Here is a 70,756-nt window from a genome sequence, read left to right on the forward strand (position 1 = left end):
AAAGCACAAAGATCTTGATAGCAAACCCTCTGTCTGCTATTAGTTCATGTTCTGGTTGAATCCACTGGACAACCCTAGACTTTTCAGTGATACAGTTATCTGATATAGAACCTGGGTAGATATCACTGAAAAAAAAAACCATCCCGTGTGGTGCAATTCCAATGAGGGCTTTGCCTGTTATGGTGTTCTTGTAGTTAGAAACATGAGAGAATATAAATCAAGATTTGATACATGCTGAAATTTGAATTCAGTACAATTGATGATCATGTCTGTGAGTCCATGGCCAGTCTTCACGAAAATGTCTGGCATCTCCTTCAGTAAAAACTCAGCTTCAGGCTTAAGGTTAATACATGTGAAGAATGTCTCAAGGAAAACTATCCAATCAACAAATATACGCTAAATTGTGCTCTCTCCTACTTTAAGCATAAATGCCATCACACCCTGATGGAGAGAATGTCTACAGATTGTAAGCACCGCAAAGAGTTCTGTTGGTTTATCTAGAGATCTCTTTCCAGTACCTTTACAATCAGAATAGATGATGACATCACTGTAAGGCTGCACACAATTCCAGAGAATATTGAATTGTTCAATAGATAATCGACACAAGTACTTAAATGTATTTGGCTTTTTAATGAGATTGGAGTAGCTAAATTGCTCTTGTTGTAGCCTTTTTACAGCAATCTTCAGTTCCTCATTTTGTTTATTAGTATTTTGCTGGGTTTGTTCAATGTTTCGCAATTTACTTGACATTTTTAAACTGAGATTTTCAGTCCTTAGTTTTTTAACAATGTTTTGAGCATTGGTCAGCTGTTCGGTCAATAGCTGCTTTTATTACATCTGTCAGTTAGTACGCGCGCTGTGATTGATCAATTTAGCTGGCCGTAATCTACGGTACGGCCCGCTAAAATTTAAAGCTGTTATTTTTGCCAATTTGTTTTGAGATTTATCGCCAAGTGTTCTTAACATTTCTAGCAGGTAAGAATTTAAAACTTTCTTTTACTTATAAAAATTGTGTATTAAAACCTACTAACGATTTCAAATTGACTAGTTTAGCAGTTCGAGGTGCGTCAGAAATTTGAAGCCGTTCTGTGTGTGAATAGAAATCGTTCCTGAACCCGTCAGACACCCGGTAGAGATATAGTAAATATCTCACTAACCTCGTTTTCTCCGTCCGTACTGTAAGTTACGGACCTCCGTATTTCCCCCTTCGATTTATGTCCCGCGCGCTTCGCACTTCAGCCATAAATCCAATGGGGGAAAAACCCGGTCCGTAACTTACAGTACGGCCCTCGAACTCGGCTAGGAAGAGGTCTATCTTCTTCCGACGCACCCAAACGAGTAGATAACTGTCGTTTAGATAACTTTCTTGACCTTTCAGCAGTTGGCTGATCTCTTTCTGTTGGAGCTTCTCTTTTTTTTTAGATCCAGAAATGACACAGAACACCACTTGGCCAGAGAAAGTTTACTTTCGAGACTACTTACTTTTCATTTGGCAGGCTTTGTTGCTTTTCTCTCTAGTTGAGCTTTCGACTGTTTAAGCATTTTTCTAGTGTCATTAATTGAGTGGCTGGAGCAGGGATGTCAGGAAAATCAGCACTCGCGTTCTCTCTATATCCACGGCCAGAATGCCAGTTTATACACGTCGTTTGAAGAATCCTGGTGTAGGCAGCTTGAACCTCAGGGTCCCGGGGCAAACAATAAAACTTGATCGATTCCCCTTGAGGATTTCGCGTTCGAAAATTGTTGGTGCAGAATGCTGAACAACAAAACCACCTCACAATTCTTGTCACACTACCGCCATATTTGTTTTTGTCCCTACAAACCGCGAGACTAGTAGCCAGGCTTCCCGGTGTGAAAGTCCTTAATTGTTTGCGCACTGACGTGGCGCACAAAAGTAGAAAACGTTTAGGTTCGCCCAGTGATTTGGTGGCTTTAGCTATGCAATTCAAGAAAAATTCACTATCTGACGAGTGAATTCCACGTTAAATTTCGAGCAAAAAGCCGATATCGCACGAATCGCGAAAATAATTCTTTTTAAAAAATTACTGGACTTTTACGTAGCCTGGGGACACTTCCTAAAAGTGACTGTAAAAAGATACAGTTGAATGTATGACAGCTGTACAGTATTAAGAACAGCATAAGGAATTTAATGAGATCTGTTCCCTACCACAAAACTACAACATTCATTCATTGTCCAAAAAAGAAGGAAAGAAAAAAAAATCCCGCAGAGTGAATTGCATCGTCAGGCTTACAAGCTGTACCTGCCTGAAATCGACTGGCACTTTGGCAGCCACTTTATACTGCAGTTTTAATTAGAAAGCAGATATTTTCCCTTTCACGGCTGATACATTTTGTGCGTAGTAACTTCATCATGAACACTGGTAGCCAAACACCCTGGCAGAAAAATTCTTATGGATAATTATGGCTTAATAGTGATAAAAAACTATGTGCTATAAATAGCCATTCTACTTGAATCGTTTGCATTTTAGAAAGTAAGCACATACCGTGTTTTGAAAGGCTTAAAATGTAGGAGTGATTTCACAGCTGACATGATAAATGACGATTGTGAACACAGATGTGCACACCTATGGCAAAGTGTAACACTTCCCCTAAGATGGCTGCCAAGATCAATGAAATCAAAGACAATCATAGAGGTTATAACTGATGTGTTTAGTATGAGCTATTTTCAATCTATTTTACGCTTTTGGCAAAGTAAACTATGCATTATCATTCAAGTCCAATTGATACATTACAATAATTGGCTAAAAATCACGGTAAACGCACCAAATGCTCTTCAATTTTGCAACATTTTCTGGGAGGGGGCATGCCCCCAGATCCCCCAGTTGTATAAGCCCTTCGGCTTCATATTGTCATTTCCCTAAACATCAAACCAAAAAAGCAATGTAGCCCCATTTTAGGCAATAGCACGCGGATGTATCTGATGCGTGGTTATATTTCCCCCGAGTATAATTTTCACGGGAAAGCTAAACGACTGTGTGAAAGTTAAAAAAAAAATGATAAAATAATTGTTTGAACTTGAAGAAAAACGAAATTTGGTGCAGGGGACTTGCCCCAACTGAGGCAGTGAATGTGAAAATAAATTCCTGCTGGCTGAAACAGCCGTCCCTCCCCATCACTTTTCTAATGGTTTATCCCTTATATGTAGGCTTCTAATAATAATTTACAATAATTAAGGGATGTTTTTTTCTTTTTGTTTTCTCCACTGAGACTGTGGACTACACGAACTGGGTGACCATTAATTTCAATTTTGTTATTAAATTATGCCAAAAATTATTGAGTAAGCCATCAGTAAGTTTTATTATGTATAGCATTTTGCCCTCACTACATGTAGAAAATCGAACACGCAAGAAAGTTTTGATGCACCTGTGCATTTGATCAGCCAAGTCAACATATGCTTTAACTGACACATCAATAACAATACAGCTAGATGGGTAAATAATATATCCTACATGCACCAAAGCTGAACATATAAACCCCTCAAACAAACTGGGAAGCAGGGACTATGTATCCACGACCGAAAGCAGTGGCACTAATGGAATCAAATAGCAAATCAAAATCAATGTAGAGCTTTCTTTGCATGCAGGGTTACTGGTTATTGCAGTAAAAAGGGGCTTGGAGGACATTGGAGTGCTGGAGGTGCTATAATGCCAATTCACAAGGTTTCAGAAGAGTATATAGATGTAGTAGTTTGTAAATTATATTCCGTACTTTCTGCAGAAAGGAAGTCTACTGCAATATTAATTTATATTAATATTCTACTGGACATTTTGATCGACTGAATTCAACAACACCACCAACAACAACAACAACAACAGCAAACCGAGGAAATCTACATATAAACACAAATGCATATCACTATACCAGAGTATCAAACAGCAAATCCCGTCTCAACGAAGGATGGCCAGATGAAAGGAATGTTTCAGAAAATTCGTTTAGGACTGATTATTATTCCAGGTATAGCCAAGAAATGCATTTAGAAGCCGGAAATCGCCCGAAATATTAAAGACTCGTGGTGTTTAAGTTTAATAATTATTATTTTTGCCGAAGGCTTTGTAGTCCTTTTATGGACCGTAGCTTAAAAGAAATTCAGCCAAGCATTTCACCAAGCCCAATAACTTGAACAAACAAAACGACGAAATCCCCATACTATGTAAGCGCAATATGCATAAAAACTTACGAGCGTCAAAAGATGTCAAACATAGGAAATCCTGTCTGCTTTTTAAGCATGAAATGTTTTTCCATTTTCCAACTATGAAAAGGGCAAGAAATTATAGCAGTCTATGAAGGGGCTGCCACTACTAACACAAATTAAAGAAAACTTCAAAACTCGCCTGACAGTATTTACAAATACAGTTTTATTACTTTTAGACGAGAGATTATCTATAGACGGCGCAAAACGACAAAAAAAAAACTGTTCGATTACAACGTGCAACTTTATACAACAACTTGGACAAAGCAACTTAAGTGTTGTTGTTTGAAATTTATCAAATTTCACAGCATGGTTTCAATGAAATCAGGAAGACTTTAAAACTCAACGAAGCAACTTGATAGTTTTTTTATGGAAAACGCGACGAAAGTTTTTATGTAACACAGTCGCTTACCGCAATTTTGCAATTCACTTCTGAGTGAATCCTTTAGACAGAAACGTCCAGCAAAAGTTGTGACGACTGAAGTGACGTAATCTTTTTGATAGATCAATGAATCAACCACTTTTCCTGTATGTTTACCGTTTTGTAATTTCTCTAAACACGTACACGAAACTTGTTGATCACATAATGAATCATGTGATTTGCACGACTGCATATTTCGGCGCGGGAATTAACTAGAAAAATTCTGTAGTCTTCTGAGTCAATTTCTCGGGCATTTGCCTCCTTTCTATAGCCCTCGTTCGTTCTGCTTCTCGGCATAGTTCGGTATTATTTCATCTCCTTTCTCTAACCCTGACTCGCATGTATGTATGTATGTATGTATGTATGTATGTATGTATGTATGTATGTATGTATGTATGTATGTATGTATGTATGTATGTATGTATGCATGCATGTATGAATGAACTATCTCGCCCTCTTCTTAGCCCTGGTCCACTCTTTCCCGATCTTCTTCGTCACTTCTTTGCCTGTTCATTCTTGCTCTCTGCCGTTTTCTTCACGTTCTGCCTCAGTTAAACCCTGTCTTGAAAACGTTAGACCAACCTCCCGTATCGTTTGTTGACATAACAAATAGAAATGAGTTTTCTTTTTTTTTTAAAAACCCGCCAAGAAAAAAAAAGGCATTCTTGAACTTCCCCGTTAGGGTTACCTCTAGACTCCATTCACCTCCCTTAGAGTCTGTACAGACAGACGTTCGTACAGTGACGTCAAATTTTCTTGTCTCGATGTGTTTAGCAATTTTTTTAGGAGATAGGGTTCTGCTCACGCGTCTTCGGCGCGCCGGAGCTCCGCTATAAAATATTTGTCTTAAATTACTCCGTATTTTGTATTCAGTTTTTTTTTTCGCTGAAGATTGTGAAATTTGAGGCACTGCTTTCTCCACGAGTTTAAAGTAAAAGTGGTTTTCATTCAAAAAATATCTTGTTTCCTATTCGCTAGATCTTGACACCACTGCCGTGGCTCACAAAAATACTAAACGTTTGGTTTCACCCAATGATTTGGTGGCTTTAGCTATGCGGTTCAAGAAAAATCCACTGCCTGACGAGGGAATTCCACGCTAAATTTCATTTGAAAACCGATATCGTACGATACCGGTTTTTTGCATAAAATTTAACGTGGAATTCACTCGTTAGGCAGTGAATCTTTCTATAGTATTAAAGGGTATATATTTATTGTGTGGTTAGAATATTAATGCACTGAAACTGAAACTACGCGAGTAAGTGGGAAATAGAATGTTGCTGATGAGTAATTTTCTCTTGCCATTGACACTAATTGTGATTATTTGTTGGTAGGAACTTAGAAAACAACCAGTTGAAGGACTTACCTCAGGATATCTTCAAAAATATGCGTTTGTATGTCCTGTGAGTAAATCTATAAAACAATTTCTCCCCTCCCTATCCTACTCAGACAAAAGAGATGACCAAATGGGGGGTAGATCTAAAGAGTGTGCACGCCGTGAATGCTATTCTAAACGTTTTAGAAGTGGAGTGAATTTCACTCTTTCGCTCATTTGCCTCCCGCTTCACTGTAAACAATTCGAACATCTGTTGACCAGTGCAGAAAGCCCTCGTGGTTGCTAGCGTACTGAATTCGTACCGAAGTCAAATTATGTCAAAAAAGAAGAAGGTAAAGTAAAACGATTTCTTCACCAGGTGGCTCTGAATTTTTCCATTGCATTCTTGATACCCAATCAGAGAGCAGCATATGATCTCGCCATTCTGGTTAAAGACACAAACCTTTCCATGTACGCTGACGACCATCAGCTATATGTAACAGGTTCAGACTACAACATCGCATCTTCCAGGCTACAATATCAAGGAAAGTTAGCCATGTCATGGTACAGGGATAACTTTCTACTCGCCAACACAGAGAAGTTAAAATGTCTTACTATTAATCCAAGAAACATTGACCTAGATAAACAGACTGAAGCTCTGCAGATTGAAGATCAGATCATTACCAACACTTCGCAAATCAAATTACTTGAAGTTGACATTGATGACAAACTTAATTTTACCAGCCATATCAGTAATATTTGCAAAAAGCAAGTCAAAAAGTTGGTGTCTTATTGAGACTGCGCAATTTGGTACTATGCAAAGCAAAAGTGATAATCTAAAAATCATCCATCTTACCTCACATTGACATATTGCCATCTGGTATGGCATAACTGCAGATCTTCTGACAGCAGAAAAATAGAGCGGATTCAAGAACGCGCACTTAGAGCGGTATTTAACTTCCATTCAGAATCATAGGAAGACCTGGTTCGTGGAGAGCTACCTGCACTACTAAATCGAAAACTACAAGATATCACTATATTAATGTACAAAGTAAAATATGGCCTCGCACTAAGTATTGTTGACGAACTGTTTAAGCAGAAAAGCGCTAGTTAATCATAAAGAAACAGTGATTTTGATATTCCTACTTTTAACACTGTTGACTATGGAAAACATTCTATTAGATATCAAGGACCTAATATATGGTCGAAACTAGATAATAAATTGAAAGGATCCTCGAATATTGAATCTTTTAAAAAGAACATTGGGAAAAAAAGACCTAACGTCACTCTTAAACAACAGCAATAGCTGCTGTAACCTTTTGCAATTCTTAGAGACTACCTCTTATATACCCATTGTTTCATTGTACAATTTATACATGCTACATATTTTAATTGTATATACATTTTTATTATTATTCCTTATTTGTAAATAATTTAATTTTTTTTGTTGTGTCCCCAATTAGTTGTGAAACCTAAATACACTGATACATTAATAAAGCTTGCACTTTACTTTACTTTACATTCTCATGCCCTCTCACACTGGATTGTTTTTGAAATTGAGTATACTAGCTCAACTAACGTTTTTAAATGTGGTGTGAAGATCGAAAATATTTCTTTTCATTGTAGTGAAAATCAAGCTATATTACGCCACAATGGCGTCATACATTTCAAAAAATGGGCAGAAAATCGGCAAAATTGATTTTGAAATCACAAAATTGTACAAAGATGCACATATTGTAACTCTTCACAAAATCTTTAAAATGAGAAATGTAAACATAATAATACAAAAATAAGTTCAAAGCAGGTTTGAAAACATGGATGCAAAAGACCAAATTAGTAACAGAGTAATTGGGTAACCTAAATATTGTTTCCCTTTATGATAAATCATGAGAAGATCTGGTTGGATAATTATTTGTCTTCTGAAGTTATATGATGTAAACGTTATGTTGATGACACCGTTTGCTTGTTCCACACTGAAAATGGCGCGCTCTTGTTTTTTGACTTTATTAACACCTGGCATCCAAATATACGTTATACGATGGAAAGGGAATTTGAGAAGAATCACCATTCCTAGACAAAATGGGAGATAACGGTCATTCATCCCTTATTACTACTGTATTTCAAAAAAAACTTTTACTGGTCTTCTTACGAATTATTTCAGCTTTGCCCCTTTGTCTCACAAATTGGGATTAGTAAGGACATAGTACACAAGGTCTATAAGATTGAGAACACTTGGCTTGGTTTCCATGGAGACATTAAGAAGCTGACGATGATTTTACGGTAAAACGTTTTCCCATCTGGTTTATTGACAAAACTACTCATAGCTACTTTTTAAGAAAATGAATGTCACTCCGGCAAACGTACGGACTGGCCAACTCAGCTCTGATGGAACGTCCACACATTTCTATAATCTCCATTTTGTTGGTCGTTTTTCTAAAGTTGCGCAGATTAAATTAAGACAGCTCCGCATGTTTACAAGGCTTGGCATGTTTACAAGCACTTGCAGTCACTTGTCGTGACCCATGCCCTGCAAGATCTATCACGATTCTAGATTTTGCTGCATCGAGTTTTCAAGTCAAAGTGCCACTAACGCCCCAATATAAATTTCCTCTTTCTCCTGATCACCACTGCGAAAAAACTATCGTTGTAGCTGTTTTCGTTAATTTTGTATGAATTTTCAAAGTTTGTAAAATTGCTCTTTTCCACTTTCACGACCGAGGAATGGCGGAGAATGGGATGAGTTGGTTTCTGACGTCATTTCGGGAATAACAATTAATATTTTTTTTCTGAGAAGAATATATGCGAACATGCGATATTGTGTGTCAAAATAGTTGCGGAATGCAAAAAAGATCAAGGTGTGTTGTTGGAGGGTGTAGCGATACAGGATGCGTAAGATAAAGAATTCCTCTTCAATACCTCTATCTCGATGAGACTCGGCCAGAAATGAGAAAAAAGACCCAAGAATTGGGCTGATCTGTGCTAAGTTAAAGCCGGGGAGCCATCGAGGATTTCTTCGATCTCAGGTTCGCCCCCGATATACAAGCCATGAAAATCTTTAGGTTTTTACAGTAGGGTACTGTAAAAACCAAAGATTTTCATGGCCTGTATATTTTTCTCTATCTCTAGTGGAAAGCTTGACATTGTCAAGGTTATGCGTAAGACAAGAATTTGGATTAAGCTGGAAGCGATCTGACAATTCCGACTATTCTGACTATTCCGATCCCCTGAGTCCCGGACGAAGCTATAGGTGAGAAAATTAGAAGGTAGATTAAACGCGTCGCGTTTTTTTGTACTCGAAATAGAGACTTTTCTAAACGAAAAGTAAACGAAACCTACGTCCTATAACGAAGCGATTGAGATTGTTGACGCTTTGTACTGATGAACTAGTTATGTATTATGTAAACACCCGCACGCCAGAGGTCGTAAACTGGCAGTGTTTCTCAATGGCCGTTCCGAATAGAGAATTGTTTTGTTTTTTGAGCTTCGTCTTTGAGGAACGAAGTATATCTAAATTACAAACTTAGAATGGACCAAGCATGTAGAAATTTATGAGGAAAGTGAAACAAACGATTAAGGTTCGACTCTATAGCTACCGACGGAGATTGAAAGAAGAATGCGCTTGTCAGTCAACCGAAACGCAAACTAATAACTCGAGAGCTCCCAGGTTATTAGCGTACGTAAAATGGACATTTTATTCAAACTAGCAGTTAGTTAAAATGTATTTATTTACGTTATACTATACTGAGCCTCTTTTCAAGATCTTGTCGATGTATTTTCCATGATTTACTAGTACGAAATATGCAAATTTGTCACCAGGTCACGGTTTTTCACTATACGGACCGACCATAAGCCGGGAAATAATATGTTTATTTTTTTTTCCCCTGCAGTAAATTGGTTTCACAGATTACAAATGGGTTTGTTTGTTTGTCGGTTTAAAAGCTGGACCGAGCACAACCGCGTGATTAGCCGATCAAATTCGAGGATTTAGGAATCCGGCCTGCTCAGATGCTTGACAAGAAAATAATAACTTGTATTTCGGAGGAAATCAATGTTTGAATCGCAAAATATTTTGCTTCTTCTTCTTCTTCTTGACAATCTGAAATCTGCACGTTCCGTAAAGTCAAATTACCAACTCTTCGTGTTCATTGATATCTTTATAACTCTTTAAGAGCTTTAAGTTAGACGTTTTCAACCATTACTATACATTTTAATCACCATCTGTCTTCTCATTGGCCAAAAGCCTACAGTTAATTATGGGAAACAGCGCAACCTACAGGTTATTCACTAATCTGCTAACAGATTAGTGAATAATCTGTAGGTTGCGCGCGCAATGCATAACTTCCAAGGGAACTATCAAGTTCACGGACAGCGAAGTAAGAGCATGGCTGGTCGAAATTAAACCGTGTTCGGTGCGATAATGCGATTGTCGTTATTTTGTTTAAAACAATGTAAAACAATTATTAGATTCAGTTTTTGTGATATCCGAAATAATCAAGGTCGATCTCGGTTACTGATAACACTTACCTCGACCTTGATTATTCCGGATATCACAAAACCCTCACCCAATAATTGTTTATTATTTGCACCTTTCTAACCCAAATGGACCAGCAAATTGTCCTGATCCTGATCTTAGCCTAAAATTACAATGCGGCGCTCTCGACTGGCGAGCCGCACTTCAAAGTGAAAAAATATATATATACATCGCAGCCGTCCAAATCGTAGCTAGACTCCGAATTGTAATGCTAGATTATACAGTTCTTTCGCTTAAGAATTTTGTCCAGTTTTGATAAAATATGAATCAATAATAACTCCAAAATGTTTCCACGTCACTAGTAGAACGGCACAGATCCCACGCAAGGATTATCAATGGAGATAATTTTTCGCTAAAGTAATCAGAGAAACGTAAACTAAAATAGTTTAATAAAGGAATAAAACTTTCGGGGTTAGTGGCACTTTAAGATAAAAGAGCCGCTGTATATTAAGTGGGAAATTCTAACTCTAAACCGACAGCTGAGGCACTTAGATTTGTCTCTTTCTTTTTAATTCTTTTTCATTTTTTGTTTATTTTACTTTTTTTTTATTCTGTATTAATACCGTTGGCGCGCGCGCAGCCTTTGTTCCCAGCGTATTCCAATATTCAAATTGTTAACGTAAAATTTTTGTGGCGTAATTCTATAACGCAATCAGTATACAGTGAAAATTCAAATGTACAACCGTCGAATATTTGCAACTGAAGATCGCATAGAAATGTCGAAAAATGTTCTGTAAAATGAAAAAATGTTGTTTCCTTTTTAATAATTGCTGTTCCATAATTCTTAAGTAAGGCCCTGTATACAAGAAGGTAGGGTAACCATAGTGCTAGGATTACCCTAGTGCTAGGGTTACCCTAGTAAGAGGGTTACCCTAGTAAGAGGGTTACCCTAGTAAGAGGATTACCCTAGTGAGAGGGTTACCGTAGCACTCCCACATTTCCCTTTTTTCTTAATAGACGTGTTTACAATGCAGCTAGGGTTACCCTGCCACTAGGGTAAGCCTAGTTGAGCACTAGGGTCACTCTGGAACCAGGATTATCCTACCTGCCCTTTAAACGCTCTGCTAGGAACAACTCGCCTATCCAGGGCAAAACATATATGATAAAATAAAATATATGTATCAAAATATATATCAACATAATTATGATAAATTACCGGTAGAACAAACGAATTGTGATTTTAAAAAAGTGCATACTCATTCACAATTTGCCTTAGTTTCGCTTTGGATAGGAAAAGGTCGAATAATGACATTTTGAGACGAAATTTTTGAAATAATGTTTGTCGCTACTGTCGCTAGAATATTCGATTACAGAATTGTTGACAGTTTTGCTATCAAATACATCCCCACATCCCCACATCCCCACATCCCCAGCAAAATTGCTGTCTAAGATTTTAAGTTAGTTTAGAAATCGAAATGACTTCAGTAGAACTGATAAACTAAGTAATCCAAGTGTCAATAGGTTTGGTAATAAAATTAATATCGGTTGTGTCTTAAATTAAGCGTGACCGGCTAGAGTTATCCCGGGTAGTAGGGTAAGCCTGCCTCGCCTGTAAACGCGGGTTATATTTGATCTTCTTGCTTGGGTAAACCTGACACTAGGATTACACTACCTGCTTGTAAACAGGGCATAAAATAACCAATTTCGGCGATTATTATTGTTGCTTTAATAATGCTTGTTGGGAAACACAAGTTCGAAATTAAATAAGCATGAGCCCTTCGTGCCCTCCTCCCCTTTTGTTGTAGGCTAATAGGTTAAGTAATAATAAAAAAGTAGTCAAAAAATTAAAGCGATCCCATAAATTGGGGGAAAAAAAGCTGGCCTGAAAAACAAAACAACGAAAAGTATTCGATAAAAGAGAATACTCATACTAATTAAAGAACGAGTACTAATTGACAAAACTCATTATACGACTACGAAATAAACCTTTTTTGTGATTGGCTGAGAGCACGCAAATTAATCGTAAATTTTTAATTTGCACTACAATGCAATTTTGAGAGAATTTTCAAATATCACTTGAAGTGCAAATCCTCAATTGCACTGGCATTCATACGATAACCTATACTAATTAAAGAGCGAGTACTAATTAAAGAGTGAGAGATACTTAGAGATTCCAATATAGCGCATATCAACATTTATTTCCTCATTTTCGAGAATTTCCAAGAATACTTTTCTCAACTCTCGTTTGAAGGGTGTCCTCATTCAGAATTGTTAGCGATGCGGGCAGGTTCTTCTTCCCTTTTTCTTTTCTACCTTTTTTTCCCTTTAAAGAACCCTAGTTGCCGCTACTGTGGCTACCGTTATTGACCTAAAGGGGCGGGGGGATGACATTTATATTTTTTCTCGAGATTTGAGGAAAACAAAGTCAAGCTGTTTTCAGAAGGACCATCCATTGACTTGTTTATTCTTAAGTTAAGCAAAGTAAAAAACTGAAAACTGCGCTTTTTCTTCTGCACCATAAAATTTAGCAATCAGGGCCTGACTGTCAAGATCTAAGGAGAGAGCGAGGTGCACTCGGTTATAGTGGAATTATGTCACAAATGCTCCATTTGAAAGAGTCGAAGCTACTATAAGCTACCAAAATATTTTTGCTAAACTCTGGTGTTGATTTTGCTTTTGTTTTTCCAGAAGTGTTTTTCCGATTTTTTTTCTTTCTCATTGCTGTTGCCGTTTTTTCGATCTGCAGAGATCTTTCCTACAACGAAATTGAATACTTGCCGCAGAATTTCTGCAAAGCGTCGAGTATTTTGTAAGTATCTTTACCTAAGAGGAGCTTTTATAGCATAACTGAAGTAGACTATGTGCTTTGATTTGCTATTCGCGCTTTCCCTTACTAAGCGAGTAATAAGGAAACAATTGTTTACTACAAGTATGTTAAAAGATGACCCATAGAATAACTATTTTCGTCGATTTCTAGGAGTTTGCAGCATAACTCGATAGACATCATTTCAAATAAGACGTTTACCACTTATGCTCAATATCTGTATGTATTTCAAAGCAATATATAAGTATCAAATGTATTTTTATTATGTTATTATTATTTTTTATTTTTTATTTTTTTTTTCATGTTCAAAATTTTTTACTAATAAAGGTCTAAAATAACCAATTTACAGTGACAGGAAAAAAAGTAAGGTTTTATGCGCTTTTCAATTAGAATTACCCACGGAAAAAAATGATTTTATACGTGAAGAATATCTTAGAAACTTCTGCATAAGCACCAATTCCTCTGCCCTGTCTTGTTGCTGTTGAATACATAGCCTTATTGCTCGGCATAGAGCGTCTTTCAAACGCAGCCTTGAATAAGGAGAACAATATATTAAGATCACATGCTAAGAGGGCAATTTTCCTTCGAACACGGTGAACGAGTGAAATCCTCTGAGAAACCCCGCCATCTTTAATTGCTTAATCTTTTAAGAGGAAAAATTGTCAAAGTTTTAGAATAGACCATCAACTCTCATTCCATCAAGCGTAAAAAAAAAGAATTAGGTTTCATTTTACATTTACATTAACATTTTTGCTGGTACGAAACATCGTTGCTGAAAAAGTATTTTTTTATTCTAGTGAATTTTGTATAATCGCACATCTGTGAGCGTTCTGCGGAAGTAAAGAAGTGCTTGGATAAATTAAGGTTCTTGATAACTGCAGAAGAAAATAAAACTCCATCCTAACTCCAGATGAAACTAATAGTGAATTATACACACAGTCCCCTTATCTTCTCCTTTCGTAATCTCATTTTCTTAACCTTTAGATTTGTGTTTGGAAACGGATTGAAAAATATTCCTTACCGAGCCTTCTATGATGTGTATACGGATCGAGTTAGCGATGAAGAACAGATCATGTAAGTAATGAGAAGTAAACTAGTTGAATTGACAAAGTAAACGGCACCGTGCTAACTATCACTGGCACAAGATTGCGAAAAAACGGCATCGAATGATAATATTCTTTATCGTTTGATGTACTTTGGCTTTCCTTTCATCGGTCGAGAGCCCACGACGTGACCTGCAACTGATAACTGCCTGCTGAAAAAAAGATGCATAAGTAACAATGTTTTATTATTATTATTATCATTATTAATATTATTATTATTATTATTATTTATTTGACAAACAACTGCACAGCGTTGGCATACAATATCCAGCACACCAACTGAACATTTAGCTACTCGTTATGCTAGTTTCCCATCTTATATCCTACCTGTTATTGTTCCAGAATGTTGTCGGATAATCCAATAGAGACAATCGAACCAGAAGCATTCAGACGTGGCGCCCCTCATCTACTAATGTAGGTTATTTCTTAATGCACTTATATCAGTATTATATCCAAGATGACTAGACCACTTGGTTCGACATGAAGTGATAACAACTGAATCAGTGAGCCATCAATCCAGAACTGTTTTAATGACATGCTGGTCATGCAGGTTCATGAGGCTTTGATGAGATGCATCTCATGTTGGTAAATTCTACGTGAATCAGTACACTTAATATTTGTTCTATATTCTCGAACCTTAATTAAAAAGTTTACATATAGATAATTTAGTTAAACAAGGGTCCAAACAACAAGTATTACAACACGAAAAAACAAGGTTTTAAACAAAAAAGACCATTAGTTGATAACCTTTACGACAATATTTTGCAATCTTTCAGTGCTTTATAAACGATTTTGTATTTTACATTGCAAATATTGTTTGCGCTCTGTGTCCCTTTATTTTGACAGATATTTGCTACGGACGAAGCTGAAAATACTGAACCTTGAATCAGTGATTGGCCTTGGTGGCCTAGATTCTCAACTGTAATGTACCCAATATTTATTTACAGGAGGAGGCTTTTGTGTAACGTTTTGTACCTAAAAACTACATATATGGCAATAAAACCTAGAGTATTCAAGGCAGTTTTTAAAGAAATCCCTCCAGTTCAGGTCCATAACATGGACAGATGACGTCAAATAAATAAAAGGTGGCTCAAAACAGCTTTCAGCACTTTCCAAGGTTTAGATTTTGACAGGTAATTATACGCACTCTATACAGCATGATCCGACCAGAGACAAAAAGAAAGGCACCAGCCAAGCTAAGTCAGCCTGTTCTCAAGTTTGTGGACGAAGCCAGCCTGCACGCTACTGCCCACGAACAGTCTTGAAGTTTTTCACCAGAAAAGGTACCAACCTATGCAGCACTGGACGACCAGTCGCCTGATATTTTTATTACAGATTCCCTGCTGGAACAGCAGGAGTGGAAGGCCAAGAAGTGAGCCTGGAAATAAGTACGATTACAGGCGTTAACAGTGTTCGCACACGGAGAGTCAACGGACTGCGCATCTAGGACATTGACAATCTGCACAAGTTTATTAACGTTCTATTCACATATTCTCTAGAGAAAATAACAGTCAGTCAAGAAGACATAGCAACACCAGAAATAGCTGTGTCTTGGAAACATTTAGAAGAGATGGCACATCGCATCCATAATCAGTCTGATGTAGAGATAGGCTTGCTAATTGGCCTTAATATTCCATCTGCAATCCAGCCTCATCTACGCCAAAGAAAGTGAGCGTTGGACTGAAGAGGAAATGTTCGTCTGGACAGCCATTGGTCCTGTGTGTCTAGACAACAAAGAAGACATTACAAGGCAGCAAAAAAGCCTTCAGAAGCACTGCAATGTCCCAACAAGCAACAATGTCAAAGAGGAACAAGCAGCAGTGCCAAAGACGACTCTGTAAAGTCTCCTTTGCACCAAGACACTATCTCAAAGATATAACTTCAGCCCAGCAAGTTAAAGGCATGATGCAGTTGGACTACGTATACAGTGAGCTTCACCACACCCGAAACATTCCAGGTACCGAATAGGGTGAGCCAGTGGAGGACAAACGTTTCCGAAGCATTCTCATTACCATCCTTCACAGGAATGAAAAAGGAAACTGGAAGATGCCGCTATCTTTCAAAATAGATGACGTAATTTTGCCGAACAACCTTAAGCAATGTATGAAAAGGCTACTTGGCATAAAAAGGAAGCTCCTTAAAAATGGCAAGACACTAAAACATGACATTGCACTGAGTTCATCCAGAAGATCTTCAACAAGAATCATGCCAGACTGATCTCACCAGAGGAAAAGAGGACCAACGCTGGAAAGGTGACTGGTACCTCCCACATTTTGACATCTAACACCCTAAGAAACCAGACCAGACACGTATAGTGTTCAACTGCAGTGCCATTTCCAAAATCAGTCTCTCAAGAGACACCTCTTACAAGGACCCAATGTGATGAATGGTCTGATTGGTGTACTCTCGCTGTGTGTTTTTTCGTAAAAAACGCACAGCAGTAACATGTGACATCGAACAGATGTCTCATAGTTTTCACGTCAATCCATAGCACAAAGACTTTCTGAGATTTCTGTGGTTTAAAGACAACAATCTGAATGGCCAAATTTGTGAATATCGCACGAATGTCTATCCGTTTGGGGTTGTCAGTCGCCAATTTTGGCCTCAATCAACTGCTGAAACTGGTCAAGAGCAGTTTTGTTAGGAAGCTGTAACCTTTCTTAAGAACGACTTCTTTGTAGACGATAGATTTAAAGTTTTTTTAATACATCTTAAAGTGCCATTGATGTCATCAGAAACAGACAATTGATGTGTGCATCCGTCAATTTGAGCTTACACAATTTTGCTAGTAACAGTAAAATTGTGCTGGAAGCCATTCCCATTGAAGATCGCTCCAAAGACTTGAAAGATTTGGATCTTCGTCATGATGTATTACCTGTCCAGAACCTCGCAGCAAGAATGGCATGTTCCAGAACCGCCAGAATGCCCACAACAAAAATGAAAAGCTGAAGCAGACCAGCTCACTCTTTAGACTTGACCCATTTCTCGACGAAAGAGAATTGCTCAGAGCAGGAGACCACCTCCAGAAAGCTGCCTTAGCATATGAAATGAAACACACCGTTGTTATGCCCAAGAAGAGTCACGTAACTGCGCTTCTGATCAGACAGTATCACAGTCAAGAACAAGGTCATCAAGGCTGTGGCATAACGCACAACGCGCTTAGACAAGCTGGTTATTGGATTATAAACGGACGTTCCTCTGTTTCCCACCAGCTTCGAAAGTGCAATATGGTACATTAAAGAAGGTCAAAAAGAACTCAATCGCTAGGGACTAATTTTTACCTGTCTTTCTTCCCGAGCTACACTCTTTAGAGACCTTAAATTCAATGAAGGCGAATGCATTTATTACATGCATCGTGCTCAGAAAATTCATCAACCAAAGACGCAAAGTCCGCGAGATGAGATGCGATCAAGGGACGAACTTCGTAGGAGGGAAAACTGAGCTCAACGCTGCCTTGACAGAAGTAAACACCGATTCTGTGAAGAACTTCCTCCTAACCCAAGATTGTGACCTAATCGAATTCAAGTTGAACATGCCATCCGCATCCAATGGAAAAATTATCAGATCCAGAGGCACCTGCGCCAATCACGCCAAGTCACCTGCTTACTCTTGAAGCAAAAGTAGTTTTACCCCCTCCGGGTAACTTTTCACGACCAGAGCTTTACTCAAGAAGAAGATGGCGCAGAATTCAGTACCTGAAAGACCTTTTTTAGCCCCGAATTCAACAAGAGTATTGTCTGCTACAACAGAAACGTCAGAAATGGAATAATGTTAGCTCCGACAGTCAAGTTGGTGATGTTGTCCTCATTCGTGACGAATCCTGTCTTAGGAACCCGTGGCCACTTTCCAGAGTAACCGAAGTCTATCCCAGTGAAGACGGACTTGTTCCCTAGATCCTCCTCCTTGTCATTCAGTCTGGGAAAAAGAAGTTCTTTTAAAGACCCATCCACAAAGTTTGATCCCGACTTAACGCCTAAGTGAAGAAGAGAGCGACAACTGATTCTGACACTGATAAAGGAACCACTACTACCGGAGTACGACCACGTCCGGGAGCCTAAACTGATTCTTCATATAGGAAAGATTAACATTAATCAAACTCTGAGAACACTTTAAGTTTTGATATTTCTTTATTAATTAACACTTTGAAACATTCTTACAATGTGTGAAGGGAGCCGTGTAACGTCTTCTCAGTCGTGTATATTGCGTAACGCATCCCGTCATGCCTTAGTTTTAGATACGGGACTCTGAGTTAGAGCTCCTTGTGCTAAGGAGAATGTTTCGACACGCCCTTTATTCGAAACGTGTTTGTAGCTTCGTTACCAGTTTAGTTTCACATGAAGTCCCTTTCAAGTACGTTTCTTTACAGTCTTTGGCAGTCCTTTGGTGAGATATCTTGTTATCTTCGATATGTAAACCGAAAGTCATCATAACTTTGTTGCTGAATAAACGCATTGGATTGTTAGACCTATTACTCCGTAAGCTGCGTTACAGCATCCCGTTTCACACGGAAAGGCGCCCTCTACAGCATTTGACCGTCACCTAGAGTAAATCTTTGATACTGGGTATCCATATTATGGTCAATTGAGACCTGTCAAAACAAGATATCCGCTGACCGCTTTCACGTGACCATATTGTAATCTCAAATTTAGAGTCCATCGAGGTACTGCTTTTCGATTAATCCGCAGGCTCACGTTTCCCCCCTCCCCCTCCCCCAGACATTACTGGCAGCCCAACAGGGATAAAGAATACTATGAACATTAACATGCAAAAAAAGGATATTAAACAAGAATCACAAAAAGAAATAAAACAAAACATGATCTGTATATTTCTATAATATCTGTAACTTGTGTAACTAGTACTGCTTTTATAGCGAAGCCTCCATTGCTAATACCTGTTTTAAACAAACAAAAAAAGCATAATAAACCCAACGCGATGCAAAACACTTTTATCTCCGTTCATTGTCATGAAAGCGGTGCTTAGTCTGTTCTTGCTTTCTTCCTTTTTTGCAGGCTGATGGAGAATCGAACTGCTAGAATGTTAAAGTTCGAAAAACGATGTACAATATACCTGTTAGTATCCGGAAATAACCTTTTTGACGTAAATTTTTGTTGAGAAGATTTAAGTCAACATTTTATCTGTATTTAAATTGTATTCAGTTTGCTACAAGCATCGAAGCGAAAAATTCTGAGTCCACAGCGGTAATCGATATCATGACCATACGCATCAGATGTTCTTTTCGGAATAACTTTACAATCTTTCAGTTCAATATTTTTTTGTTGATTAATGGTGCTTTCCAAAAACTTAAAGGCAAACTTCAAATTTGTTAAGCCAGAAACCCGGCGGCAGCGTGTGGATACTGCAAAACTAAGGGAACCCCAGGTGTGAAAGTTACAAGCCAGTTCCCAATCCCCTATTAGCTTTTCATCGTGGCAAGATTGTCACGAAGGGAACGACAATCGTGATGAAAAAAAAAAAGAAACTTCGATTTAGAGTGATTGAATTGGCACAAAAAAGCCTAGCCTGCGTAGCAGGTGTGAAATGGGGAAAGAGGGCGGCTGGGAGAAAGGAAGAACGCCTGCTATAACAACTCTCTTGTGATTATTTCTGCGTTCGCTGGCGAACGCAAAATTCCCATTGGATAATACTCACTGAGTATTATTAACAGCAAATGTTTACAGAAATCAAAAATAGTTTGGTAAGGCTTAAAAATTAGAATCTGCCTTACTGTTTCATATACGTAAGTCTTAGTAAAAGTACAAATGCTATGTAGTTTTTCTTCAAATGTCTTGGTATTTCAGAGTAAAACGACATCGATTACACGTCCAGACATCAATCTAAGGAGTTCTAACTAGGCCGACAATCGACCATTTTGAATCGGTTCGCAAGTCACAACTATAAAGCGCAGAAACGTTGTAATACAACCAACTTAATGCAGAACTATTCCTTGTCCAAAAAAAGCACAATTTCAAGAATATTACATTAATCTGATTAGTAAGCGGTAAACAAAACCAAAGTGTTCTACAACGATGAGTTAGTCAGTCGGTGAAAAGAATTGTTATTTTGATCATGACCATGTGCCGTGTCTTGGAATTCCAAAGGATTTTAGATTTTAATTATACTACTAAGATAGGTTTTTCAATATATGTAAAGTTTAGTTTGGGCAAATGATTAGGAACCCGTCAAAAAATTATTCAAATCATACACAAAAGCATTAAAAACACCCTAGCGGTCGAATGCGTGACCAAAAATACTACCATTGTTTTTGTCATTAAATCACTTCAATTCAAAATATCACGGGATTATCAGCATCACTTAAGCATAAAACAACATAAATATGTTCAACTTAGCTCGGATATCGTGTCTTGACTGTCAAACAAGATTCTTAACGTGAAATTTCAACGGTGTTCCATTAGGTTTGCATAGCCTGTACGCATTCGTCTGGTGAATTTGAATCCCCAAAATCGCTCAGTAACACCAAGTTCCTATGCAGATGCTCTTACGTTTTCCGTTGTGCTGTTCGGTATAATCATTCAACCTACTTTCAGGGAGAAATCCCAGTAATTAGCAACAACAAATAAGCCGCCATCTTCGATCGCTCCGCGTCTTTTGTCCAGCCAAAGTCTTCGCACACAGGGTAGTGGTGGGGTTGGGGTTATTGCCGAAAGAAAAAGCATTAGAATTTTTCCGATATCTCGATGTTAGTTTAAACTCAGGGCCTCTTTTCTTAGGTAACGCGATAAAACACTACACACTAACCAGGTCTTTCTGGCTTAAAATTCAAACAAAGTAAAGTAACTCTGTTAAAAGCTCTGAAATCACGATCCTCACCCCCATGTAAAAATGATGTCGTAACGTACAATCGGCGCATCTTCACTTTCAAACGAGTTCAAAATGGCAACCCGAAAGTCACATATTAAATAACGCTTTAGCAGTTACTACTGGCTGAATAAAACGATACAAATGACACAGATAGATGATACATACAACAGTACATATATGAGCTTGGCAGTAAGTGTTTTTTTTTTTCTAAGTGGGATATGATTACTGACGAGAACGCCGCTGAAGCTATCATCAGTTTGCAAGATTCAGGATATTACAAACCGAAGAAGTTGAACATGTTATTATCACTATGTTTATGTTATTTATAGCTTAGTAATGCTGACGTCTCGAACTGAAGTAATATGCCAATACAGCGATGATAGTTCTGGTCACGCATTTGATTGCCACTGGCGTGATTTTGTGTCTTTTGTGAACGATTTTGAATACTTTTTTTTGACGAGTGCCTAATCTTTTGCCCAAACTAAACTTTACATATATTGCAAGACCTATCCTAGAATAGTTGGAATCTAAAATCTTTTGGAATTCCTAGATATGGGACGTGGTCAAAATGTTTACAGCCAAATAATGAATTAGATTAATCCAATGTTATTGAAATTGTGCTTTTTGGACAAAGAATAGTTTTGCAATAAGTTGGTTGTATTAATTTTTTGCGCACAACAGTCGAGAAATGCGAATGGAATAAAAATGGGTGATTTTCAGCCCTTTTGGGACTCGCTAAATTGAGTCTGAAGGTTAGATCAAAAATGTCGTTTTTCTCGGAAAAATAAAACTACTGCCTCTTTGCCCTCTTGCTAGGTACCAGCTAAATGCAAAGACGGGCGAATCTGAGTTTTCTAACCTTGGCGAAGAAATTTGCTTTTGTTTGATTTTTGTGAACATTTCTTCTTCATTGTCAGTTGCACAAATTCATCAAAACCGGACAACAATAGTGAACGAAGATGCATTAGCAAGGGCATTGCGAGATGTTAATCTCGTCAGCGTGATAAAATTTACGTTAAAACCCGAGAAAGAATCGGTCGTGACTGCTCTTTTAGCTGGAGGAGCTAATTCTAGCACTTGTGCCTACGGGAAACGGGGAAAAATAGTTTGATTTATTAAATGTTTGTTCTTGATAAGAAGTGAACGGAAATGCGTCGAATATTCGTTATTGCGCCTTTGAAAGTTATCTTTGATACACCAGCTGCGGGAGATGGAATCATTGGGGTTTCCTACTGTCGATTACTCCAATTTTCCGATGTTTTTAGCCAATGCGTGTTTAAAATACCGGCTTCCACTTCCGGCCTTGCAGTTCGTAACCAAAGCAGTTGTAGCATTGCTTGAAGTTGCAGCCGTCTTAATAACACTCCACAATACTACAGCATTTATGGAGCATCTGTCTGCCTCTAGATTGTGTCAGGACCCTCCATCCTAACCTAACGAGCTGGTAGACTGCTATAACATTACACTAGCTAAACTTCTAGATCGATATGCTCCTCTTAAGACCAGAACTGTGACAGTTAGGCCTCAAGTGCCTTGGTACTCGGATGAAATCGGCGAAGCCAAGAGAGAGCGTAGGCCACCGAAAGAATATTTAGGTCTAATGGGACCACCGCTGATCTGGACTCATTTAAAAGACACAAAAATTATGTCACGCATGTGCTAAAAGAAGCTAAATCAGCTTTTCTCGCTGAATTCATTGATCAAAATGCTGATCATCAAGGAAAGTTATTCCGAGCTGCGAAAGACTTTTAGTGAAAAAGAACACACTATGCTTTTCAGACTTTGCGGATAACTCAGCGCTTACAAATGACTTGGGGACGTACTTTGTGCAAAATGTTTCTCAACTACGAGATGAGCTTGATCAGTGTGCTGTCCCGGATGATAATGGTACCAATAGCGAATCGACAACTCCATTATTCATTGAAACATTTGCGCCACTGACCAAAGACGATGTGTTGAGGCTTATCGTGAACTCTAAATCTACATCTTGCTGTCTTGATCCCATCCCCACACCTCTACTAAAGTCCTCCATTGAGCCTCTTATTCCAGTGATTACGAAAATAATAAACATCTGGTTGGATTCAGGAATTTTTCCTGTAAGCTGGAAAGAGGGTGTGGTTATACCTCTGCTAAAGAAATTTGGCCTTCATTCAGTGTTTTTAAAAGAACTTGCCTCCCGTGAGCAATTTGGCCGACATCTGTAAGCTTTCAGAGCGTGCTGTATTTAATCAGACATACGACCACATCGTCCGGTTACCCCAATCAGGTCTTTACACGCTGTTGCAATCTGCATATCGTCGGCACCACAGTATGGAGACAGCGTTATATAGTCAAGGTCGCTAATGATGTTCTTTTAAATACGAACTCGCAGCGCGTTACGCTACTTGCCCTGTTAGATTTAAGTGCCACATTAGACACAGTGGATCATGCAATTTTACTCAGACGCTTGAACACAAGCTTTGGTATACGCAGGAAGGCTCTAGAGTGGTTTTCGTCATACTTGTTGGGGCGTAGCCTGTGTACTTTGTTCGATGGAGATAAATCAGATAGCTCCGATTTGCGCTTCGGTGTTTCACAGGGAAGCTGTCTAGATCCGCTTCTTTTTGTGGTTTACGCAAGCGCACCTACCTGACGCTCATTGCTTCGCTGATGACACTCAACTCTACTTGTATTTTAAGCCCAACAGTCCGACGGATCAGGCAGAGGCGGTGGCGCCATGGAAAGATGCATTAGTGACTGAACAAAATGGATGTACCAGGACAAACTAAAAAATTAATGATGGTAAGACTGAATTTCTTATTGTCGGATCTCGAAAACAACTGTTGAAAATTGACCCTTATACAGTCCGTGTACAAGGGTAGACCTGCCAATTGATTGTGGTAAGCCCACCAGGGAAGAAATCAGGAAGGACATCAAACAACTGAAGAATGGCAAGGCAGCAGGCACAGATGAGATTCCAGCGGAAGCACTCAAGGTAGATCCAGAGATGCTTGCTGAGATGCTCTATGGATTGTTTGAGAAAATCTGGGAAGAAGAAGAGATCCCTTCAGAATGGAAGGAAGGACTCCTGATCAAGATCCCCAAGAAAGGAGACCTTGGCCTGTGTTCAAATTATAGAGGGATCACACTCCTGTCTGTGCCAGGGAAAGTACTGAACAGAGTCATCTTGGAAAGGTTGAAAGGGCCGGTAGATCTCAACGTCCGGGATCAGCAAGCCGGCTTCAGGCCAGGCAGGTCATGTACCGACCAGATCACAACACTGCGAATTATAGTGGAACAATCAATTGAATGGAACTCCCTCCTTTACGTAAATTTTGTCGACTACGAGAAGGCTTTCGATAGCCTAGACAGGGAGACATTATGGAAGCTGCTCCGACATTATGGTGTACCTATGAAGTTCGTCAATCTGATTCGGAACTCTTATGAGGGTTTGTCTTGCAGAGTGGTTCACGAGGGGCAACTGACAGAGAAGTTTGAGGTTAGGACCGGGATGAGGCAGGGATGCATGCTGTCACCCTTTCTGTTTATCTTGGCCATAGATTGGATCATGAGAGCTGTCACAAACCAGAAAAGAAACGGGATCCAGTGGACCTTGTGGTCGCAGTTGGACGACCTGGACTTTGCGGACGATCTAGCGCTTCTGTCACACAATCATCAGCAGATGCAGGAAAAAAAACATCGGACCTGCATCGCACCTCAATGCAAGTAGGACTGACGCTCAATAAACAGAAGACAAAGATCATGAGGATCAATGCAGTCGCTGACGAGCCAGTCAAAACTGAAGGGGAGGAACTGGAGGAAGTTGAGTCTTTTACCTATTTAGGCAGTGTAATGGACAAAAGTGGGGGAACAGACGCAGATGTGAAAACTAGGATCGGCAAGGCACGATCAGCATTTCACATGCTAAACAAGGTCTGGTGCTCCAGAGAAATCGGTACATCCACCAAGGTACGTTTGTTTAACTCAAACGTTAAGTCTTTATTGTTGTTTGGAGCAGAAACATGGCGGACAACCAAGGCATCGATGAAGAAGATCCAGACCTTTATTAATCAGTGCTTACGTAGAATCCTAAGAATCCATTGGCCAGAGACTATCAGCAATGAGAACCTATGGGCAAGGACGCAGCAAACTCCAGTGGAAGAGGACATTCGACGAAGGAGATGGAGCTGGCTTAGCCATACGCTTCGCAAACCACCTAGTAGCATTGGCCGTCAAGCCCTGAACTGGAACCCCCAAGGTCAAAGAAAGAGAGGGAGACCACGGAACACCTGGCGGCGGGAGCTTGAAAAGGACATTAAAAGGACTGGACACACATGGAAACATCTTGAAAGGATAGCTCAGGACAGAGGAGACTCGAGAGTTGTTATTGGTGGCCTATGCACCGGGAGGGGTAAAGGGCCAAACAAACACAGTCCGTGTTGGCACAACAGACATTAAGCCCGTGTCTGATGTGCGCAATCTTGACTCCTGGTTTGACTCTAATTTCTCCATATCTACCCATATTTCAAGTCTTGTAGCACAGCATATTTTTGGCTCCACAATATAAGCAAATAAGTAAATTTTAAGCTATAAATAAATTAGAAATGGTTCTGCAAGCTTTTGTCACAAGCAGAATTGACTATTGTAATGGACTTCCTTGTGGACTTGTGAAATAACTAAACTGCAGGGAGTATAGAACGCAGCAGCTAAGTTAAAAACATCGAGCCGCAAATATGGCCATATTAAGCCTGTTTTGCAAGAACTACACTGATTGCCTGTTAAGTATAGAATATATTTTATAATTTTACTTTTACTTTTAAGAGCAGCTTCGCCTAAATATCAACTAGAGTTGGAAATAGCGAAAAAATCGAAATTCTTCAAACTCGCCCAGAATGAAGCCTTACGGGCACTAGTTACAAAAATATTGTTTTAAGTTTGATAAATCAAAAATTATTTTTCTGCGCAATTTTTTCGTTTCGATGCCCCAAATCGGCCAAAATCGATCGCAAATGAGCGGCATATTCAGAGGCTCGTAAACTCAAAAGTAAAAATCTTCATAACAAACCGATTGCACGTTGTATTCAATACCTCCCTCCAGAGCATCGTGAGATAATCTACAAGGAGTATATCGCAACAAAAATAAGGGAAAAAAAGGTTTTGGGTTGGGACAAGGTACACGAGCATATTTCAAAACTTCCTTTCTGTCGACACATGCAGCAGATTGTACCAAGGATAATATGCTTTGAATATCCGGACTGCTATTTCGAGGGTTGTTGTTTCCCCTGTTTCGAAAGGGAGGGAACTGTTCATAAAACATCGCAAAGCCGGCCGATGTAGCTAACAGAAGCTAGACCTGAGTACAAGGATTTTTTAAAAGTATGCTCCTGGTATGGTTATGATTGGCATGAGTGGTTCCGTTTTGGCAGGGAGCGTTAGTGAAAAAGGCGGTCGTTTACAAGTAAAAAACCTCATCGCCATCAAAAGAATCCGCCTCAAGCATACCAGAAACGACCTCGCGAGTAATATCACGAACATTTTTTTGCCACTCAGGTGTGAAATATTCGTGGGCGAGAAACGCAACCAAGTGGAAGCAGACAATCATGTTTTTATAATATGCAGATAAAACCGTCCGTTTCCAAAAGTCAGTTCCAAGCGGGGGGACCTGTTATTTTTTTATCAGTTCAGCTTCAAGTCTGCCCCGGATGTCTTTCTCCAGTTTCTTAACATCGGCCTCAGTAAGCTTTCCCTTTGACGGTTGGCGAAGCATCTTTGCTCGGACTTGTCCCTTGAGTGCGTCATACCGTTGAAACTCGGAAAGGATGGTGTCAAAGTCGTGGGAAGACACTTCGTTGTTATTGAAAGCTTTGGAGAGCAATCTGTTGATTGAATCCCGCTTGGCAACAGCGAGCGTGGTAATCTCTTGGTGTTTTTTTTATTTTCGAATCGAGTTTTTTGCTGGCGATTATCAGTCCCGACGAAACGAGAGCCAAACACCTCCCAGCGCCGCCTAAAGGAACTGTTGCCGGCAGGCCAACCACAGACAGAGCAGAGCCAAAACTAGCGCTGGAAAACGCTGCAGAAAGAACACTGGAGACGGCGGCACTAGAATTAACGAACTTTCTCGTTTGTATTTTTTAGCAACGAGGTGATAGTGGCCGACCTCAGCGTCCAAAGTGTTGGAAATCTCGTTGATCTTTTGCAAGCGGAAATTTTCAGAAGGCGCCGAAAGTACTGGGCAGAGAGGCTCGGCAGGCGGCGCGCTTGGAGTTAACACATTTGCAGAAGACATTGTATATAAAGAAATTTAATTTAACTCTAATTCAAAAAGAAGAAATCAAAGAGTTCGTCTTTTTCATCTTTGACGCTAATGGTGATGCTTTTTATAAACTCGTCTGTAGAGCAGTCTCGCAAAACCTGTTGCGGAGAACCCTGGTAGCTTACCTTTTCGAAAGGCCTCCCCTTAACATCAAACAGGGCTAAGACATCTGACTTTTTGCCGTTGAACAGATTCCGTTCTGTGTCGATCAAATCACAATGAATAAAATATGTCGTTGGAGATGTAAGCCTTTTTACGAAGGTTATAGGCTGCAACTTTCGCCCAATACCAAGCAAATTGGCTAAATCGCGATCAAGTTCAATAGGTTTTGCTCCAGCCCCAAAATTTCTGATTACAAGCTGGCCAACAGGTTGGTTTATTGCTGTTTGCAAATCTTTATATTGATATTTGTCGAACAGACCGTCTAATTCTTTTGCCAATCTTTCTAAACTATAATGCCCTGTGAGTAATTTACTAACTGATAAAGCTCTATCTTTGTCTTTATCTCCCAAGGTGGCTGAACCTTCCTTTTTTAAAGTGTCCCAGCTGTTGAATAAACTACAAGATATAAGTTTCATGAAATGTACTTTCGGTATCGGCTCTTCAAAATAGATAGTCCCTCCGTTCTCTTGCGTGACAGTACTGAGAACAACCATTTTTATATTTAACAAACAAAATTGTGTTTAAATACAATGGCGAATTTGTGGAAAGATCCTGAGTTTGTGAAAAAAGCGGATGCCGCGAAGAAAAAGGCGTGGACAAACTTTTTAAACCACTTTCCAAAAGCGGACAAAAGCCGGTTCGTTTCGCAAGAAAGCATCGACGATAAAAACAACGCAACCGCAGAGGTGTTTTTCAAAGAAAGCGAAGGCTCGTTTCAAAGCGTCTTTGGATCAGACAGAAAATATTGGAGTGTGGAACTGAAACAAGCGCTAGGTTTCGGAGACAGCGGGGGTTTTCCATATCAATTGTCGCCACTTGGTTCAAAATTTTCCTTCCCATCCCCGCGGACCCTTTCGGCGGCAGAGCGCCAAGCTTGAAGAAAATATTCAACGCCGAAATCCAAATCTACGTCACGCCTGACCAATATTCCGAGAAATATTTCAAAAAACCAAACTCAGGCACACTTCTGCAGCCAAATCAAAACACTGGTTAGGAGGGCCTGACATGAAATATTGGTCGCAAACAGCTCTACTTAAATCTCTCTCCGCAGATAAGAGCTTTTTGTGTCTTCCACGTGTATTTCACGGTCAGGCGCATTTTGTACCAGCTAGGAGGTATTCAGAGCATAAGCGCTTTGCCCGGAGACCCGACGTTCAGCCAAATGAATAATCATTATGACATTGCTTCGTACAAAAAGCTATGCGACGAGTTCGGTATAGACCCCTCGAGCGATTTTCGCTTCACACACGGGGCAAAACACGGTCTTGGAAGTGTATACATTGGCGTGACAGGGCACGGGCCCTTGAAAACAGGAACCGCTTATCCAGGAGGGTTCTATAAATTCAGTGATGAAGGCGGTGCGGCAAGCAAAGGAAATCTGCTTTCTTTCATTGAACCTAATGCTGCTTCTTATGCTCAAGCGGACTGGTTCGCGCCAAACACAGCATCCGGTTTGACGCAGGTGGGCTTGTCGAGAATCAACCAGTCACTCGAGGGTTTCGTTTACTGCATCCTGGGCGCGCAAGTGAACGTCCGCAGCAGCATTCTAGGCTCTGGCGGCCGAGCAAAAGAAGCCCAAAGCGAGTTTCTTGTTCTGGTGGAAGACGCGATCAGACAGCCCGACCTGGCCAAGAGCGTGCAAAGGTACCAGCTCGCGGTGGATCAAGCGAAGGTCAGGCTCAATCTTGCTGTAGCCCCCATGGCCTGGCTTATGCCCGGGCAAATGATAATCAACACCGAAAGCACAATAGGTTACAACAACAAGCTGAAACAGGCGGTCTCCGGGATGAAACTTGGGGTGAACAACGAGGTAAATCCCGACACAAAAAAAGCTGCGCTCAAACTAATGGCAGGCGGCCCGTAAAAAATTAACCCACCCAATAGCCATCCTTCAAACCGGATACACAAAGCCTTAACAGCCGAATCAAGGAAATCAGCTTCGGTCGAAACTCAACAAGCGCCACCAACGGCGCAAAAAATAGACCCCAAGGCTCCAGATAAAACGCCCCAACACGAAATAAACAAAACAGCGGTAATTGTCGGTGTAGTTGGATTATCGGCTTTGCTGTTCATGGCTTGGCGGTAAAGTTAACGCCGCTTATTAAGATATTTTTCGAACAAAAAGGCCACCGCGGCAAGAATAAGCAGCCAGGTGTGCTCGACCAGAAACCCGATGGCTTGGCCCGCAGCTTTGAATGGAAAGTTCACAATCGAGCCAATCAGCCCGGGCAGAATAGAAGCAAGTCTCGCGCCAATATCTTTTAGGTCTTTCCCCAAAGCCTTGCCGGTGGCTTTCAAACCTCGGGTGAGGGCTCCGATGACAGCTCCGACTGTGGCCCACGCGGCAAGATGAACAGCGGTCAAGGTCACACCATTTTTTTTTTCCCTTTCCGCAATCTGAGTTTGCAAATGCGCGAATTCCTGGTTTCTTTCTGCCACTCTGCCTTCTGCGGCTTCCTTGTGGGAGGGCGAGGCGTTCTCATCTTGGATGATCGCCTGGTCTTACTCGTTTTGGCGCTGCAGCTCGCTTTCCTGCTCTTTTAGGTCGTCCAACGGTTTTGTTTGGTTTAGCCTTTCTTCCATGGCGTTTGTTTCACTTTCTTTTGCAGCGAGGCTGGTACTGAGTCTGCCAACCTTGGCTTGTACCTTTTCTCTGTTTCTTGCTTGTTTTGTAAGCGAGGCCAATTTTTTTTTCTTGTTTTCAAGATCGGTCTAATAGTTCTCTTGCTGTAGTCTCAGCCTACGAAGCTCTGCTTCACTTTCAAGATTCGAACATTGTTGATCCTGAATGGCATCAATCTGAGCATTAGTTTTCTCGATTTTACATCTCAGAGCTTCCACTTCTTTCTTTTCTTCTTCTCTTTGCGAGACGAGTGTTTCCGCCTGTTGTAGTTGGTTTTCAGCTTCTGTCAGTCTTTGGTGTTGTTCTCTGAGGGTGTCGCGGTCTTCAGCTATGATATCTGCAGCATTCGGCCCAAGTTGATCTTTGAAGCTGTCTAAAAATTTTTTCGTGAAGCCTGTCCAGTCATCTTTCATAATCTTGTACTCACCTCCTTTCTTACATATTGCAACAATTTTACCCTTGTTTTTTTCCGGTGGTGCCTTTCAAAGCTGCAAATTTTTCAGTGGAAAATTTGGGGAATACTGCTTTTAACCGGTCTAAAACATTTTTCCGTTCCGAATCTGTTTCAATCAAAGGGGTATCTTCCCCCATAAATGATGTCTCGGCATAAGAAGTGTCAGGCAGGCCGGACTGCTGGTGCTGCGTAGTATGCATTTCCGTTTGTTCACCCACGTGGTAGGGGGCGCCAGGTTGGTAGGGAGTGGATGCCGCGCCTGGCTGAAAAGGTTGGGTTCTCTCAACCTCTTGTTCCTCATCATCGTCATCATCGTAGTCAACACGATTGTTAAGGTCCGGGTCTTCGTAACCAAATTCGCCACCGCCTGTCGCCATAGCAATAATATATTTCAATTATGTTATTTTTAAATTAGAAAATAATCGCCGGTTTATTACACGAAATGTCAGTGCCAGAGAACCTTCGCCCAACGTACAACGAAAAGACATTACACGCCATGCAGGCTGAGTGCGCGGTCAAGCGAATCACCTTTTACCGCTCCGAAGCCAATCCCGGGGATAAGCTGTATGTTTCCGTACCCAAGCTGAACAAGAACGAGGTTCTGGTGCCGGGCTCGCTAGCGCTTCGCTTTGACATCGACCTTTCTGGAGGGCACGCCAACAACTTCCTTGTCCAGAACGTCACACGGGCGCTTGTTGACAGGCTGGTCGTGAAGTTTGCAGGCACTATCCTGCAAGACACGGTTGGCTATGACATCTACAAAACTTTCGAAGACCTTTTCCTTTCGCAGGAAAAGCGAGACGGCATGCTCCGCGAAGGGATTCAGAGCGATGATCTATGCAAGATCCGCTCAGGCGCGGCAGACAAGAAAACCTCGGGCGTCGACGCTGAAAACAAGCTTAACGAGGTTTACGGAAAAAAGTACCGGATCAGGCCTGACCATCAGATCATTACCGACCACGGTGTTTTCTACCCCCAGGCCATTTACAACGAACTCACGTTCGATGTAAAACTCGCTGAAGCTATACATGTGGTCAGAGGCTCCGACACAACCCAGCTGAAATACAAGCTGACCAACATCCAGCTCGAGTACGAAATTATCCGCAGCAAAACTCTGGCAGACGAGGCGCGCAGCGTTTACTCCAGCGGCAAAGAGTTCACTTACGACCACATGATGCATGACAAAGAGGTGTCTTTCAAAAAAGGCACTGACAAGAGGATCAACATCAAAGTCAACGCCCAAAGAAGTCACTAAAAGCCCTCCTCCTCCTGTTTGTAGAGCCGTATACTGCGGGCGACAGAGATTCAGAAAAATTCATCTTCCCGGATCTGACGAAAGTCGGCGTCATGGTCAACGGCTCGCCCAACATGCTTTTCAACGACGGCATCGAAGGCAAGGACATGTGGGAAGAGGCCAGCCGCTTCTTTGTGAAAGAGGAAAATAAAACCAAGCCCATGAATGCGACAAAATTTTACACCGATGATAATTTCGGGCTTGTGATGGACATGCGCACCATGGCGGATCAGTCGATGCACGGCAGCGGCAAGCGCATTGTGAACAGTACAGACGGGGTCCAGCTGGAAATTGAGCGGAAAGCCGAAGGCTCAGGCGACGTGAAATGCCATGTATTCGTAATCTCCGATTCCCAGTTCAACATTATGGACAGACAGCTGGAATCTGTACAGTTTTAATATGAACATGGACCCAAGCAAGATACCCTTCAACGCTCTCATTGTGGGGCCCACTAATTCAGGCAAATCAAGGTTTGTGGTGGACCAGATCTACGGCCCTTCCCGCTTCTAGTTCGACTACATCGTTCTCATCTGCCCAACATTCGCGCACAACAAGACCTACCACCGAATTGGTGAAAACGATCCAAGAATGGATGTGATAGTTTGCGAGCAGCACGACGTGGAAAAATGGTTGAAGCTCGTGAGACGGCTTTCCATGGGCACCAACACGCTCATAATCCTCGACGACTGCGCAGCCTCCAAAGATGTGAAAGGGCGCACAGGCGAGCTGGTGAATCTCGCCTTTTCTGCTCGACATATGGGCATCGGCGTTTGGGTGCTGACCCAGAAGATGACCGGCATAACAGCTTCCTTCCGGGAGAACGTGGCGACGATCGTTCTCTTTTACACTCCCTCGGCCAAGACCACGAAAGCCATCTTCGATGATTACGCCGGCGAACTCTCCCCGGATGAGTTCAAAGGGTTGGTTTCAAAGCTGAAAGAGCGAAAGTTCTCTTATCTTGTGTTCGCGCTTCGCCACGCCTACGGTGTGAAGTTATTTGAAAAAAAATGAAAGTTTAATATAACCTTGAACAATGGCTGAAGAAGAGGCCGCCGCGTTAGCAGAAGTTATGAACCTTCTTCAAACCGAGCCCGATCAGCCGAGTGGTCCAGCAGGTGGCATAGTTCCAACCGCCCCCGGACCTGACATTTCTGCTCTTCGTGAGCAGCTTGCCGTGCTGGTATCCACAGGAAAAGCTAAGACGCCATCGGAGTGCAGTTAACCCACGAGCAGGTTAAGCGACTGAGCGACAAAGATGTCGAGAAATATACCAAACGCTACGAGACGTACGTGGGGTCAAAGACAACAGAAAGCCTGATCGACAGCTTCATTTTTCTTGTATCCAAAGTGGTCGGAATGACCGTCAACATCAAAGACATCGACGCTTACCAAAAAGAACTCAGAAACGACTACATCATAAACAAAGAGCTCTCCAATCTGGCCGGCAACCTTGCTTTGAAGTGCGGCCGGTTTCTTGCTGCGGCCAACGCGGCGCTGATCACAACAAAACATGTTGATTTTAACTCGCATTTGGAGAGAAAGGCCGAAGTAAAATCGGATGAGCAATCCTCAACAACCGCTGAGAGATTGCAGAAAAATCCTGAGTGAATTCGTAAGCATTATTATATTTGCACAGCATGTCTACCGAACAATCCGAGAGAACACCTACCGTCACGGCGCATACGCAGGGCGAGACCCAGGCAGCACCTGCCGTCGATGTCACACAGAGAGCGACAACTCCGACTGCAACAACGTCAACGCAGCGCGTAAAAAATCCCAAGCGTGTGGCCGCTGGAAAAATGGTTTCTGAAAGAACGCGGCTGGCACGGGAACAACAGAAGAAATTAGCAGAGGCTTATCTCGCGGAAAATAAGGCGAAAGCCGCCACAGCTGCTCCTGAACCAGCCCGACTACAGAAGGCGAAAGCCCAAAGTGCAGCGGAGAAAAGAATACCAGCCTCAGCACCACCTAATGGCTTGCTGTTGGCAGCTTAGTCGTTTCACCGGTCGGGATTTATTACAAACGGGAAGAGCTCAAAACCGCGTTCACCAAAAAAACGCCTGAGCCCGCGCGTGTTGAGCCAGAACCTGCTCGAGCGACACAGCCAAAAGAGTGAAAAAAAATGATTTAAACTTTTCCGAGTGGAGTATATTCAACATGTTCAGAGTTGACTTTCCCCAGATTCTCGTCAATTCAGCCGCGATTATTGGTATCTGGTTCCTATATTTCAACAGCAGCAAGGTTGCTGAAACAACCATTGATCTTTTGAAAGAACCATTTATTGATAATGACGCAGAAGAAGAAATTGTAAGAAGAATGGTAGAAGGGAAGGAAGAAGAAGAAGCCGTGGGAAAGACAGATTAATTTTGTTTTAACTTTTGTTATTTTCTTATATCAACCGCTATCATGTCAGACAACAAGCTTCTTAAGACCATCATGGACGCCGCTACTCTCACTGGCTTAGCCGCTGCCATGGGCTGGGCCACAAAAAAGGTTGTAAAAGAGAATTTTACTTCTGATCCCAGCAGCAGTGCGATGAATTACATGAAGTTCACCGCCGTCTTGGCGGGCAGCATTGCTCTCAAAAAGTACCTCGAGGACCAAAAAATCCTTCCCACCAGCGTCTGAAATTAATGTTTTAAAAAAAAGACTCTGATATATATCACCATGGCAATTGCTGTAACCGCCGATGTTCACGAGGCTTTTTCGAGAGCCGAGCGAGAAAAGAGCTACGATGAAGCTGCAAGGAGTTTCTAGAGGTTTTCGATTAAGTAATTCTCAACCGCAAAAAACAATTTTTCGACAGGGTTGTTTCAAAAATGCGTATAAAAAATAAAGAGTCTTTTAAAAAGGTCCACGACAAATTCGTCGAGGCGTATCTAAATGCAAAAGAAAAACACAAGATCGAACCAAAAAAACTTCTCGACTGGGTTGCGACCAACTTGCAAACCTGCTGAAGACAAGAAGAACCTCGAACAGCGTCTGAAATTAATGATTTAAAAAAAAAGACTGCTATATAGCACCATGGCGAGCATCGCGATTATGGTTGGCGGCGCTGTGTTGAACGCCACGACTTTTATCGGAGGCAATTATCTGGCGAGGGCGCTTGGCGGGGGTGACAAAGCTGCACTTGAAGAAAAAAAGCGCCATGACAAAGCTCTCGAGGCGTACCAAGCGGCTTACGCCTAATACACGCGCGACCGCACCAAACTTCTCCACTGGATTGCGACCAACGCGCAAATAAAGGCGAAGTCCAAGCAGAACTTCACACTGACTATGCCTTCAAACTCTACAACCAGGCGCATCCTGACGAACGAATGATACCCCCCAAAGAGCCCAAGTTCTCAGATTTCTATCAGCCAAGCGAGCAGCAGAAAAATGGTGAGCTCACGTTTGTGGGTGCCGGCGCGCTCGCTCTGGGCTACGCAGCCTTCCGAATAATTTAAACTTTTTTACGCCTTACTTATAGTAACACTAGGGACGCCAAACTTGCAAAGATATGCTACGGCCCCAGGGGCTACTGGAAAGGAATCACCGCGATCAAAAAATTAGCCGAGGCCGCCAAGGTACCTGAAGAAACCGCAAAAAAGTGGCTGATCAGGCAAGCGCTCTGGCAGATATTCCTTCCCGCGCCGAGGCGAATTCCTCGGCCGAAATTCGACGTTCCCACACCTAATAAGGTCCATCAGGCGGACCTTCTTTTTCTGCCGCACGACAAACTGCCCCGCGGGCGCAAAGTTTTCAAATACGCGCTGGCCGTTGTCGACGTGGCCAGCCGCTACAAAGAGGCCGAACCCCTGATGAGGTCGCCCAGGCCTTTCAAGCCTCAAATGCTGCAGGTTGACCCAGGGCGCGAATTCATGGGCCCTGTCACACAAGACATGGACAAGCACAAAACATATATCCGGCGCGGGCGCGTTTACATTCAGCGTGATTAGGCCATTGTTGAACGTTTCAACCGCACCCTGGCTGAGCGCTTATTCGAGCACCAGTACGCCGTTGAAATGCGACTCCCTGAGGGACAGCGGTCCACTGCCTGGGTGAAAAGACTTCCTGAAGTTGTTTCGGCTTTGAACAACGGGGTCACAAGCCTTATCAGTAAGAAACCAGCAGTTGCCATCAAGGAAAAAGACGTTTATTAAAGGCCGTCGACATCTTATTCAAGGCCTGTTGGAAAAAGCGAAAAAATACTCCCCCACCCCCCCCCCCCCCTTGTCCAAGTTCGTTATCTCTACCAGCCCGGAGAGCTTGAAGGCGGTGTAAAAAGAGCCACGGATCCAATCTGGTCTTTGAAAGTTTACAGCATTGAAAGACCTTTCTCCAAACCTGATCAACCCGTTCTCTACTATCTGCGCGACGGTCCCAAGAGCGGCTTCGTGCGTGAAGAACTCCTGGTTGTCCCTCCAAACACCACTCTTCTTCCGGCTACGTGAACTAAAGGTGAAATTCGATTGGTTCGGTGTGTATGCCGTCGGGCAGCACCCACCACTTGTCGTAATACGCGCTCAGCCCCAGCTTCTGCTGCTCGTAAGTTACCATTTGCCTGTCCCACATCCTGAAACCTCTGTTGGTTGCCATATCTTTGCTGCCTTCCAACGCTGCCTTAAAACGCTGCCACGTGATCTCGTTCTGCTTCTTCGACATCCTCTTCGTGCTAAACTTCTGTTTTTCGCCCCCTGCTTCGTCGACGAAATAACACTTCGAGCAGAGTGCGATCATCCGGCTGCCCTCGCACTCAAGCTTGAAGAGACCTGGGGTTCGCCCGCTCCACTTGTCCCAAGCCAGCCACTGATTTTTTTATGCCTCGAATTCTGTCTTCAGCTCCGGCCGAACAATGTCCCCGAGCCGCTCACCGGAGATTGCCATGTAGTTACTGTCCGTGTCCATCTAGATCAGCTCGAAATCTCTTCTGTCGATATATTTGTCGAGAAAGTCGTAATAGAGCTCCAGCATCCGCAGCTTTGCCAGCTGATAGACAGCGATTCCAACCTGAAACGGCCCTCTGATTGTGATCCGAGGCTTCCGGCTTTCCAACTCATGCGCCTGCCCAACCTCTTCAAGATCAGAGAAATACGCGCTTCGCAAGGCTCTGTCGACTACCTTCTCGTCTTTGGTGTAAATGGTGTTTGTTTGCCGCTCCAAAGCTTCAATGAGCTTCCCGTACGCACTGTTTCCCAGAAATTTGAACACTTCAGCTAGAAGCGCCTTGCTTTTATCCACGTCTCCTGTCCGGCGCGCCTCCGTCACCTGCTCCACGAACTAGGGAAAGATCTTGGCCGGTTGGTAGTCGATTGTTCTGTAAACCTTCGTGACTACCGCCCAGTGATTCACGTACCAAAGCAGCAGAGGGGCGAAAACTAGCATCCGTTCTGCAGACAGCGCCCCCACAAGTTTTTTTTCCGTCTCCGCGCTTTCTGCCGGTTCGAGCTAAGTAATCGGCCATATGTTTCGGCACAGCTTCGGCAGGCACCTTTTTGTTATAAAAGAAAGGACACATCTCCTCAAACTTTGGACGCAAGCGCTCTGGAATCTCGATGTCGACTTCGGCAAATCAAAACCAGCTTCCTTCTTTGAGCCTGTGCGTTAGTGCAGGAGCCGCCTCCACTTGGAACTTGCAGCTGTAGTCCACGACCCTTTCCTTCCCGCAAGGCATTTCTCTGAGCATCGTCGAAAGGTAAAGTCCGTTGGCTTCGAGACCAACGATTTTTTTGCAAAGACGCGGTTCTGATATTCGATGAGACCTTATCCCTGTAACGCCAACTTCATGGTACCTTGTCAAAACCAGGCTCGGCCCCCCGACAACAGCTTCTTTCAGCATCTCATAAGCTTCTTTGCCCGGGCTGTAAAGCTCTGCGTCACGCTCAACCGCTCCCTGGAGCAAGTAATGCAAACTCACGCCTGGGATGCTGACAGCGTCTTTCAGAATGTCGATCCCCTTCTCAGTGTAGAAGTTTCTCATTTTTTTCCAGAGCCTCAAGGCCGGGGGCCACATCGAGATTTTTGTAGTAACGCAGCCAGTCTGCGAAGGTCCGCATGCCCTTTTCTTTGAACAAACGCTGACACCCCTCCCATTTATCCCGCGTGAGAACGTACCCGCCCTTTAGCTTCGAATACTACTCGTATTTTGGGAGCCCAGGGTAATCAAGCTTTTCGGGGGTGTCAAACCATTCGTATGGAAAGCAGGATTTCACTGTCTTGCATTCGTAGGCTTTCACCCATTTCTCGTAGCTCGTCCCCGGCCCAAGGTAATTGATGATATCGAGGAAGCGGAATCCCCAGGTGAGCAAGAACATGGTTTTGTTCCCGTTTTTTGCCACTCTGACTTTGGGTGATGTTTCGGCAAGGCGGCCTGCGAAGTGGTTTTTGATCAGATTCAGGTCGTAACTTCCTGAGTTGAACCCTAAGACAGGAACCTGGTTGCACCATCCATCGATTTTTTGTCGCTGCGCTTTTGGCAGCAGGTGCACGTCTTCTAGCACAAACTCCGCTCGCACCTGGGCCCGGATGTTTTTTCCGCGTCTCTCCAGCTCTTCCATAAATTTTCGGACCAACTCCTCGGGGTCTCTTTCACAGATGTGGGTGGGCTCTCTTTTGAACGTGTCGCCAACGTTCACCGAAATTGGCACGTGCGCGTTTTCTATCGTGAGCGCGGGCGTTGGCTCCTTTCGATGATTATTATCGCCGTACGCCTCGAAATCGTACAAGATCGCGTGCGGGTAAGTTTTCGTTTCCGTCCTGGGCGGATCACCGTCAATTTTTCCAACTTCGCACGCCCAGGCCTCGATAACTTGGTAGCCGACATTCCGCAGAAACCTTGTGCGTTTCATTGGGGTTTAGTACCTATCTTCGCGCGTATCGTCGTTTCGGTAAATGGTTTTGTCGCGATCGTGCGGGAAACATTTTCGACACCCGTGCCAGTGGCAGCCGTGGTATTGAAATACAGTCTTCGTTGCGTGGTGGTACCCATCGACAGGCGCGCGCTCAATCCAACGCTCGTCACCATGCCCGCACATTGCGTGGTGGATGTGGATTTTCCGCCGCTTGGCCTCTCGCCCAAGTCACAGAAGCGATTGTTTGGAAGCGCTGTGTTTTGGGTAGAAAGCTTTCTCGAAAGCTGTCTGCGAGGCTTCGACCCTTACACCCGGGCAATCGATTACCGTTTTTCCTGTACTGCAGGTTTGGAAATGGCGTTGGGGATTGCATGCTTTTGTGAATCTCTTTCTGCAATGAGTGCATGCATAATTTTTGGCTAACCTGGCAATATCTTTGATGACGAACGCGTGACCTTCATAGATCCCGATTGTCAGATTGTTTGTCAGCTTGGGATTCGTGTTTCTTCTGAGATGCCATACCACGTAGACACGTATTCCGAACCAAGCTGAGACAGCGGTGCCCTGATTCAGATGGGCTTCAACCTTGTCCAATTCATCTAGAGACGTTTTTGGGCAGTCTACATCCGCTGTTTTGAGTTTGTAGAAACTCTTGGCAAGGCTTTGGGCTTCTTTTGTGCTTCGATCCGCACGCGCTCCTCTGTGCACCGCGATGCAACGCCATAGACACAGGTTGTCTTTATAGGTATCCAGAGCCACAATTGGTCCTCCCCTCCCCCGCGCAAGGTTGCGCAGCCAGGCAGGTAACGGTCCTGTTCCCACCAACGGCTGCCTGTCAATCACAACCTTCAGGTCAACGTTAAAAAAGCTTTCAAACACCCACTTTGTATTCGGCCTTGTAACACCTTCAAGCTCAAGGCGTCTTTTTTCCTGGCGGTTAAGCCATTCTTCCGCCTTTGCCAGGCTGTTAATCCAAGGTGAGCCATGGTTTGTGTAGTGCAGAATTACCGTTTCATTTTCATCCTCATCTTCAACTTCAAGGTTGCGCAACTGATACGAGAAAACATGCCTTAGGGAAAACGCCGTGCTTACGTTTTCCCGTATCTTCTCCATAAAGTTTCTTGTTAGGGCTTTTTCCAGACCTCTGATGAAGCGCCATCGAATGTAACGCCGCCCTTTACTCTCCTCCCCCTCATGTCTTGCATCCTCGTACAGGTCCAGGATCTCGTTCTGGTAGTCTGTCACTGTTCGGATGTTCTGCGCAGGGAAAGGGTCGTACTCCCTCAGAAGCTCTTGATTTTTTCTCACCTTTCTTTGCCGGGAAGGGGGTCTTGGTTGGTAAGGTTTTGGAAGTAAAGGTTTTTGCAAACGCTTCTCCGTTTCTTGGGAAATAGGTTCATCCAGCACGTTCTGAACAATCTTTCTAACGGCTGGCTCGTTTTCTGCAAGTAATTGCTCTAAATACTGCAACGCGGCTGGATCGATTTTTGCAAACTCTTCTTTCAGAATTTCTCCAAACCTTTGGTCAACGGAAGCCATGGTGTCTTGCGGTATAATTGGAAGCCTCATTTCTCTAATTGTGTCGACTTCAGCTCGAGCAGAACGAGCTCGAAATCTTTCTTCGCTTTTTTACGCTTCCACATTAGCCGCTGATTTACAGTTTTCCCTCCGCAGCCCCTGCATAACCGGTAGTCGCACTGCACCCCGACCCCGCAGACCCGACATGGGGCCGGCATTCTCGTCCCTTTCTTTAGCTGGTAGTTGTGCTGCTTGCAAAAGGTCCCCACACACCACTTTCCGCAGCTTTCTTTCCGGCCACGCATCAGCCACGCACACTTGTTTGTTGCTCGAATCATCGCTTAGGTTCGGACGGTATAACAGCGGGCTCGTTTGTTTCTAATTGGAATTCCTTTGTTGTAAGTAGTATAGAGGGTGTTTAATGAATACTGTTTTAAAGAGGGACCCAGCATTTCCCCGTTTTACAGCCCCCCTTCTTCAACCGAAGCGAGCTTGCGAGCTTCGGATTTAAAGCTGGGGGATGTAAAACGAGGAAATACTCCTCCCTCTGCGAAACGGTATTCATTAAACTCCCTCTATACTACTACGCCATTCATTCCGCTTAAATTTCTGGTAGACTTTCTGGTAAAACCCTAGCTAAGTATCGAGACTGGAGAATACCCGTTCCTCTGTAAGACCTCCTAATATTTCTCCGACTGTTGGCTAGTACTAGTATCTCAACGAACTGCTTGGTTAAGCTTTGCGTGGTCAACGGATATACGTCACGTCCTGGCCTTGTATCTTGAGATTGAAATTACATTCTTGGTAGGATGGAACGGTTTGAGAATGGAAGCTGGTTCTGCTCCGGATGTTTTGAAACAAGTGGATGTGGTAGCCCCTCTAACAAATGGGGGACAAAAGTTAGTTTAAGTTTCGAGAACTTGGTTTACCATATGCATGTTATCAGGTGACATGTTTGGCGCGCATGTTATCAGGTGCAGCTCCACATATGATAGGGAAATGCCCCATAATATTGCATTTGTTAAACACTTCCAAAACACTTCTGAAGATCGTCTGAACTCTTTCGAAGATTTTCGAGTATCACCTGAATATTTTCGAAGATTTCCGAATGGTGTCAATGATTTCCGAAGAGTTGCGAAGATCTTCCGATAATTTCCATCATTAATTTCCACCATTTTTGGAGGGTTTACTAAAACGTTCAGAAATGTCATAAGATTTGTGGATGGGCACCGAGGGGACTGTCAGCTCCCTCAGTAATCAACTAATATATAGGCAATTGCTGAAATGGCCTATTTTTAGTGCGGAGCATCGTTGGACGGAGGACTATTGGGATTAGAATATTGAGAAAGGAAATTGAAGCGAAATCCTAGTTCCTGATCGAAAACGCCGCCTTTAGATGTCAGTATTTCCCTCTGATGGACACAATATGACAGCATACTAAAACTTAAGGCGGTAACAGAAATCTGTTTAATTTTTCATTGTTAACTTTCCAATGTTAACTTTGATTAATTAACTTCGTGTAGAGGTAGCTAAAGGCGTATATGAACTCCATTGCAGGCTAGGTGAGGCAAGTGGTCCTTTGAAAATACTAAGAGATTACCTCTTTCCCACTCCCCAGAGATTTCTTTGGTACCTATTTGGTTTTGTTCATTGCATATTCTAGAAGGTAGGGGAAAGGTACTTTTTTGATCGCATCGAAACCAACATGGCGTTGTGTGTCGTGGTTAGAAAAGGGAAAAAATTATGCACTTACAACCACAAAACAAACTTTAAAGAGTTCGAAATGGTAAGGAATAAGCAGGAATAAGACTCGGCCGGAGGTAAAGAGAGCGGTAATGGCTTAGAAACAACGATATCGTCCACCGGGTTGCAAGAAGGTCGGAATCAAAACAAAACCGCGCTACTGATGACTGCGGTTAAGTATAAAGTGGCCATTCTCGTCTATGGTATGGAAATATCGCTAGTTCAACCGAATGTCTCGCTTATTAAAGTAGCGTTCTCGTCTGGAGGAATTGTTTTGGAGTTCTCAACAATGGAAAACAGCACGCATTTGGACAGAAATACAAGTTTGCTTTTGGAGGACGCTTACTGAATGCTTCATGGACACGATCTTTACGTCGCTCGCCTATTTATTATTACGCAGCGTTATAGCTATTAGACCGAGCTGCTGCTGTTAAGTGAGGCTTGTTGACTTCGCACTTTCCGTTCGGAACATCTCGTATTAAACGGCCGTCGCTAAAACCAAGAACATGGAACACCCCGGAACAGCGAATAATTGTAATAATTTTGAGAAAATATGTAAAATTGGATTTTCCAAAATATAATAAACGCGTATCAGCTCGAAATATGAAAAGATATTTTGGGGAGTAGTGAAGTCGGTAGGAGAGGTGTAGGGAGCGTTGGATATTCATTCAACTGACCACAATGAGTTCAGGCTCTTCTTCTTTCCCGTCAATTGCGTCACGTGCCTTTACAGCACTCTGCTTTTCAACACATGCACAAAGATGGACGATTCGGACGATGAATGCGAGGTAATTCATCGCGTTTCCTTTGTTAATCCCTGATCTGTTCAACATCTGAGGTGTTCTTCTGAGCATCATGCAGTTGTTAAGTCAGTAGCAATAGTTTTGTCACTGTTCCGTTTTAAGGTTGCAATTATCATCGCCAGATTTCGCGCAATCCGCCAGGAACGCCTGGCACTGTGACATACCGAGTGCCGACTCGGCCTTTCCGAAAGCCCGATTAACAAGCAAATTATTATTAGTAAATCACCAGAGCTCGAGCACTGCGAACTAGTTTAGACAAGAAACTCAATCCCGAAGAGTGTCTATTTCTATTTCGTGGAGACACTATCTCTTTATGAGAAAGCGTGCAGACGCATATCTTTGAATTGACGTAATGAATTGAATAAAGAAATCACACTCGTGTTGCCATATTTCTTTCGGTCTGATGAAAGAGTTGGTTTCTATGGAAAACGAAATGTGGAAATAAGGGACAGTCACGTGATCAAACTGATGGCGAACGACAGGAAGGAATGGATTAGTCTATTCAGTTGCGAGCCCTCACTCATTGCAGTGATTTTTATTTTTCTTTGTTATTTTGTTCTTTTTTGCTATGTTTTTGTTTTTGTTTTATTTTTTAATATTCAGAGCTGACACCAGTTTATTTTTGTCTAATTTAATTTTTGAAAATTTAAATTTACGTATTTTTCTCATAATTATTATAATTATTCGATGTTCTGGGATGTTCCGGAATGTTCTATGTTCCTGGTTTTATCGTTAAACCTGTCATTAAAAAGTAATTACAAAATTATTCTCGTTCAATTTGGAATAAATAAACAATTATAATTTTTTCAAGACTACAAATTGCACTCGACCTAAGTGTTTCCATAGTTTTAGTAAGTTGGGAAAAATTTACTCGTGCTGATTTATTCTAAATTCTACTTGAAATGAGGTAATAACGCGCAGCCATAAATACTGCAAAGTTTGACTTTAAATTACACTCGCCTCTACGCAATGGTGTCAGTGTTGCAAGAAGTTTTAAATTTCAGTCTCGCTGAGTATTTATTGCTAACTCATACCAGAGGATCTATAATGTGGAGCACTTAGATGTTGTTTCTTTTAATCCACGAGAGCAAAATTATTTTTCTAGGAGTCCAGTCAGTTCCGATGCAGAAGCTATTTACGTCAAAGAAGACGATTTCGTGTATAAGGCCGCTCTCATGGCTTCTGGATTCAGCCAATACAACAACACAGCATTTACACCATGTCCCTTAGGAACAGTTACAAATCTTTCAACTAAGGGAGTTGACGGATGTCAAAATTGCCCGCCAGGTAACTTCTATCTTCTCTTCTCAATCCAGTGAGGAGAGATAAAGTGCCACTTATCTTAGAATCTATTTTTATGTCAGTTTTTGTTTCAAGGGTCAGAAATTGAGCTTAAATGCCTTGATGTTTCCCAAAGAAAGAGAAACTTCATTATCTCGAAACCCTATAAGAAGAAGCAATAGTTGTTATACTAAACTAGAGGTTACAGTACAGCCGAATACAGTAGAATATAATAGAATATTACATTTTATAGTGTTTAGCATAGCATAGTATTTTTTCATGACTGCGCGATATTTAGGCACGTGCAACCCTTAAATGACTCAAATTTACGTCACATTATGTTACACAAGTTACCTGTAACTTGAGGGGCTTCGCTCATGACTTCGTCATCCCTAGACCACTCTCTAAGGCCGGAAAACGTAGCCTGCACTATGGAGATGCTACACTATGTAAAAGCCTTCCAACTACAACCAAAACCCAGACCACTCTTACTGGCTATAAAGAATTCCTGCCGACATAGCAATCACTACTTGTTATAATTTTAATGATGTTTTACTTAGAACTTAATAGCTTTTCTTATAAATATGGAACGTAGTAGTACTACTTTTAGTATTACTAATACTAATTCTAATACTGGTTTTGTTGCATTTGGTCGTTTTAAGTGGCCTTTTTTGCGAAGAGCTCTTGCTCAGTTTTACCTCCAGGACCTGTCTGCACTTGACGAATTCTCGGTCCTTCGCTATGGATATTTTGTTGTCATTTTGTTTGAAGTGTCTGTCGACGGCAGCTAAGATAACCCTTAGGCTGTCCGGCTCATATTCGGAGCCATCGCTCTTGCGAATTTCGGAAAAGAATCGAGAGAGACATTCGTCCAGTTGTTTAGCTTCGTATTTGACAATTTTGTCGTAAGGCCCTTGCACGTTTTAGTAGTTTTGACTGTGTTTTGGTTCACTGCTTTTTCGGCGAGCTTTTGTATTTCCTCGCAGGAAATTTAAGGGAATCTTGCCGCCATTTTTTTGAAAACAAAAGCAAAAACATAATTGTGTTCAGTGTTGTCATGGTAACCTTGTTATACCATCCATTTTTGCTGTTATACCGCTATTACGCAGAAATATTAATAGTGATACTATCAACCAATCAAACCTCTGAGATTTCTCGGCTGATATTATAAGTATTAGTATTAGTATTAGTAGTGTTTATTTATTTATTAGTAGTGTTTATTTATTTATTTTTTTATCTGAAATGCAATTTTATTTACAGGACGAACACTTACACTACTTACAATACTAATGTTATACTTAGATTTACATTTACACTGTATTTTTTACTTACACGTCTTAATGTTAGTGGTACATTACTTACGACACTTCTTTGCATCGACACGTTGCTTCCATTACTTACTATACATGTATAGCAAACTAGTTTCGCAACCGGACATTTCTTTAGGTGGCATAGCATACCATAACATAGCATTGTTCTTGTCTTTTCCCAGGAGGTTTTTTCTCTGACACTCTCGGCTATGTGAGTAAAAGCTGCAAGAGATGTCCAAATGGTTCTTTTGTTGCATTTGATAAAGCACCTGGAAAGTATCATCGGGATTGCAAGTCATGTCCTCTAGGTAAGGTGGACTGTCTAGATAATCCCTCTACTATCTTAATCACTGTTAAATGGATGATTACGCTTCACTCACGCATAGATGACTTTAAGCTGTGGTCACTTAACCGATACCTAGTAAAACCAGCATCCTATCGGGACCTCTGCATAGGAGTTTCTTTGCATGGACCTCATTCGGTTGTGTAATGGTTATCCCACAAAATTTTATAATTATGATTCTTAGGTATTTTTTTAGTATGGCGTCACGTTATTATGCAGTGGGAGACATAAGACCAAGTTGACGGATAAAAACTCAATATTTGTGCTCATTAGACCACACGTAGCCCAAGCTCAGTTCGCAAACGTCATTATCACTCGACAGCGACAACCTAGAAGTCCTGCCCAAACATCTCTTAGCTAATAATTGGCCTTGAACTTTTTAAGACAGCAAGATCTCTCTATGATCACTGCGACAGATCGTCGAGACATCATTAACTACTCAATGATAGTTAATAACCAGGAAGAGATTTGAACATACAGTCGAACCTCCACTTACGGCCACATACTACAGCGGCTACTTTATTTGGTCCCGGCAAGAGTCCATCACATCGCTCTTGTTTTAACCTCTCTATCAGGGTCATTACCTCTCCACAATGGCAAAGGCCACTAAAACTCCTCCCAACCGGTCAAAATAACCTCTCGACAAAGGTAATTGATCAAGAACCGACGAACAGTGTATACAAAACCCCATTATTTTTGTTGTGAAAGGTCACGAAACTTGGTCCGTACCGCGCGTGGTTATCCAGGAAAGGTTTTCATTGAAGTTATTACATTGTTCAATATCATCATTTACAATGTTGAACATTGTGTCATTAAGAAATGATATATTGTTTCTAAATCTCCAACAGGTACAGAAACTGACTTCTTTGCTGGACACCGTGCTTGTAAATGCTTAGAAGGCCAATATCGAACCCACATGTTCCAAGAATGTTTCAAGTGTGGTCAAGGGGGACTGAAATGCCAAGATGATTATGCTTCATTGAAATCTGGTCATTGGTGGGAATGGCGAAATGAGACTCACAAAAATCGTTACCAAGTTTTCATTAAAAATCTCCTGGCATCTTCACCAATTCTAGATACTTTCCATGTACAATACCCGTATGCGATACCAACGCCTTATAAGTGCCCAGTTGAGGAATCATGCAAGGGGGATTTAGATTCCCCGTGTGAGAATGGGTACGAAGGTCCACTTTGCAGCGTTTGCAGTTCAGGGCACTTTAAACAGTTCAAAATCTGCACACGATGCCCTTCAAAGAAATGGATTGCTGGTCAGCTGTCCATAACCCTGGTCATTGTATTAATTATCATCGCCGTTTTGGTGTGGACGAGCCGAAGAAAAATTAAGAAGAGAGGAGAAGGCCGTCTTATGGATACGTTTTTTTCAAAGCTCAAGATCGTAATTGGCTTTTATCAGGTCACGCACGGTTTGCTGGATGCGTTCTCGTACATAAAATGGCCAGGTTCTCTTGAAAATATCGCGAAGTATTCAGGATTTCTTCAGTTGAATGTGCTGCAAATAGCACCTGTCCATTGCCTTTTCCCCGAAATGCGCTTGGATGCCTTTGGAAGCCTCTCTGCAATAATGGCAGTAAATGCTGGTGTCATTTGCATAGCTGGCATTGCTTACGGAGTGCATAGGCTTATGATCCTCAGAAATCACAACCTGGAGGACGAAGAAAAGTCTAAAAGAATCTCACAATCAAAAGAGCTGGTATACAGGAACATGTTTTTCTTCCTGTACGTAACGTACCTCAGCACGTGTTCTAAGACAGCCAATGTCCTTCCACTGGCCTGCAGGAAACTTTGCCGGGATGACAAGGAAGAGCTGTGTTTCAAGTACCTGAAAGCAGATTACAGCGTGTCATGCCAAGGTCAAAAGTACAATAATTACCTTATCGTAGCATACATTTGTACTGCCTACATTTTTGTTCTGCCTTCTGCCGCATTCATCGCCATCTGGAGACAGAGAAGAGCAGCATTGACCAAAAAAGATGCAGAGAGATCACAAGGTCGGGCCTCCAATCAAGAAATGATCTCTGGAATGGGTTTCCTCTTTGTAAATTACAAAACCCGTTCGTGGTATTGGGAACTGGTTGAAACGGCTCGTAAAGTGATCCTGACATGCGGTCTTATTTTTGTGGGACAAGAGAGTAGGTCCTACATCGGTTTGGCATTGGTCATCACTGGGATGTATGGGATCCTTTTCGCCTGGGTCAAGCCATTACAAGACGTGATGGAGAACAGAATGATGACGACTTCTCTTGCCGTGACAGTTGTTAACTTGGTGATTGGAGCGGTGAGCAGGATTCCTGCCGAAAATATAACGACAGGGTCGTTGGATGCTGATACTGACGCACTCTTATTCAAGATACTGGTGTTCGCTGCAAATTCGTTGGTGATTGGCCTAGTAGTAGGTAAGACTCTATTGTTAATATAACCTTGGATATAAAGAAACAATGCAACATACGTATGATGATTAATCTAAATTGCCACCCTTCCACGAGATCAAATGCCCAGTTCGAAAGTTGGTTGTCTTTGGCCATACAAAGACCTAGGTAGTCAATCTGTTGGCCTGGGTTCGAGTCTCCTGGATCTAGATATTCACAGGTTATTGAAGATAACGCTAATGCTTATTTTATTTTAATATTTTTATTTGTTTGTGCTGTTCGGTTTTTTCCTCTGTTTTTAACTTTGGGGAAGACTCTTAATTTCACTAGTACATGTACATTCATAATTCACCGAAAGTGAAATTGGTCAATACACATCGATCTAGTAGTGTTGCTATGTCTAGTTACAGTACTGTGAGTCTATGAGGATCGATTCCTAGTTACTGGATACCATGATACATCTAAATCTTACAAATACTAGTTAAGAATTGGTAAGCGTGCAACGTGCAACTATTGAGTTATGGATGCACGCGGGAGGTTGCTAAGCACCAAAGAAGCGTAAGAGCCGCGCAAGGTGATGGCCGAGTTCTTTAGTGCTTAGCAAACCTCCCGAGTGCATCCATAACTCGATAGTTGCACGCTGCACGTTTACCATTTCTTTTATGACATTAAGACTTTTGAGATAGTGTATGCTGAGTCTCGTCCGGCTTACATGAAGTCAAAAGCGCCAATTCATTTGGTTGAATCCTCGATTTTTATGCCCTTTCAAAGTCGAGCTTAAAGTGTGGCGCGACCGCGTTTTGGGGAGTTTGGGGCGGCGGTTACTGATGACGTCTACCCAGAAACCAAACACAATGGCGCCTCAGTCAGCTCTCTGTATTTGCTCGAGAAAATGGAAAACAAGACTAATCGTTCCAATATATTTTGGGACTAAAAACGTCCAAGTCTTGTTCCAGAATCATGTCTCTTTCGTCACTGGAATCAGAGTTAAGTTTCGACTCGGAAGACTCCGGAACAAACTTCGATCGAGCACGTTCGATAACTGTGAACTGCGCTTAGAGCTTTGACAGCAATTTGCAATATTTCAAGCGATGAAGGGGAAGACTTCTTGGCGGACGAGCTGCTTGTATATTAGGAATGGAAAGCTAGATATGAAGTGGAGGAGCAGGCAAACGAAAAGCAGGTAAAAAAACTCAAGGACTGCTTTGGATGGTAATTTCGTCACCTAAACACAAGATTCCCACGCATGTTTATAGCCCGTTTACATTTGTTCTTAGCGAGAATGTATTTTGTCAGGATATAGTTGTTCTATTAAATCCAGTTTGAGTTTTACTTTCTGGAATTCTTCATGTTTATAAGAGCGACGTAAGTGTTGCAGTTTTCGAGACTTGATAACCTCCAAAACACTGGCTTCGATCGATTGAAAATCGTATAATGGTTCGGACCTGTATTTTTGAAGCTGCGGGAAGCAAGGCGGAAGGAAACTTTTCATACAATTACCGATTTCACATTGTCACACGTTTAAAGTCGTAACTTCAAATAACCAGTGTAAATTTTTCTCAAAGTTTGCAATAAAATTTGTCGGATAAGCGAAAACGATGTGTTCCCTTTGCGGTCCGCAGATAATGTTACGCGGTCATATTTTCGACACTATTGCACAGAATGTTTGCCGCACTGCTGATTTCCAAACTTTTGAAAACTCTGTGAGACTAACCAGTTTGTTATCATGTAATTCTAAAGGATTAATCTTCGACTTTTATCTAAATCGAAAGAGAAGTAACTGCTGGTTGGCGGCATGCAGTTGCGATCTATTTACACATCAGTATATGGGTCGCAACGCTTCTTAATTGATCACACAACTTTCCCGGCTATGTTATAAATACTGCGGGACTGGAACATATAGGTTGTCGGTAGCACTTCTACAAATTGCTTGTTGGCTTTAAGCAGAAAAAATTTTAAAATGGACTATAAAAAGTTTGCGAGACAAATTCCAGTGAGAGTTCTTTAAAGGTTCTCACAGACTCAGTTCGCTTGTTTTGGTTCGACAAAATCAACCATCGCTTAAGGTGGCTCCCTTCAGTATTAACAGTATCTTCACTTGAAGAAGGATGAAGAACTAAAAATTTATGAACTACTTGTTTCACCTTTGGGTTTTAGCCCTTGGCATTCGCAAGGAAGATTAGCAACACACCTGGGGTTTCGTTTTCGTTCATATGAGTGTATTGCAGACTGTGGCCATAGTAACATCCAATCGTAAAGATAACCATCTTTTTACTATTTTCCACCTATTTGCTTCTCTTTCTATGGTTCGCCTCGGTATAATATCTTTGAACTCGGCAGTCATGTCAAAACGATTTCGGACAATAGTTTAATCTGAAAAAAATGAAAAGTTTATCTGGTAGATTCGCAAAAATTATTAATCTCCTTAATTTTGATCAAAAAAGAGAAATCCCTAGGAAAAAATTTGGTCAAAAATGATATTATGTAGAAGGCATCTATATCATGAAATATACAAACTTTCGCAAAATTTCACCGAAGGAAACACGAGAAAAATAAGCACTTTTTTCCTTCGTTAGCTTCTTTGTGACGTCATAAAATCTCGAAATGACCACGCGCGCATGCGTATCAATGACCCACTGGCGTCATTTGCGCGTGCAAGTCTGAAAAGAATCGTGATTAGCTCATATGTCCTACCTAAAGCTAGTTTCGCAATATTATAAAACATTTTTAGAGAGGAAAATTTAGAACAAGGAATTTTTACCCTATGGACAGCTAGCATCTTGTAAATGAGCAATTATGGCTGCTAAAATTCGACCTTTTTTTGTTGTTTGGTATTTCCGAAGTGTATAATAATGCTCCACGAGCTCGTTACACGACTTAGTTTGTTGGGGAGTAACATCCTGACTCATTCCAGATTTAGTGGAATCCTCTTCCGTCGTATCTTGGCAATTTGTGTCTGCTCCACAAACAACGCCAATGACTGCAAATAGGTGTGGTAATATATTTGTTTTGCTCCGTGCGATGATCGTGACGATCGACCAAAACAGTTTCTCTGGTTGTAAATCCTACATACCTCGTACTTTTCTCCTTTTAATCAAATACAGAAGGGTAAGGTCTTCTATTCGGTCGATAAACATTTTGAAACAAAAGGAGATTCACGCAAATTTTGTGATAAAACAGATTTCGAAAATGTGGACGCCATGTTTGTCAGCCTTTTACTGCGTAATCTCGCGAGCGACGTTCGCGAAGAGTTTTGAGCACTCGAGCCATAGCGCGTTTTTCGAAATCAGTTCGCGCGCGGTCAAAAAACTATAGGGAGTCACCTTAAGTTGCAATTATGGTACCAGCTCCATTGACCGATCATCGCCAGTAAATTGTACAGTATATCTTCCTTTAAAACTGGGATATTGCTGCAACAGCCGATAGCACTTCTGGAAGGCGTTTCTGCGCACTTTCCGAATGTGTATTGCACCATCCTGAAGGAAATGAGAGGGCGTGAGATATTTAACCTTCCTGGGTAGATATCACAACAACCGCTGGACCCATTCTCCTCAAACTCGGTCGCGAAACAAAGTGGCAGTGTTTAAGAGCTATTTTCGACATTTGGATTTTGGATTTGGATCACTTTTCCGAAGAATTGAAATCAAACCTCACATGGTTGAATCTTTTGGTGGCTGAGTTCTCTGTCCTTCACGGCCTCTTCGGAAAAAAGATGACAATATGGAACCAGACGTTTCTTAAAAGCGAGAGTGGATAAGAAAGCGAACAAACACGCTGGCTTTGAGTTGTTTGAGATGCTTTTATTCAATAACAGGTTTGTGGGTTTCGTTTTCCTTTCCACTTCGTTTTAAATATTTGATCAGTTGCGCGTCTAAGGCTGAACTTGAACACATAAATGGCTTTTTAAAATGATTTTCAACTTGATATCTAGGTTAACTGAACAGTTTGAAGTTGTTTGTTTGTCCGAGATTGAGAAAATGTAAACTATAAACTAGCCGCGATCCAAGAAGAATTTTGATGTGTCGCTTTTTCAGATTTTTGAATGAGTATTTTCGCGCGATTTATGGCGCTTTTGACCTATGTAAGCCGGACAAGATTCAGTATATACTATCTCAAAAGTCCAAATGTTATAAAAGAAATGGTAAACGTGCAGCGTGCAACTATCGAGTTATGGATGCACTTGGGAGGTTTGCTAAGCACTCAAGAAGCTGTCTAAATTTCCGCTATGCATTACTAACCTCAAAAGGCTGACACAGACCAGTTTGTTGTTTTCTTTGGTCCTTCTCCGAGTGCCGAGTGCCTTTGTATAGCTGATTCAAATATCTTAGGTGGAGGTCCGGCAAAAGACTTGAGCTCGAGCTTTCTTAGCTCCCAGGGATAATCTTCCTCATCTCCGGAAGAATTATTAGATTTATTAAAAAAAAAATAGGAATTATGTTTTAAAAAGTGTAAACATCAATGACAAAACTGCCGAGTTAAAGTACATATAAACAAACTTACGTGAGCGTGCAACCCACGGACAATGGATCGAGCGTATTAGCCAATCAGAACGCGCGCTTTGCTAAAGGCTATATTATAATTTATCCTAGCACACGGCAAACAAGTGCTCTGGCGGCGGTAACAAAAATCAGTATTGTTTTGTTGCGCAAAGTCAAGCTCTTAAGCTTGTGATAGGCGTTTAATGAGGGTTTACCTCAGACGGTTGACATTTTAAAATAAAGCTTTCTGACTGTTTACAATTAAGAGTGCCTGCCTGTAAAAATCAGACAAATTCTTAATTTCGCGGCAAGGGTCGAAAATTCGATTTCGCTCATATTCTTATGGTAGATAGGCTAGGGCATGACAAAAACTACTGAATAGTTTTTTTGACAAAATATCCTTTTATTTTAAAAAAAACATGCAAATTACCAACTTCCGTTAAAATTGTCATTTGACCCACCATTTTATTAAGCAAGTTTGAGGGCCTCGCATGCAAAACCACATCATTCTTCCGTCTTTAAAACACTCAAATATTTTTGTACAATGTTTAAATGTGTATTGGGTTGATTTTAGGGAATGTTGCGTTGTCTTTTTGGGTGCAAAATAATGAAATTTCGAAGACATGTATTTAATTCACTTAAAAGTACTTCGTGAATATAATTACTTTTCACCATGTGCGAAACCTTCAAATGGATTAAGCTTCTGGTGGTTGAATCGCAGAAGGATGGTCTACAGATTCCTGTAAAAATTTTTTGGGCAAATGATTGTGAGGGACGCGAGAGCTTTTCAAAGGGCGTGAAAAGTGCAAATATTTGACCATTCCCTCGTCAAATTTCAATTCACGGGTTAGACGTATATTTTAGCATGCGCCACATGACTTGACCTATAATAAGTTGAAATAGACACCGAGCTGACAATTTCGAAATGTTCTAACCTTATTTGTTGTAAAAGGCAGGTCCAAAGCCGATTTGACGTGTTTTTAGTCGATCTCTCACCACTCGTCCCATATGCAGAGGTTTGCTTCTGTTTACACAAGGTTAACGTCCGATGTACATCGGCTACTGTCAATCTATGATTGGTCGAATACCATGAATCTGTGACCATCTATCTGCGCATATGAACATCACTGCATCTAAGTCAAAAACGGCTGAGTCATTTGTAGATAGTTGCTTGCTTTGCACTGCGCCAAAATATTACGTTTGATAGATTGCTGACCACTGCCGATAAGCGTGCCGACGCGGCACAATCTTACAGCCGTTATTTGTTCATCACGCAATGCTGTCACGGCATATGCTACACATTTTGATCTCTTTTGTACAGAGCACTCTCAGGATAAGTGAAACAATTTAATCATTGTTCATCTGTTTGTTCATATGTAATAATATGTGTATATTTATATAATCGTATTCTATAGTGTACGTGGCCTCTGTCCAAATCACCTTTGTTGTACGTTCTGATGTTTCAGACAACAGCTGATAAAGCTAGTGCCTGTACTCACTAGAATTTTTTTTAAAAAATTGCCATAAAACAAATTATAGATCAATGAAGGAAGAATTAGCTGAAATAAAAATAGGAAATCACAGCGTGTCTAATTCGTGAGAAAAACAGACTAAATTTAATTAGTAATTACGTGAGTAAAAAGCCATGGCCATGCCATTTTATTTGGAGTATTTAGTTTGCCTAGTGGCGAGGCACTGGTATGTTTGTAACAGAAAATAGAGGACTGTTGTCAATACAGTCCAAAATTATTGTCAGTAAAATATTGTGAATAAAACACCTATTGACCGGTTACCTCCGCAGCCACCATTTGGTTGTTCCGATAAGGGTTTAATTATTGTCTTTACCCTTATTAACCGGCCACCCGAAATTTAAAAACTTTGTTTTGGAAAGGTCGATGGCAGATAAGAGTCTGAAATTGAAGGTGCATGACGAGTGATAATTCAAATACACGTCTATCATGACTGACTTGAACTGACTCCACGGTCACCCAGAAATTTATAACCCTAGCCCTAAATATTCAAGGTACTGACACCAACCTCTATTTAAGCGGCTAGCCCCATTAAGCGGTCACCACCCAATTACCCGAGGGTAGCCCACTGTATTACATGTAAACCAAAAATCATTGCACAGCACGAAAAAACCTAGGTATGAGTTTAGCGTTAAATTTTTACGCAGGGCATGTAGGTAGTGGTGGTAGAGTAAAAGATAACAACTGGGGCAATGGTAAACTATTCATTCTTTTCATTTCTTTATTCAATCTCTTCCTACTCAACACGATTGTGTGCTCCCAGTGGTTCCAAGCCTTACGAAGCCTTATGTATTAGGATAGAAATTGTCATACCCCTACCCCCTAAAATGGGATGACAGCATTGGGTGACGAACAAGGAACCGCTGCAGGCAAGGATTCAAGCCATCAAACCATGATGATCAAACGTAATATTTTGGTGTAGTGCAAAGCAATCAACTATCTACAAATTACTTAGCCGTTTCTGTCTTAGATGCAGCGATGATCATATGTGTCGAAAGAGGGTCACAGATTCATGGTATTCGACCATTAAATAAGTTGACAGTTGGCGATATACATCGGATGTTATGTAAACAAAAGCAAACTTGTGCTTTATGTGCGACGAATGGTGAAAGAAACACGTCAAATCGGCTTTGGCCCTACCTTTTACAGCAAAAAGGGTTAGAACATTTCGAAATTATCAGCTCTGTGTCTATTTCAACTTAACATTGGTCAAGTCATTTGGCGCATGCTAAAATATACGTCTGACCCTTGAATTGAAATTTGACGAGGGAATGGTCAAATATTTGCATTTTTAAACGTACTTTGAAAAGCTCTCGCGTCTCGCACAATCATTTGCCCAAAGAAATTTTTACAGAAATCTGTAGACCATCCTTCTGCGATTCAACCACTAGAAGCCTAATCCATTTGGAGGTTTTGCACATGGTGAAAAGTAATTATATTCACGAAGTACTTTTAAGTGAATTAAATACATGTCTTCGAAATTTCATTATTTTTCACCCCAAAAGACAACGCAACATTCCCTAAAATCAACCCAGTACTCATTTAAACATTGCACAAAAATATTTGAGTGTTTTAAAGACGGAAGACTGATGTGGTTTTGCATGCGAGGCCCTCAAACTTGCTTAATAAAATGGTGGGTCAAATGACAATTTTAACGGAAGTTGGTAATTTGCATATTTCTTTGAAATAAAAGGATATTTTGCCAAGAAAAAAAACTATCCGGTAGTTTTTGTCATGCCCTAGCCTATCTACCATAACAATATGAGCGAAATCGAATTTTCGACCCTTGCCGAGTTATTTTCTATTTTTATGGACGGGAACTCTTAAGTTGTCATTTGTTGGTCAGCGGTTAAATTTCGGCGATGTAAGGTAGGGGGAAAATTCAGTCGACGAATGAATTTTAATGTTTACCGTTGTCTCCTCTGTTTAGATATGTCATGGGAGAACAGGTCCAAGAATGTATATGAGACATAGGTTTTGCTTTGACAACACTGTAATATATAGTAGGACCTAATACAAATTACAGAAATGAATATTTAGGATATGATTCAAATGAATACAAGTAAATACGAGGTTTTGCTTATGAAATATATGTCAGCGGCTAAAGCTAGGAAACAGGAGACTTGGAGGCTGCACTGGATCCAACAATAAACTTCTAAAAAAACAAATGTTGTAATGCAAAACCTCATGTGGTCATGAAGACCGGAGACAAATTCTAATTACATCAAAATAGGAGCCAAAGTGATCTAAACTAAAGCTAGCGAGTAAACTTGAAAACAAGCTCACCCTGGCGGTCGAACTTTCTAAGGAAACTACAAGAAATACAAAATGTGTAAACTAACAGAAGTACAGGCGAATTCAAGACATAGAAACAAGGCTAAGGAGAAAAAAAAAATGGCTAGTTCGTGGTACAAAAAATAAGTCCGTGGCCGCATAGAAACGGAAGAGTGCACAAAATGGTATCCTAAATTTTACGGCAGAAACAACAAGTGAAGCAAAAGATTATAGCAAGATCGCAAGGTGATGGCTAAGACTTACCAATATAAAGTGTAGAACAATTCCAAAGCGGGCGAGCAAAGCTCTAACACGTTAAGCACGCCACACACTGCTTACTGTATGTACACGCCCGGTCATGTCGGTCCCAAGGCCCATGCGCGTGGGCCTAAGTAGCAATCAATACTACTGTCGACTAAATAGTAGCGCATTGGCGAAGAAAGCCACCTGTCTCATGAATAATCCCTTTACTGATTTACGCGAGTTTTGCAACTTCAAGTAGTTTGGTCAGAATTGCATATGTAACTTCTGTCAGGTTAGCCTTTCTGGACACCTGGGGCGAACTACCTAACAGTGCCTGTAAATGGAGCGTGCGGAAAAATATGGAAACGGTTGCATGCTATGGAAAAAAATTATTGCGCCGGAGCATTCTTAAGCCCACTAAACCTTTGGATCTTTATGCTTCAAGATCTAAAACTCTGGAACACTGGGACTACCAAGACTGCAACGTTTACATGGGATTTTAGCAAAAGCGAAATATCGAGAATATATTTCGCATTTTCGTATTCTTCACTGTGTTTACATCTAGATTCTTGTTGTTAGAAAGCTCAGCATTTTTTTTTGATGTTTAAGTTTTAATTATTTAGAAATTTAATTCCCAAAAAGACCATTTTTCACTGAAGCGCTAAAAGTTTGGTCGTGTCTGATAGAAGCACCTCAAAGCTTTTGAAAACCAAAAAAAGGTTTGCTATAGTTCTATTTTTGGGAAATAAGGTGCATATTCCACTTTGCAGCCAAAGAACAATCGGAAAGATTGTCACGGTGTTGAACTGATACATCTTTTCCTATAAACAAAAGTTAAAACAATGTCTCAGAGTGAAGTTAAAGTTCTATGGAAGGAATTACAATTTGTCGTGCTCCTGTCAGGATTTAAGAGCGTCTTGCTGTAACGTTACTGGAGTATATAAAAGTAACAATACCTGTGCAACCTATGCACGGTTTTCTACAACTTTGTCAGGATGAAGGTCTTTACCAACTTGCTCGAAATTGTATCTTAGAAATTGTTTGAATTTTTATTTTATTGTCAAGGTGGCCTCACCTATTTTTCAAATTAAAGAGCACAACTAGACCCTACAATTACATTTTTTCGAGGGCTAGCAAGCTAAGAATAGTTGTGTAAGCTACCCCATAATATCAGCATACCATCTTTTAGAAGTAATTTAGCCTTGCCATAGCCGCATGTAATTAAAACCTCAATTTTATATCAAATTTTTCAAAACTATACGCCTCGACGACGTTACTTCACGTCAAAATTCAGGTCAAATCGATGGGCTGGCAAATAGATTGCCTATCAAAACTATTTTTTCTGGGTAAAGTTGCACTCTACATCAGTTTTATCGCAAATCTAGTTTGCTTGCGTAAATAACGCAAAGACTAGGAACTTAAGCTAATTGCCTGACAAGTGGTATCTTTCATACCGCGATCATTATCACTGATCGAGGAAAGGGCTGCCGCTGGGTCTTAAAATAAAAATATTTAGGTCTCTACGATCAGTTATTTTAGCAAAAGTTTTATTTTAACCGTTAGATCGAAATTCCTCGCAAACATCTGATTACTACTGTTTAACAGCATTCTTTAATTTTGTGTCAGCCTTTTTGCGAGTAGATTTTATTTGTGAGATATTTGACAACTAAGTATGACTGACTGCTTAGACGATTGACGCTTATTTTTGTTTTTCTTACTTGGCGTTTGGTTGTTAATTTTTATCCTGTTGGACAGTTGTCGACTAATCCTATTGAGACCCTCTTGAAAGTGCGATGTTAGGCATGTGATAATGATTTTTAATGGAGAATAGAAACTGTGAAATTTTTGCCACCATTGATGTACTAGATATCTCACGTGCTGTGCCAAAAACATCGAGTTTTCTGTTTTCGTTTTGTTCTCAGTTCAGTACGCCTTGCACCTCTATAACTACCTCAAGGAGTGGCGTAAAAATCCTCGTTGCTCCTTTTCTTGCTGTCTGGCGTTGTTTCTCCCTCTCGTCGATTTGCAAGGCGAAATTCGAGGAATGGTTGGAAAAAACGTCCTGAAAACCCAGCTGCAAACGGGACACTTTGAAATGACTACACTTCGTGTGGCTGTTAAAGATAGTGGAGCATTTGATGTTACTCTCGAAGAAGGTGAACAAGGCGATGATCACGCTTTGGACCTGCAGGATGACAATCGTCCAGTCGCCAAAATCAGCAACAAAAAATGTCACCAAGGAACACAAACAGAATTCTCTTCGCTTTTGACAGTCGCTGATTTCCCGGCGCATGAGACAATTGAAGACACACACCTGTAAAGCAGTGTGAGTTTATACTAACAAGGAGCCAGGTAACTAGAATAGCCCTTTTAACCTTTCCTATTGTATGATGCATACCAGTTCTTTAGTTCCTCTAGAACCCGACTCAGAAAGAGTAGAAGTTAGAGCTAACACAACTGAGAGTCATTGCTGAGCACTATAAAGGTTGAAATACTTCAACTCACTATTTCAGACTTCAAGGAAGACTACTTTCTTGACAATATTTAGACATTAATAAAATATCACCTTTTTAAGATACAGCAAATGGATCCCTCATTTGCTCTGTCAATGGCAGCATAAATGCAATTTGACGGATAAAAGTAAACTCTCAAAACTAGGTGGGTAGAATAGACCAGTGCGATAGTCTACCTTTATGCTCCGAGAAACGTTCCTCGATCTTTAAAGAAATTGTTCATAAGAAAGTTTTGTTTCTTGTTTCAGTAGTATTTGTAATCGCCGGCTTTCTCTTTCAAAATCTCTCATTCTCACTTTTGAAAAGAAAGCTGGGTAACCACTCTTGTTTTCCAAAGATCCAAGCCTTTGTGTAACATGTGGGTGAGATTTCTATCTGATAGTAGAATTCCATTTTAGTATGCTGTTTAATTTCAGCAAGAGATGTTAAAGCTTCTCTCGCTACTTATGATAGGTCGCAGCCCTTGGCATCCAGACGCCATTCATTCAAATGGAGACACTATCAGCACGTCTCCATGGTAACAAATATACCTAATGAGATCAAGTAACTAGATGTAAGAGCTTCATACAAAAGTTTCGAGAATGTTAAAATAGCCCAAGTTTTATTAACCTTAGCTAGTTTAGCCTGGAGGTGGATATCACACTCCTTGGGTTTTTGTTGCAATAAGACATATCAAAACCGTTTTGCTTTGCATAGATAACCCTGAACTTAGTCTACAAGATTAGATTTTCTGTTGGTTATGACGTCATATGAAGTCACATGGCATTGACAAGTCTGACATCTTTGATCCAAAGTTGTGGTAAATTTATGATAAAATTCTAGGCAGGTGAATTACAAGTTGATTTTCATTTTCGTAAAAAAATACCGCACAACTGTGTGTGTGTTTTTTTTTTTTTCGTTTTGTTTTCATGGCTGATGACATGTGCGTCCCATATTTGTCAACTGGGCCTGCTAAGGTAACTGCAAGAGCAGGCAAATAAAAGAAAGGAATCCCTTTAATTTCATATTTATTATTCCAGAACGTTCCATCACTAGTGCCTGCATTTCATATCTTAAGCCTGTTAAAGACTGAGGGATTTGCAGACAATTTATAGGTTTTCAGTAAAGTTTTGGTAGACGGAAAGGAATTGAAATAATCAACTGCAACATCCATTTCAGTTCATAATTATCTAGCTTTCAAGAAACATTTTTCGCCTGTGCTTGCTCAATAAAGTTTGTAGGGATTTTGATTAGTTTTCCGGTAAACTCTGATAAAAAAGCACAGCAGGATAACAAATCATGGATAACCTTACTTCGTAAACAGAAGGACATTATATACAGATTTTGATTGATGTGTTTTTATCAGGCGTGTGTGCCCGCCAAGGAATATATGGACGACAGGTCTCCAGCGCCCGCTATGAGGGAATTTGTAGACAATTTTAAACATTTCCTCGAGTAGTCTGTCATAGGAGAAAATCAGGAAAACAGTATGCTTCTGTATTCATTCCGGTTCATATTTACCCTTGCTCATAATATAATTGCACTGAAGAGTGCTGTTAATATGTCTGATGACACTTTGATATTCATCTCTTGCACTAAAGGTAATGTATTCAATTTATACGTTTATCGTAACATTCATGGTGAGATGCAAAAGCAGGGAAGCTTATTAGGTGGTAAACTAGAACGTATCTGTGACACTTGTATTGTGCCTGCATGGGTTTTTTTCAATCTTACTGCGAAAGAGGGATTTATAGGAGAATTTATCAATTGTTTCCCCATGCATTTTTAGGAAATGAGGAGGTAGGAAAATGATAACCTTATATATCCATTTCAGTTTGGGTCAGTGAAAAAAGAAAAGATTTCGTTTTCTGAATCTAAAAATGGACCATTACCACCTTTTTCTCATGTTCTTGCTGAAAAGGGTTATGTAGACAATCTTACAGTCCTTCAATAAATTTTGGGTAAAACTAAAATTGGGAGGAATACATAAACTAATTTTTTCGTGAATTTTGGTAAAGTGCACGAGAGGTATCCATTTTAACTCATATTTATTCTTTCTGCAATATTATATTGCTTATGCGTGCTGTTAGACATTTGTCGTATTCATTGCTTGTCCCTGCTATAAATAGGTATGTAGGCAATATAACTAGTTGGTGAAACACAAAGCAGGGTGGCAGAGGAAACAATAAACATGTATTTGTTACAATTCAGGGTCTCTTTACAAGGAGCCAGGATGGTTTTGGACTAGGAAAAAATCACCCCGACGCAGCTTCGGGTTGACGCTTTTTGTTGGATAGCTCTTTCCCAGACACAGCTTGACATTTTCCATGTAGTCCATCAATTAGAAACCATAGTTGACACTTTTGCACATATAGCCATTGTTATTCCATTATGGACCACTATCATGTCCTGAGACCAGGTTTTGTCGAAATAGTTTTACTAAATACTGCTATTTCACCCTTATCCCCTATTTTTGTTTACTGCGATGTTGACCCTGCTGATGTCAATACGACCAGCCACCCCAGGGCTCATGTAAACATTACATTTTGCTATCGTTTAGCGGCAAGCCGACTGGTATCCATATATCCCGGAGTCCTGTAAAGAGGCCTTCAGATTTGATATCTACTGATCTATTTGTGCCTGCTTTTGTGTTGTTTGTAGACAATTTGTAGCTTTTCTGTAAAGATTAATCGGTAAAGAAATATCAGCTAAAAAGTGAAGTGATTTATTACATGGATATTGATGAAATACCGGGATTTTTCTTGTTCGTAAAATTTGTATTTCTTTTTCATCTCGTAGATGTAGATGTCATCATGGTTACGAACATTATAATTTCTGTTTCAACGTCATTAAAGTTCAATTTTACTTTTTTTAACGCAGAAAATAACAATTTCTAAGAGGCAAACGTAATTTTTCTTTGTGTTTCATGAAAATGGTTGTGATATTAATTTACACATTTTCGATTACAGACCCCACCTCAGTTAAGGTGACCACTGTTTTCGATGCTTCTGAAATGAATACAAAACTGAGGTGCCTTAGATTTGGATGTTTCATCGATATCTATATAATTAACAGGGAAAGTTGCATGGCTGCTTATAGATACGAATTTTATGTTCTCGTACTGATGGTACACTTGAAAAGAAAATTCGGGCGGTCATGTGCAATAATATCTTCTATATATCCATTATAAGTTACTCGGCTTTTGAGAACCATTTATGACTTGTACCTGCGGGAAAGAAAACTTATTGTAGTTATTTTGATTAGTTTTTTTGTAAACTTTGGTAAAACAGAAAGAGCAGGACAAATAAACATCTCAAAAGCAAATGGCTGTTAAAATTGTCCATTGAGTGTCGTGTGACAGGCATGGTTGCAGTCAGGGGGAGGCATCGCTCCTTGCGCCGAAAGGAACGTTCTGAAACCAAAAAGTTCAGTCACCATGCAACTCTGTCCCTTGGCGCTGCTCTCTTCGACTGGCCAAATCCTTCCATTCTGCGTCTGAGCTCACTACTCACTACAAGCTCCAGGCTTGCATCTGCATCTGGCATCATGTTCTGTAACTCTTGATGACAAAGAGCCGTGCATCGCTGAATGTATGTTCCTTGGTGCACATGCAAGTTTGATAAGTCCCTCAGGAGAAATGCTTGCGCCAAATGTTTATTAGGTGAAGTAGGAAAGAGAATAGACATGCTTGACCGTACCATGAAGGGCATTTGGATGAATATAGGCGTAAAACATTATATACAGATTTAGCCAAGCCTAAAAGCGGAGCTCCTGGGCTGGGTTCTTTAAAGCCCGATTAAGCTTACCCAAGATATGCGTGAGTTTTGATTTCAGTTTTGCAACTTTGCGGTGAGGTTTTCTGTTTATGTCGTTTGGCCTTCTGTTTTGAGTTTAAACAAACTTAAACTACACAGAAGAAAAGCAGTATAAAACATTTGTATATAAGAATATTTTATAATTTGGTTAACTTTTAATCCTTAGTTAGTGTGAAGTCTTTATTTATGTGTATTTATTTACAATAATGTATAAATAAAAAGCGAACTTATCGTTGATCGTCATCCGAGACAATTATAAAAAAAGGATCGCTTCTTGGCTAGCCTGTTCCAAGCTCTCGGTAGTTGGGGACGAGCGGAAAAAAGAGGGCAAGCGAGAAAAAAAGATAAGGGAGGACTAAGTCGCTACATCTTGTCCGATTAACAAAGCAAGTTCATTCCCATTTGTTTTCTTTTTTCTCTTTATTTTCCCAGCCAGTATCAATGATTCTCTTTCCTCTCTTTGTTACCTTTTGAGACATCTTAGAAAAATTGTATCTAACGTATATTCCTTATACCACAAGGACAGCACCGTGTCACCGTCCGCTCAACAAAGTTAAGCCCGGGCGGAGTCTCTACTTGGCTGGGTGATTACAATACGAATACCCCTTGTTGTAATAACTTTGGTTTCCTCTTCTGTTTTTTTTTTTTTTTTTTCTTACTTTCCAAGGCGATATTTGTTGTGTTTGCTTCCTTGAAGTATTGTTCAAGTTAGTTACGTGCGAGATGCATGTCGGTTATTTAAGATGGCGTATTGAAGTAAACACGTATTGTTCACGGAGGACTACTTTAAACCCAAACTGACACAACATGGTGTCAGTGGGAGGTTCCCAATAGCCTTTAAAATGACGAAGAATCAGAAAAAAAAACGGAAATATGGGAGACAAGAGGAAGAAGAGTTCTTCCTGGGTGAACTCACTGAACTATCTGCTTTCCAAGGAAGTACAGGAGATTCATGGAAAGCTAAAGTTTCATTGAATGGACTGCTAGCAAAATTTGAATTGGATACCGGTGCGGATGTAGCAGTAATCTTACCTAGCCTGTATTACAGTTTGCAACCAGCTCCATCACCTAGGAGGACCACCAGGCTACTCATGGCTCCATTTAAACATCAACTGAGCTGTCGACCAACTTTCATAACAGAGTTGCAAGGGCAAGACAAGGTTCCTTAGGAACACGTGTATGTAGTAGAGGATTTGGAGCGATCTATGCAGACTTGACAGCCTGAGCAGTGATGACTACAAGAGTAAAGTGGCAGACAAGTACCCCAAGTTGTTCCAGGGACTAAGTGTCATGAAGGACAGTTACTGTATCACATTCAAAAAAGATACCAAACCTTTCCAAGTGTCAGGTCCAAAGAAAGTACCCTCCCCATTGTATCAGAAATCAAAAGAAGAGTTTGAAAGGATGTTGGAGGCAGGTGTCATATCCAGTTGACCAACCCACTGATTGGTGCGCTCCCACGGTGGTGACTCCCAAAAGCAATGGCAAGGTCAGGGTCTGCGTCAACCTAAGCAAGCTAAATAAGTACATCAATAGGGAGAACCATCCACTTCAAGCAATAGACACAACTCTCGGAAGATTGGCAGGTTCCAGAGTGTTCTCGAAACTTGACGCGAACTCAGGATTCTGGCAGATAAAGCTAGCGTAGGAATCAAGACCACTGACAACTTTCATCACTCCATGGAGCCGTTTCTGTTTCAAAATGTTTCCCTTCGGAATCAGGTCTGGTTCCGAGAAATGCCAGAGGAATATGAGTCAGATCCTTCTGGGAATAATTGGCGTGGAGTTGCAAAATAGATGACGGTTTAGTCCATGGCAAAGACCAAACTGAACGCGATCAGGAGTTAAAAGCAGTACTCAAGCGTCTGGTTGAAGCTGGCGTGACACTCAACCTACACAAATGCCAGTTCAGCACAGACAGATCAAGTTCCTTGGACACGTTATAAACTTCAGTGGAATTGAGGCAGATCCTGAAGAGCTTTAAGCAATTACAGACGTACCGCCACATCAGAAAGCGCAAGAAGTGAGAACATTTCTTTGCATGGTGAACCAACTGAGCAAGTTTTCCCAGCACCTCACTGACAAGACAAAGAGTATCAGAGACCTTCTTTGCAAAGGAAACCAATGGACACGGGGGCAGTGAGCAACAGAAAGCATTTCAGCAGATCAAATCTGACCTCACACAAGCTCCAGTGCTGGCTCTGTATGATCAAACAAGGAAACCAAAGTGGCAGCTGATGCTTCCTACTTTGGCCTAGGCGGGGTAATTCTTCAACTCCAACCTGACAACTCGTGGATACCAGTCTCATTCATATCCAGAGTAAAGACTCCCACTGAAACCTGATCCACACAAATCGACAAAGAAGCCCTAGTGCTCACATGGGCATGCAAACGAGTCTAGGAGTACATCGTGGGAAAATCGATTTCAATGCAAACAGACCAAGAACCCCTGGTTCCACCTCTGAGTACACTCACACTGGATCAATTGCCAAGAAAATTCAAAGATTTAGAATGCGACTGATACGATTCAGCTTCAAGATCAAGCTTGTTCCCGGAAAATAAAGATGTACATAGCCGATGCGCTTTCAAGACTCCCGGTCCGAAGCCAAACAGGGAAGTTAACAATTGACAATGATGAAATACATGCACACATTGGAAGTGCGATCTCATCACTGCCTGCCTCAGACGGGCGATTTCAGCAGATCATGGAAGCACAAGAGGAGGATCTGTCTGCGAGCAATCTGAGGGGTGGCCTGACAATCATTCATTAAACGATGCAATGAAACCCTATTGGTCAAGCAATGGCGAACTGTCTGTGGTACAGAAATTTCTGCTCAAAGCATCCAGGATCGTAATCCCTTCTTCCATGCGTCTTGAGATTCTGGATAAGATCCCTGAAGGACACCAAGGAATCACTGAACGTCGTGAGCGGGGCAAGAGCTCTGTTTGGTGGCCAGGAATAAGCCGAGAAATCCAGGATCTCATGCAGCAGTGCAGAGTTTGTGCTCTACAAAGGGACCACAAGCCCGAACCGCTTATTAAGACACCCTTACCTGACCGTCCCTGGCAAGTCGTAGCCACAGACCTCTTCGAGCTAAAGGCGTTCACTACTTTATTGTTGTAGACTACTTCTCAAGAAACGTGGAAGTAGCAGCTATACAGAAGATTGCAAAGTCAAGTGAGGTCATTAGGGTACTTAAGTCGACATTTGCCAGACTTTGGATCCCAGAGCAAGTGCCATCCGACAATGGACCTCAGTTTGACAGTGCAGAATTCTCTTACTTTGCTAAGGAATAGAGATTCAAGCATACCACAAGTAGTCCTAGATTTCCCCAAGCAAATGAAGAAGTTGAGCAGGGAGTTAATACTGTGAAGAATCTTCTAAAAAAAGAAATAGACTCCGCTAAAGCATTACTAGCCTACCGATCAACACCACTAACATGCAACTTCTCTCTTGCACAGTTGCTGATGGAAAGGCAGATTAGGAACAGAGTCTCGTTATTACATACCCAGCTGAACCCAAAGTGGCCTGACTTAAGCAACCTGCGTGTACGAGAGAACATAAGCAAGTTGAAGCAGTAAACAGTGTCCAACACCAGGCACAGGACCAAACCCTCGCCTTCAATCGGACCGGGTACTGAAGTCTTCGTCAAGGACCTTTAGCGGTCAGGAAAAGTCATTGACGCAGCTTCAACACCTCGGTCGTATAAAGTTAAAACACCGACTAGCGCGATAAGAAGGAGCCGTGCTCACCTTACTCCACTGCCAAATCAGCAGGAGCAACATGAGCGACCGACATCAATAAGGAACCAAGTTCCCGCAGGGGACAAAGCTGCAACCCCTATTGGGAAGGAAATTCCCGTTAAAAAGGGAGACATTCGAGTACCCCCTGTAACACCTATTCTTGCAAATAGGTCTAAGAGATTTATAAAACCATCGCTGAAAGCTAGAAAGAATCTAGGTTTAGCTTGAGATGAAGCTGTGTTAAAACATTCCATAGATCTTTTATCAGTGTTCTCATACTCTGTTCGTTTCTCTAGATACTCTTGTACAATAGGGGGAGATGTTGCGTTAGCTTACATGAAGTTACATGAAGACATCGAATTCTTACGTCAGAAATTTAAAGAAAAACTAACTTAAGGTATAACCCTGGTCAAAATATCATGGGACAGTTATGCTAATTAAGAGAGAAAATGCACTTTGTTAATTAAACTCTGAATCCACCTCTTAAAAAAAGGTTGGCAATGTAGTTTTAGTAAACCATTTCTTTTGTCCCCCTCTCCCCCAAGCAATGTTGAGTCTACCGAAAATGACTGTAATGCCTGACATCAACATTCCATCGGAGGGAGGGGGAAATTACGTCATTTTTACGGGTTATTGCCTCTATGTCCCAAGAGTTCTGGCCAGGGTTGTCTGAAAACCTCTTTGGTGGAAAACTAAGCTTTAAACTTTACGAAACCTGACAAAACGTTTCGGATTCATTAGTATAGTACCGCATAATATTTATCAGGGTTTTAAATGTTAACTAATACAATATTTCAGTTCCGCACACGCATAATAATAATAATAATAATAATAATAATAATAATAATAACACACAATATTTTGAGAGGAGGCCTCCAATCACCTAGAGGTGGTTTTCAGGAGTGTCCTCTGAGAAAATAAATGTTAAACCTTTAAAATACATTAAAATCTAAAATACAATAAAAAGGACAAAAACCTATGCGGTAAGGTAACTAAGATTAAAAACTAAAACAAGAATTAAAATACTACTAACTAAGGTTCAAAATGGTTCAATAAAAACTGTCTCAGTTTGTATTTAAAAATAGTTTTCGGCATCAGTTTCTTTAAAGCACTTGGTAGTGTGGCCCAGTCGTTAATGGCTTTATAATATGTTTTGCTTTTTCCCCATTCCGTTCTTGGCCTACTGACTTTGGGCATGTAGCCATTTCGGGTATTATAACCGTGTTATTGGTTCATGGTGGATCTGAATACACCGAAATGTTCGGGGATGCTACCTTTCATTGCATCTTGCACAACACAGCATCGATGACCGAACCGCCTCGCACGTAAAGACACCCACCGCAACGACGTCAGAGCCTCTGCTGATGACATTTTCGACTTAACGATCTTCTTCGCAAAGCGATTTTGAAAAGATTGTAATTGTTTCATCTGTGTTGTAAGACCAGGCTGGTCACCCCAGACAATATCTGCATAATCTAGGTGTGGTAGGACAAGGCCATTAAAATATGATGCGAGACTTTTCTGATCCAGCATATGATAGATTCGATTGAAGACTGACAGGCGATGTCCTAATTTTTGTTAGATGTTATTGACGTGCATCTTCCATTTCCATTTCTCATCTAATAATACGCCTAGATACTTAAAAGATGAAACACGATTTATTTGCCCTTCATCAGAAGAAAACTGAAAGTCATTAAGCGGAGACATCGTTGTCCTGCTACCCGAAAGCATCAATTTAGTCTTCTTCACATTAAGCGTTAATCTGTTGTACCAGTTGGAGATTATGGTGAAGTCACGTCGAAGGACATCATTAAGCTCTTTGGGTGTCGACGCAGCAACTATTAAAACGGCATCATCCGCATACAATATGAGTTCACTCTTCGTTACAGCAACTGACAAGCTGTTAATGTAAAGATTAAATAGAAGCGGGCCTAGGATACTTCCTTGTGGCACACCCAGGTCAATAGAGCGAGTCTCTGATACCTCCCCGTTTATACACACCCATTGCCGTCTGTTTGCAAGATACGATTTAAACCATCTGAGACTCCTTGCTGGTAGCCCTATGTGTTCAAGCTTTCCCAGGAGTATCTTGTGATTTATAGAGTCGAATGCCTTAGATATCTCGAGAAATATCATGCCAGCGACTTTTCCTCCATCCATGGCATCAAGCACAGAGTTGTTCAGTTGACCCACCGCTTGTGCCGTACTACGCCCACGTCTAAATCCATACTGATGTTTGTATAACCAGCCCAGGTGATCTAGATAAGCACTCATTTGTGTGTATCACTCTCTCGAAAACTTTACTTAGAACCGGCAACACAGAAATAGGCCTACAATTTTCAACCAAAAGTTTGTCTTCAGCCTTATACAGAGGGGTTACAGACGCGACCTTCCACAAGGCAGGAACAGTTGCGTCTGTGATCGATTTATTAATGAGATATGTTATTGAGGGAGCAAGCTCCGCTACGGCATCTCTCACTAACCTTGCCGGTAATTTGTCTAGTCCAGCTGCCTTGTTGACCTGCAATGAGTGCAAAATCTTAGAAACAACTTTAGAACTGACGCAATGAAGTTCGCATAGATTTTCATCATCAGTTTGGACAGCAGATTCGTATTTCTTCCAGGCATCCTTTGATATGAAAAACAATTTTTTGGTAATGCGACATCCAATGGTTGCAAAGAACTTGTTGAATTTAGAGGCGACAGCTTTAGGTTCTGATATAATACGTTCACCTTCCTGTAATTGAAATGTCAAATTTTCAACTTTCTCATTTCTCAAAGCTGAATTCAATGCGCGCCGCCTTGGGCGGATTCAATTAGTTTCTTGTAATACAAAGCCTCAGCCTCCTTCATTTTCCTGTTAGTTAAGTTCTTTAACTTGCGATAATTGTCCCACATTTCTTGTTTACCTCCCGATCTTTTGGCGACTTTATACGCATAGTCTCTCTCAGCCATGACATCTTTCAGTTCCTTTGTGATCCACGGCTTTATTGCACGCTTCGTTCTCAGCTTTTTGATAGGTGCATGCCGATTGGCAACATCAACAAAAAGAGTGTTCCAAGCAGAAATGGCATAATTCAGATCATCGAATGACTCAACAACACTCTAGGGAACACCAGCCACCTCACTGCGAGACTGTTCTTTGTTGTAACGCTTAAATGACCTCACTTTGCGAATTTCCGCATGGGCCTTGCAAACTCCAGCTCTTTTAACAGCAAAGACAACAGAATGATCACTAGCTGCGAACTCTTGTACTCCATGTGAAACAATGCGGCGCAAATTATTTACAATACTAGGTCAATTGCTGTCTTTGTGTGTTCTGTTACGCGAATGGGCTCTTTGACAAGTTGACTCAAGCCGTGAAGTGTGGTTGCATGCATTAGGCTCCGTGTATATTTACAGGGTTTAGATGCAACAGCATCAGCGTTAAAATCGCCCATCATAATATTATCCTGGTTCGCTTCATCGGTCAGCTTTTCAAGAACGTCTTCCTTAAAACTTGATAAAAAGTTTTCAGGATTCATAATTGGCGGCTTGTACACCACACCAAAAATACTGTTCCTTGCTTTATCTGGACAGATTTCCACACACACCATTTCGAGAGATTCACTTTCCAAATCCTTTCTTCTCTTACTAGGCCATTTACTCTTCACAAACACCGCACAGCCACCTCCATTTCGATTTCTATCCTTCCTGTAGCAAACATAGCCCCAGGGATGGTACAATCCAGACGTGATTCAGTAACAGCAAATACATCAAGTGCTGTTTCCTCAAGTAGCACGTCCACGTCACCAAAATGACCTCGCAATGTAACGACATTAACATGGACAAATTTCATTCCTCTTTTGTTTAGAGCATACGCCACGATTCGAGCGATCGTTTGGTAACTGTGACGTAAAAGATTTTAAGAGCAATTCTCCAGGGAAGTGAAGCAAAGTTAAAAATGAAAAATTTTAACCCCCTTCAATTTTTGTGTGG

General features: G+C 41.2%; 1 protein-coding gene and 3 pseudogenes across 1 annotated transcript; 3 read left to right on the forward strand and 1 right to left on the reverse strand.

Moving 5' to 3' along the window:
* Positions 1-29,718: 29,718 nt before the first annotated feature.
* On the reverse strand, positions 29,719-31,071 carry LOC149105468 (uncharacterized; annotated as a pseudogene).
* Positions 31,072-31,131: 60 nt separating this feature from the next.
* LOC149105469 (uncharacterized) lies at positions 31,132-33,413 on the forward strand (annotated as a pseudogene).
* Positions 33,414-33,483: 70 nt separating this feature from the next.
* LOC149105470 (uncharacterized) lies at positions 33,484-34,278 on the forward strand (annotated as a pseudogene).
* A 12,386-nt stretch (positions 34,279-46,664) lies between these two features.
* On the forward strand, positions 46,665-59,765 carry LOC149105471 (uncharacterized). Its single transcript, XM_089271556.1, has 2 exons — positions 46,665-48,230; positions 58,650-59,765. Exons 1-2 carry the CDS (start codon positions 46,733-46,735, stop codon positions 59,045-59,047), a joined length of 1,896 nt encoding a protein of 631 aa, XP_089127682.1. The 5' UTR covers positions 46,665-46,732; the 3' UTR covers positions 59,048-59,765.
* The last annotated feature ends 10,991 nt before the right edge of the window (positions 59,766-70,756 follow it).

This window comes from Orbicella faveolata, unplaced genomic scaffold, assembly GCF_042242905.1.
Source record: "Orbicella faveolata isolate gen_17 unplaced genomic scaffold, um_ofav_v1 contig_34, whole genome shotgun sequence".
NCBI classification, from domain to species: Eukaryota; Metazoa; Cnidaria; class Anthozoa; order Scleractinia; family Merulinidae; genus Orbicella; species Orbicella faveolata.

Excerpts from the sequence above, each read along its gene's own strand:
- LOC149105471 (XM_089271556.1), top strand. The coding sequence starts at position 46,733 with ATGTTCCAAGAATGTTTCAAGTGTGGTCAAGGGGGACTGAAATGCCAA. Across the intron at positions 48,231-58,649 it reads GGTGATTGGCCTAGTAGTAG|TTCAGTACGCCTTGCACCTC; the intron begins GTAAGACTCTAT and ends TTTTGTTCTCAG.